This window comes from Sesamum indicum, unplaced genomic scaffold (genome assembly GCF_000512975.1).
Source record: "Sesamum indicum cultivar Zhongzhi No. 13 unplaced genomic scaffold, S_indicum_v1.0 scaffold00120, whole genome shotgun sequence".
In the NCBI taxonomy this organism is placed as follows: Eukaryota; Viridiplantae; Streptophyta; class Magnoliopsida; order Lamiales; family Pedaliaceae; genus Sesamum; species Sesamum indicum.
Genome location: NW_011628049.1, coordinates 170,535 through 242,395, shown reverse-complemented (window position 1 = coordinate 242,395; position 71,861 = coordinate 170,535). Strand labels below are relative to the sequence as shown.

The 71,861-nt window shown below is 33.7% G+C and overlaps 8 protein-coding genes across 9 annotated transcripts in view; 6 read left to right on the top strand and 2 right to left on the bottom strand.

Moving 5' to 3' along the window:
- Positions 1-2,716, bottom strand: part of LOC105179031 — a 3,291-nt gene extending 575 nt beyond the window's left edge. The window contains exons 1-3 of the mRNA XM_011102614.2: positions 2,341-2,716; positions 1,853-1,933; positions 1-201 (exon numbers count right to left, since the gene is read on the bottom strand). The exon at positions 1-201 is cut by the window's left edge and continues 575 nt beyond it. Coding sequence (XP_011100916.1) covers positions 1-201; positions 1,853-1,933; positions 2,341-2,499 — 441 coding nt within the window. The 5' untranslated portion in view covers positions 2,500-2,716. The remainder of the gene's footprint in view (positions 202-1,852; positions 1,934-2,340) is intronic.
- Positions 2,717-4,630: 1,914 nt separating this feature from the next.
- Positions 4,631-8,068, top strand: LOC105179030 (UDP-galactose transporter 2-like). Of its 2 annotated transcripts, XM_020691226.1 has the most exons (7): positions 4,631-4,822; positions 6,104-6,242; positions 6,568-6,752; positions 6,839-7,039; positions 7,197-7,358; positions 7,479-7,542; positions 7,672-8,068. In XM_020691226.1, the coding sequence occupies exons 1-7, from the start codon at positions 4,805-4,807 to the stop codon at positions 7,791-7,793; spliced, it is 891 nt and encodes a 296-aa protein (XP_020546885.1). In that variant the 5' UTR covers positions 4,631-4,804; the 3' UTR covers positions 7,794-8,068. The 2 variants fall into 2 exon arrangements, with proteins under 2 accessions (XP_020546885.1, XP_011100915.1); XM_011102613.2 differs by having other exon boundaries at positions 7,479-8,068.
- A 5,350-nt stretch (positions 8,069-13,418) lies between these two features.
- Positions 13,419-17,661, top strand: LOC105179029 (systemin receptor SR160-like). The gene has a single exon (XM_011102612.2). It carries the CDS (start codon positions 13,843-13,845, stop codon positions 17,452-17,454), a length of 3,612 nt encoding a protein of 1,203 aa, XP_011100914.1. The 5' UTR covers positions 13,419-13,842; the 3' UTR covers positions 17,455-17,661.
- An 8,721-nt stretch (positions 17,662-26,382) lies between these two features.
- Positions 26,383-29,521, bottom strand: LOC105179027 (probable WRKY transcription factor 13). Its single transcript, XM_011102611.2, has 3 exons — positions 28,894-29,521; positions 28,492-28,713; positions 26,383-26,793 (listed from the first exon to the last, which is right to left on the bottom strand). Exons 1-3 carry the CDS (start codon positions 29,205-29,207, stop codon positions 26,622-26,624), a joined length of 708 nt encoding a protein of 235 aa, XP_011100913.2. The 5' UTR covers positions 29,208-29,521; the 3' UTR covers positions 26,383-26,621.
- Positions 29,522-42,768: 13,247 nt separating this feature from the next.
- On the top strand, positions 42,769-44,617 carry LOC105179026 (glucan endo-1,3-beta-glucosidase 5-like). Its single transcript, XM_011102609.2, has 2 exons — positions 42,769-43,251; positions 43,411-44,617. The coding sequence occupies exons 1-2, from the start codon at positions 42,863-42,865 to the stop codon at positions 44,564-44,566; spliced, it is 1,545 nt and encodes a 514-aa protein (XP_011100911.1). The 5' UTR covers positions 42,769-42,862; the 3' UTR covers positions 44,567-44,617.
- Positions 44,618-49,415: 4,798 nt separating this feature from the next.
- LOC105179025 (glucan endo-1,3-beta-glucosidase 5-like) lies at positions 49,416-51,172 on the top strand. Its single transcript, XM_011102608.2, has 2 exons — positions 49,416-49,868; positions 49,987-51,172. The coding sequence occupies exons 1-2, from the start codon at positions 49,510-49,512 to the stop codon at positions 51,140-51,142; spliced, it is 1,515 nt and encodes a 504-aa protein (XP_011100910.1). The 5' UTR covers positions 49,416-49,509; the 3' UTR covers positions 51,143-51,172.
- An 8,595-nt stretch (positions 51,173-59,767) lies between these two features.
- On the top strand, positions 59,768-61,804 carry LOC105179071 (glucan endo-1,3-beta-glucosidase 8-like). The gene is made up of 2 exons (XM_011102666.1): positions 59,768-60,045; positions 60,658-61,804. The coding sequence occupies exons 1-2, from the start codon at positions 59,768-59,770 to the stop codon at positions 61,802-61,804; spliced, it is 1,425 nt and encodes a 474-aa protein (XP_011100968.1).
- Positions 61,805-64,087: 2,283 nt separating this feature from the next.
- The window catches only part of LOC105179024 (RNA cytidine acetyltransferase 1), a 12,303-nt gene continuing 4,529 nt past the window's right edge, over positions 64,088-71,861 (top strand). The window contains exons 1-18 of the mRNA XM_011102607.2: positions 64,088-64,388; positions 64,527-64,618; positions 65,796-65,967; positions 66,082-66,204; positions 66,417-66,590; positions 66,827-66,937; positions 67,015-67,148; positions 67,263-67,356; positions 67,691-67,789; positions 68,374-68,510; positions 68,721-68,818; positions 69,459-69,582; positions 69,659-69,746; positions 69,859-69,958; positions 70,033-70,085; positions 70,939-71,115; positions 71,203-71,240; positions 71,751-71,844. Coding sequence (XP_011100909.1) covers positions 64,284-64,388; positions 64,527-64,618; positions 65,796-65,967; positions 66,082-66,204; positions 66,417-66,590; positions 66,827-66,937; positions 67,015-67,148; positions 67,263-67,356; positions 67,691-67,789; positions 68,374-68,510; positions 68,721-68,818; positions 69,459-69,582; positions 69,659-69,746; positions 69,859-69,958; positions 70,033-70,085; positions 70,939-71,115; positions 71,203-71,240; positions 71,751-71,844 — 2,013 coding nt within the window. The 5' untranslated portion in view covers positions 64,088-64,283. The remainder of the gene's footprint in view (positions 64,389-64,526; positions 64,619-65,795; positions 65,968-66,081; positions 66,205-66,416; positions 66,591-66,826; positions 66,938-67,014; positions 67,149-67,262; positions 67,357-67,690; positions 67,790-68,373; positions 68,511-68,720; positions 68,819-69,458; positions 69,583-69,658; positions 69,747-69,858; positions 69,959-70,032; positions 70,086-70,938; positions 71,116-71,202; positions 71,241-71,750; positions 71,845-71,861) is intronic.

Genomic DNA, 71,861 nt, shown 5'->3' with positions numbered 1-71,861 from the left:
ACTAGAAAGAGCATTTGAGAAGACCGAATTCTTTGATTGGTCTGAGTTTCCTGGACGCTGTCCTTGTCCGAGAGTTGTGGGACCAAATGCATTAGAAGATACGGGAAGTCCAGAGTGAGGCAACGGCATTAAAGTTTGTTGCTGCTGGGGTGGAAGCCGTGGGGAGGGTGGAGGCTCCTCTGTTCCATAATCAAGTTCATTCTTCAAATGTTCATGACAAAAACAATAGAGTCAGAAAGGGTGCACTTGGAATTTGGTGCATCCACTATATAAACAAGCTGCTAGATCTGTCAATAGATAGATGATGGGAAATCAGATTTGAGCCTGAAGACAATAGAAAGCATCATAAAACAAAGTACCCAAATCCTTGGTTCCTGTGGAATGCAAGAACTACTAGTATCATTGCCTTTCTTGAGAAAACTCCTATCTGTTTGCCTGTTATGAGACTTCTCAATAGGTTATAGAACAACAACAAATTCAATGCCTCTTCTCGTTATCTTACATTTTTGGAAGTATGGTTCTAAATGTACAACAAGAATCCCTAGCGCACAATGATTTCCCAGTCAACTAGAGGAAACAAAACATTCGTCAATGTTGTTGGGCACAGTGTCTCTCACACAAGGTTAATATGTTTCCAATATAAAACACCTTGTTAGAAAGCACAGGAAGTTTGTTAACAATGCACAGATGAGAAGTATAAGGAAATAGCATTATCATTCTATATGTCCTACATTTCACAAGATACTGCATTATGGAGATAGGGGCTCTAGACTATGAAAGTAAGAGCCATGTCAACTCAGGCTAAATATATTCAAAACATTTCATCTTAATCTTTACCGATATTAGCAGGGGGCAGGGCTAGGGGGACGGTGAAACTAACATATCAGCACCATGAAGAAATTCTTTAATTATTCATTCACTAATAACATAAGGCACTTCTTAACAGAGTTTGGAGACGACATGTATTGTAGGCAACTGAAAACATAAGAAGATGGAATTCCAGCACTGTTGCCACTTACAAGGAAGGATCGGACATTCGCATTTTCTTTAAAGATATAATCTGAAAAAATATAGGCTTTACGAGGTAAAGTAACAAAAGAAATGCTAAACTGAAATAACCGACTGGAACTCCTTAAATCATATTGGCCAGTCAACTTAATATATAATGTATGTGGTCATTCAGTAAAATAATCAGATCAATAGGGGAAGAAAGTATGAACTGGCTAAGTAAACACGACATTAGAAAAAGAGATTGATGCAGCTTACCACTCATAGTTGCAAAGTTCATAGGGCCATCGGACATCACAAGCAACTAAAGACACTAAAGTCCATTTCAAGATATAAGATATTAAGATTAGCTGCAAGTAATATCTCTAGAAACCTTATGATAGTCTTGAAAACTATTACAGATATATTTTTCTAATAAGAAAAATGTACTAGTCAAAAGATAACTATTCATATCTGATTGTGGTGTAACCACAGAAAACACGTTGAAGCCTGAGAGATACATCAAGTTGCATAATTACATTCCTGGATCATTCATCCTTCCAGCTTCACCATCAGTATGGTGAACAGTGAATAAAAATTACATATAATGCAATTGACAATTAGATAGATTGTCGCAATGCTGATCCAGAGGAGACATATAAACAAAAATTACCTTAGAAAGAAACCTTTATTGACAATATGCAGTGCAACCAAAGACTAATTTAGCTGAAATAAAGCACACAACAGAACACGAACAGGTGAAGATTACCAGTAAAAGCACCACATATGATATAAATCAACATGATGTTAACATGTAGTAGTTAAGCAATACATAACTTAATAACTTAATCATCATAAAAGAAACCTGAATATAAGCGAGTATGTCACCAGTCGTCACTCTCACCCCATCTTCTTGCTGTCTCAAAATCCAATTATAAAGCTTTTCCTATAGCACAAAAGCCATAATTATCAGGTCTTACTCCAACTACATTATTCCACACTACAACTAAATAATGACTACATTTACATAACAAAAGAAAACAGATATACCCCAGACATACATAAAATTCTACAATTCACCTTCAGAATAAGCAAGAGAAAAACCCACTTCAAGAAAAAGAGACAAAGTCCTTTAATGAAATTCACAGAAACCCAAATTCAGCAACCCTATTTCTTCACGTAATTTCACAAGAATCCAATAGCCTACAACAAAGCCAATCAAGAATCTGCACAAACCCACTAAATTATAAATCAATTAACAAAACCCCATCTACCCAAGAAAAGAAAAGAAATGAAAGAAAGAAAACACCGAAGAAAACCAAACAGAAGGGGGCAAGTTCAAAGAGAACAGACCAGGGAGTGGCGTTCACCGGCCTGGAAAGAGAGGCGCTGCTGGTGCATCGCATGAGTGTAGAGCTGGGAAAGGGAGTTGGCCGCGGTGCAGAAAGTGGTGTACATGCCTCGATCGACCTCATCGAGACGGGTCGCATCGGATTTCCGCTTCTTCGCCATTGCAGAAAGATGGAGGAAGTTTCAAATTCTCAAGTTTTAATACAAAACCCTAGATAGGGGGTGGGTGTATAGTATATAGATAGATATAAGGTGGGTGTGTATGTATGAATCTAGGTGTAGGTGGTGGTGGTGGTGGTGGTGGTGTGAGGCGTGCTTTTCATTCTGAGTGGGAAGTTTGCAATGAGGCGGAAAGGCAGCGGCTTTTATACAGAGAGACAGAGAGAGAGAGAGAGAGAGAGAGAGAGAGAGAGAGAAGATGGTGGTTGGCTGGGATTTGTGCTTTCCATCTGCCACCTGGCTTCACAGGTGGCACTCCTATTTGGCTATGTACAATCTATTCATTATTATTATTATTATTATTATTATTTGTTTTGGCATCAGAAATTGTATTTAGATTGCTATATTTGAAATTATGATTTCAAATTTTTTAATTTATTTGGATAATTTTAAATTTGAATGATCTAATTTTAATTATATTTTATTAAAAATTGATAGATTTAAAAAAAAATTAATAGAATTATTTGAAATTCTCTCTAAATTTTTTCCTTAAATTGCTAATGAAGCCTAGCTCATTTGGCAAAGTTGAGGCTCCATGACCTTAGAGGTCATAGGTTCGAACCCTGCTTTATACATGGGATGTTATGTCTACTAAATAATATATCATGTTTCTAATATAATAGTAGGTGTTGATTAGATTTCGTTTATTTGATATTATTGATCAGAATATGATTATTGTAATTAATAATAGTTTATCGTGCTACTTTAAAAATAAAAAAGTTCTTCCCTTAAATTCAAATCCACCCTGAAAGTATTTACAAAATAGTTAGCCTTGTCACATTAATATTTGATTTAAATTATGTTTGGAAATATATTTTAAAACTACTTTAAAAAATAAAGATGGAATTCTCACTTTCTCTAACTATTTGGAATAATTTGAGATTAGGGTATTTAAATTCATAATAACAATTCATTGGAGTTGTTTGGATAATTGAATGATACAAAACGTTTTAAACTATTTTGAATTGTACATCAATTACATAATAAATTTATTACATTTGCTATCTAATTAATTTTGGTATGGCAAAATCCAGTACGGGCTATAATTCCCCAATCAAAGAAATGTTAAAATACTTTTTGCAGATTAATATTTCAACTATTAGAATCTTCAGTTGGATTTTTGGACTCTTATGGTGTTAAAATATTGACAACTAGTAATATTTTAAAAATATATTTAATATTTTTTGAAATTGAAAATTCTGTAAATTTAAAATTTTTAAAAAATGAGAACTACAAAACTGCACACTGAGTACAAACATAATTTCTTATGCTATTTGATCATTTATTTAATAATCACCTTTAAAATTAAATTATATATTAAGACCATATTTTGATCAAAATTACAGTTTGTAATTGTGCTTCAACTGTATTTTAAATCACCCATCACACTCATATATTTAAAATTTCTTCATTGACCTTAAAGATAAAATTAATCTTAAAATTTAATTATGATTTATATTTTTATAATTAATTATAAAATTATAAAGTCAAACATCATAATCACTTTTTATTAATATCAATTATTTATTTCGATGTATATTAAATTTGGTCAGACTCGATTTCACAAAAAATAACAAATCAAATTCAATTCCATTAATCTATAAGAAGTCTTGCTTGAGTGGTGAGGTAAAGTCCTCACAATCAAAAGGTTATAGATTCGAGTTCTATGAATATGAGTATATAAATTTTTTTTTATAATAGCGTTTAGTTATTTATTGAAAAAAAATGCAATTTACCACAATGTGATATGAAAAATGACCAAAAAAATCCCATGTGAAAAATAAAATAGCAAATTACGTATCCTCTATATTTAAAAAAATGAAGCAAATTATCCCATATCAATAGTAATTTATTTCAATTTTTGAAACATAGTGGACAATTTACTAATTCTTTTTATAGAGTATTTGTTTATTTCACATATTACAGTATAAATTGCATTTAATCCGTAATTTATTTACTTTGGATAAAATTGTAATAAATGAAATGTTATTAAAAAAAAATGTTTTGCAAATTCCATCAATCTATCTATATTACCCACACCTTTACATAAAGAATTCCAACTTCAATTCTCACTATCTACGCATTCCTTCTCCACTCTACACTTCTCTTCGTAATGGTGCAACTCATAACTCCTCTCCCCCTTAAACCCCTTCTCTTTTCCCTATTCACACAACACAATTACTTCAGACATGATCTTTCAATCCACATCCACATGCCCACAACATAAGACCCTCACCAGATTTTTGTCATGCTTATGTCTGCACACGTAAGTCGTAAAGATCACGTCTTTCTGCATTCTTTGCCGTGATTCTGGTTCTGGGCTTTTGTGTAATCACATGATGATCATTCAAATGCTGTTTTCTTGATGGAACCTGAGATGGGATTGCGGCGATGGGAATGAAAGTTTGAAATTTGACTTGTTTGTGGGTTCTGTTGGATTCTTGTAGTCACATTCGAGCTTGAAAATCTGTGTGGAATTCATCATATTGGGCAGGATTCTTGGTTCTTTTTTTTGTAATTTTGTTTCAGTGTATCTATGTTTGACTGTGAAGATTTGGATTATGGGAGTACGATTAGGATTATTGTAATTGAATTTTAGACTCATCCAGTAGATGCTATTATTGTTGTGTCTATATTCATTCACTAGGCAGTTGAATTCTTGATACCTTTTAAAGGTCCCCCGTCTGTATACATATACAGCATACACTGATACGAGGGAATGAAAAGTTTACAACTCCTGTATCTGATCAAGTGAAGAGGAAAAGAAGGGTGTGGTTTAAAAGTTTGTAGAGTGAGTTGTTTATCTTGTACATTTCATTTCCTGATTGGACCACAGAGCATCCAAATTGTGTATTTCTAGATTCTTTGAGTCAATCAATCTTTAATCTTATCTAGGAAATATGAGCAATGTCTAGCCCAGAATTTGGCTGAACCATTCATACAAGTTGTTCTTATGTTTCATTACTTTTCCCTTCATGATTGAAAGTAAATGCAGCAAGGTAAATGAGGCGGAGAGGAGTAATGCCTGGTCATTGAAGTTCAAATTGATTCACCGGCACCTTTTGTTGGCAGTCAGTGCTGCTTGAAAAACTTTGTTTGATGCATTTTTTGCCATACTTTGTTGTTTTATATGAAGGATTTGAATGTTTTTGGCTTTTAGTTGTGATTAGAACTCTTTCTTGTTTTAAGGTTTAAACATGGAAAGTTTGTTGCTCGTTGGAATATGGTAAATAGTTTATTTCTCTAGCAAACTGGTGCATTCTATGTGTTTTATACCAACCGCCGGATGTTTTTCCCTTCTTTTCTCATTGAAACTTGCTCTCCTAATTGCATTTCACATTATTTCACTCTCTCAAATACTTTCCTTCTTCAGTTGTGTTTCGGTTGTTTCATTTTCGTGGTATATAGATCTAGATAGTTATGATTGTCCCGCCTCGTCATTTAATATTTAGTGGCTTCATTTTGCATTTACGAGCGATCAACTTTTAGCAAAAGTTTAACGTGTGTTGTCCTGAAGCTCACATACTTTCATGACTCTCTAAAGCAGCAGAAGAAAATGTCATCACTGAGCAAGGATGACCACAAGATGGCTGTTGATGCAGCTGCATGGTTGTTCAATGTTGTCACTTCTGTGGGAATCATCATCGTCAATAAAGCTTTAATGGCTACATATGGTTTTACTTTCGGTATGATAATTATGCCCATCTACATGATATTTTTGCTTAATATACCGCCATTATTTTCCTTACTTCAGATCCACTACCTGTCAGTTGAAAGTTACAACAGGTAACGCTGTAAAGATTACTGAATCTGGAATCTGGTATTCGAACTTACAGTGCATCATTGTCAGGCCATTCACCTGGGTGTACCGAATAAATCATACATTTAATTGCACTTCAAAAACTTTGAGCCTTTGGTTTAAAATATGTAGCCTTTCTGTAGTACATTAACATTACTAATTTGCTTTTTTTTTCTTTGTCCATCTACTTCTGATCCCTCTTCTAACATCAGCTACAACTTTAACTGGTCTACACTTTTCTGTTACTACCCTAATGACTCTCGTCCTGAAGTCGCTCGGATATGTCCAGAGTTCTCATCTTCCAGTGGCCGATATCCTCAAGTTCGTTTTCTTTGCAAATCTCTCTGTTGTTGGAATGAATGTGAGCTTAATGTGGAACTCGGTGGGGTTCTATCAGGTCAGTTTCTGGAATTCTTGAAATCCTTTTACTCTTTGTTGATGAAAACACTCAATTATGCTATACTCTTGCTGATAACCTGTCAGATTGCAAAGCTTAGCATGATTCCCGTTGCATGTCTTCTTGAAGTCGTTTTCGACCAGATAAAGTATTCGAGGGACACCAAGCTAAGCATTTTAGTTGTTCTACTGGGTGTTGCTATCTGTACCGTTACTGATGTTAGTGTGAGTGCCAAGGGATTTATAGCTGCCCTCGTGGCCGTTTGGAGCACTACTCTCCAGCAGTATGTAAGTCTTTTAACTTTACTTCAATCTATTACTTTAAGACAAGAACAGAGGACATTGATCAGGAAATCTTGTAATGGGATGAATCTATGCAGACCTTATATTTCAGGCTAGTTTGTTATTTTCTTGTATGTAATCATGTTGTCTCTTGCCCTCGCAGTATGTTCACTCTCTTCAAAGAAAGCACTCAATTGGTTCTTTCAACTTGTTAGCACATACTGCACCACCTCAAGCTGCATCCCTGCTGATATTAGGGCCCCTCATGGATTACTGGTTGACGGACAAGAGGGTTGACTCCTATGGTTACACGTTCACATCGACAGTAAGTATAACTAGCAAAAAAACACGATATCTGTCTGCTGTATAAATACACGACCTATCAACGCATTACAGTTTGTTGGTTCACCAGTTCAACGATTCTTGAAACCTTTTCTGTTCGCAGATGTTCATAATCTTGTCCTGTGCCATTGCTGTGGGAACCAATCTCAGTCAATTCATCTGCATCGGTAGGTTCACAGCCGTGTCGTTTCTAGTGCTCGGCCACATGAAGACCATTCTCGTCTTGATTTTAGGATTTGTTTTCTTCGGAAAAGATGTACTCAATCCACACGTTGTCGTGGGGATGTTTGTTGCAGTGATGGGAATGATTTGGTACGGCCACGCCTCTTCTCAGCCCGGGGGAAAAGAACGTAGTCAGCCCCTGTTCAACAATAAACCGGAAATAGAAAAATCCGACGAGCTCAATGAGAAGGTCTAACGACAATCAAGAAAATGTTGTGAAACGCTATAACTTGTAGGTCAGCTGGTTTTTCAGTATTTTCTGTAAACCACAATCTAATCACATGACAAATGTAACGAGCTAGTTATGTGGTTGGTTTCGATTTGATGAAACTCAATTGAGGCTAGAATTTCCTAAATTGAAAAAAAAAAGAAATCTTACCTAAACCAGGAAGAATATCAGAATCTTGATGAACTCTTGATGTTAAGAGATGGGCTGCAATAAAATGTGCTACATGGTTTTTGTGTAAGAAACTGACATTTCTTCAGATGTAGTAAGAGATCATTAATTTTCTAGAACTCTTACATCTGATTGAAATTTGAATTACTGCTCTTGTGGAATTAATGATGCATTTATTAGCAGCAGGGGTTGTTACTTGATGAGAACTAGACACCATTCATGGTACATACACACCCCTATGGTGTACTACGGATATCCATACAACACTCTCGCGAAATTTTAAGGATAATTACAGTTATTGGTGTACCAACATCTGAATACATAAATAGTTGCGATTATCTTAAAATTTAAGATTTTCTATTCGAAAATCCCTTGCCCAGAGCGAGGAAAACGTGCCATGCATAGTCGATTTTGATGGAATAGATGAGAGGGGCAGCACTTAAAATGACAAATCAACTAATTTGGCACACGATTTTAAAACTATTACAAAAAAAATTCATTCCAACTCTACTCGTTACGCATAATAAATGATAATGAATCGCCTTTACGCAGTCGACAAAATATGAAATTGATTTAAGGATTAAATGTCGTTTATCTTCCTGTAATATGAAGAAATTAGCAAACAAATCTCCTAAAAAAAAGAATCAGCAAAATATCTCTCCTATGTATTTTGAAATGAAGTAAATGACCAGTGGCATAATGTACATGTCCCTCCTATGTCATTGCATGATTTTTAAATAATAAAATATTATTTTATTTATATTAGATATATTTATATTAACAATACATCTTCTTTTTTGTCCCTCCTATGTCATTGCATGATTTTTAAATAATAAAATATTATTTTATTTATATTAGATATATTTATATTAACAATACATCTTCTTTTTTTTTTTTTTTTTTCATATTCTTCCCAATCCCGCCACCCTCCCTCTCCCCACATCCCCTATATATCAAATCAAGATGAGTATGATAAGATGCATGGTGGTGCAGAATATATGTAGCTGTATTTGGAACCCACTCTTTTGTTCCCACAAACCACCTCATTCCAGCTTATAATATACTTTTCCATTTTACATTATTTATATAAAATTTATACTTATTTTTTCATAACAGCTACACACTTTAATATAAATATCATTTATTAAAAAAAAATAAAAAGTCAATTTTTTCGCAATGTAATTGCAATAATTGACTTTGGATATAACCTTTTCTATGATAAAAATATTTATAGTCTGTTCGTTTCACATAAAAATATTCTATTTTTCAATTTGTCATCTGTTTTTTTAGAGGTGTTTATTTTTTTAAATTATAAATTAGTGTAATTGTCCTTTTCAATAACGTGTTCTTTTGTTTTTACCTCTTTGTTTCATTTTAATAACAAAGAAAATAATTAGATGGTCATAATTTTGTTTAATTATGATGCTGAATTGTCAAAATCAGTTACTTTGGGTCCTTTCTTGCAAATTATAAATATTAGGTTTCCTTTGTTAATGAAGCTCAAATAGAAATTTGGCCCACAATTTTACTTTTCTTTCAATATAGCCCCAGTTAATTGCATGGGATGGGGCTCAATTATTATGTTATCATCATCAACATCATCATTTTATGATATTATCATAATCTAAATATTTGATTATAATATAGTTCTTTTTTGGTAGATAATAAAGCCCAAAAAGAAATTTGGCCCACAAATTTACTTTTATTTCAATATAGCCCCGAATATGGGCTCAATTATTATGTTATCATCAACATCATCATTATTTTGTGATATTATCATCATCTAATCAGACCCCCCTTGTTATCTTAGCAAATATTTCCATTCTTTCTCCACCATTCCTTAAGACTTCCCCTAAACTTTGTATCAATTATAAATCGACCCCACTAATTTTCACCCTCCAATAGCCTTTTGTCCATGTCCTCCTTCCGGAGATTTTTTTTTATATTATTATTATTTATCTTTGAGATAATTAAAACTTCATCAAAGATTATTTTAATTTTTTTATATGCTAAAACTAATATATATTTGAGATACGCGTTTAGATGGACTCTGAATTATTAACTTATTTATTATAATATTAATATTTTATTTTATAATATTATTATCTATATTAATATAAAAAAAAAGTCCTCTATATTCATAAACGATGGATAGTGACACCACTGCAACACTATTTAAATGCAACAATTGTACCCCTAATTAAATACTCTTAAAAATCAATTGTAATTATTTTAATTTTTTTATAAAAATGATTCCACATCATTTTAACACCACTACACCAATTATTTGATTATTTCGATAATACCTTAAATTGTTTTCTTTTAGTTATATTTTTATATATAATTTATTAATTTATAACATATTTTAAACTATGAAAGAATATTTATTATATTTATGTACGGACAACATATGGTTAATAAATATAAAACTTTTTTGCATTATTTTTAGATTGTGGGCCCCCCATATCCTTTCCTTAATGCACATAAAACATAAATTTTCAAAAATAAAAAGGGTTTTTTAAGAAAAAGAAAAGAAAAGTGAGGACTTATTATAACCTTTGCATCATTTTGAGTGCCTAATTATTGAAAGGCGAGTGAAATGATTATATAGAAGTTGGGGGGTTTTTTGAAAATTGATGTTTATATACCATGGTGGGGTCCTCATTTCGAGAAAAACATTTCAGGGCCAGGCTAGTAGAAGGGCTTTAACGTCATTTCACTCCAAGTGTGAAGTACATGTGAAATGACAATATTATCCCCCCCACAGTGTCATTCAAATCAAACCCCAGATGATTGAACTCTTCAACGGAACAATCACATTTACTCATATCGTACCAATATATAAATAGGTCCCCCTCCTCAATTTGACCATTTTAACCCTTGCATTTGCAGCTTTTCCTCCTTTTGCATTTCCCCCCAACAAAAGTAGGTATTTGCTAATCAGACCCAAGTATGTATCACTAGATTCACTGTGGGGGGATGCGGGACAAATGACGCCTACAGTGAAGTCACTATTCAATCTTGTCCGTCAAACATTATCTCGGTAAAGAGTCACGATGTGTGGGCTCGTCCACACAGTACTACCCTGCATTACAACGTACGGTATAACCTTTTGCTGATAGGTAGTACGCACGCCCACACTATAGCGCGTCCATTCACGCCCCTTTTGTGTTTTTTTGTTTTTTCTATATTTTTGTATGTAAATTAAATTGTTATATACATGTTAATCTACCATTACTTACCAAAAATTTTAAAAATAATAATAAATAAACGAATAATAAATATTTTAAAATTTTACTTATTTTAACAGATAAATAAGGTTGTCAAAATATCGAACCATCCGAATTATTTGATTTTGTATTTTGTAATTTTTCACTTGATTAAAATTTTAATTAATTATTTATCGACTGAACACGTCTGACTCACTGTAAAATTAATAAAATTTGGTTAACGAGAGTTAAAAATATTATAGAGGCCATTAATTAAAATAGTGGAGGCTATTATTATTTATTTATTAAGTGAGTAAATTGCAATTACATCATAAGTTTTTAATCATCAATCTTACCATAAGTTTTTAAAATTTGAGCCCGTGTGCATGATAGGAGTGCATTTTTATTATAATTTCAGCGATATCTTGCTATCTTTTGATGCTAAAATACTCCTAATCAAGTGCTATATTACGGAATTAGCTTATAAGATATTAGTGAAATGAAAAAGAAAGAAAGAAGCTACTTAATATATTGGTATAACCAGTTAGACGTGCCCACGCCTAAACCTGTGAAAAATCAACAAAAAAGAAAAAAGAAAAGAAAAGTCCAAGACACAGTTTTTGGGAAGGTGATTGATCGGGAAATTTATGGCTAATGGGAAACTCTCCTTACTGAAGGAAATTCTTTAGGATAATAGTTTCAATTCCTTAGGTCTTTTAGTTTTATTAGAATTCTACCCTTTTTTAGTTCTAATAGGAATTGGTAACTAGTTAGCATAAATAAGTGATGTAATTCACCATATGAATATATTTGGTCTTTGATATTTGAATCTTTTATTTCTCTGCGTTTCTTTTTTTTTTTATATGATATATTTTCTTCTCATTTTATGTGTCCTTCTATGAGATGCTAGGCTAGATCTTTTATTTCTAGATAAAAGATATGGTGAATGCTTGATTCCAATATGTTGTGAAATCTTACTTGTGCTTTTTACTTTGATTCATATATGACGGGTGTCGAAATCCACAAAAAATATTATTCTACTAAAAAACTTGTGAAAATAGTGAGGAGGGTGGAAGTAAGTTATGTTTTCTATGATGTCCATAAATTTGAGATTCCAAATATATATTGTGACTTTAATTTTTGATGATAGAACTATATGATTTAACTTGCAGAGGTTATTAGCTTCTTAATTTGTCACCATTTAGGCATTAATTATTTAGGCCATTTTCATTAATATAACTAAAAATAGAATGTTAAGGTATTATTTATTAGATATTTAGACACAAAAAATTAATAAGTTACTCTACCTCTGATTTTCTTGATATTTATGGTTCATAACATCATTTACTACATTTAAAAATAAGTATCATTTGGATATAGTTTTAAATATTTATTTAATACATTCATTTAAATAAGATTATATATAACTATTTTTGAGATAAATATTAAAAATGTCATGTGAAAATGACTATAATGTGATAATTATTATTGAGAATTTGAGAGGACAAAAGAAATAAATGTGAAGGAGAATTGAATTGAGAAAATGAAAAATAGAATAAGTCAATAGGCAATTAAGATGGAAACATCCAAGCACCAACATATGCCCCATCCCCAACTGTACATCATCACTCTCACTGCTTTTTTTGGCCTTCTCCTCCCTAAAATTAGGTCTACCAAATTTTTAATTAATCCTATCATCAATATAATTCTCATCACTTTATTTTGTTATATTTAAGGAACTGAGCTTCAACCATCACAAGATGAGTATCATATCATTTGATTTATTTGTCAACTCCATTTAATTTAGCTTAATCAAATATCATAAGTTCAAATGTTGCACTTAATACAGTTATAGTCAGAACACAAAACCTAAAGAAATCAATATAAAATTACATCATTTTTTTTTTTGAGAAAAAAGAAATATAAAATTTTGAAATCTCAATTTTATTATTTGATCAAAACAATAAAATAAAAAAAAAGGGATTGCAATAATGGTAACAATAATCTGAGTTGCCCTACATTAAGGTAATGAAAGAAAGATGATGAAATAAAAGTGGGAATGGGAATGAGAATGGGAATGGGAATCTGGTCCATTAAAACAGACAGTGATGGATCCATCACATCCTTAATCACACACATACACACGTACGTGGAGGAGGAGACGACCTAGAGAGAGAAGAGAGAGATTGTTGTAATAACATTGAGACTGAAGATCAAGAAGAACAACAACAAACCATTATGTATAGAGAGAGAGAGAGAGATCATCCATGAGCACCACCTATACATATAGAGAGAGAAAGTTAGAGGGGTGACTGAATTGGATCATCATCATATAGAAATAGTATTGTGTCACATGCCATGTGACCAGATCACCACCTCTCTCTCTCTCTCTCTCTCTCACAAGAAACAAGAAACAACTGATAATTCAATATATATACCCATCTTACCATCCTTACACTGTCTTTTGACTCCCTCAGTTTTCGCCCCCACCCCCCTCTCTCTAAACCACCAATCCTCTTCATTTGTATCTACATTGCATCTCTCTCTCTCTCTCTCTCTCAAATGGAAGGAGCAGCAAAAGAGAGCAGCTGAATGCCTAGAGAGAGACCAAACCCCATAAAAGTCCAGTCTTTTTGAAGATGAAAGCCGATAACAATCTCTTCCATCATCCCTTGTACTACTCCTCTCACCCTCTGCGTTTCTTCATATTCATCTTCTTGCTTTCTCTTTCATCTCCCCCCTCCTCCGCCAATGGCCTACTCGGAGACGCTCAGCAGCTGCTTTCTTTCAAGAACTCACTCCCCTACCCCGACCACCTCCCCAACTGGCAGCCCACCATTTCTCCCTGCAATTTCCACGGCGTTTCTTGCAACAACAACTCCAGAGTTTCCTCCATTGACCTCTCCAACTATCGCCTCGACGCAGACTTCTCCAAAGTTGCCAGCTTTTTGCTTTCTCTCCAGAACTTAGAATCCCTTGTGCTGAAAAACGCTAATATCTCCAGTGCGATATCTTCTGCTCCCAGATTCTCCTGCAGCGGTTTCTTGAATTCGTTGGATCTAGCTGAAAATGCGATTTCAGGGCCCGTAACTGATATTTCAGCGCTTGGAGCTTGTCCTGCTTTGGTTTCTCTCAATCTTTCCAGGAATTTGATGGACCCTTCTGTCAAAGAAGTCGCTAAGGGCTCTGGGCTGTCGTCCTTGCATGTTCTTGATGTTTCCTACAATAAAATCTCAGGTGAAAACGTGGTTTCTTGGCTTTTGTCCGGTGATGAGTTTTCTGAGCTGCAGCAGTTGTCCTTGAAAGGTAATAAAGTGGGAGGAAGCGTGCCTGAGTTGAACTTGAAGAATTTGATGTATTTGGATCTTTCCCTCAACAATTTCTCTACTAAATTTCCAACTTTTGGTGACTGCTCCAATTTGCAATACCTGGATTTATCTTCCAATAAATTCTTTGGTGATGTTGGGGACTCACTCTCCACATGTCTGAAGCTGAGTTTCCTAAACCTCACCAGCAACAAGCTCACAGGCCCAGTTCCAAAGCTGCCAAGTGGGAGCATACAGTTTCTGTACCTCCAAGAAAATTACTTCCAGAGTATTTTCCCAGCAAATATATCAGATTTATGCACAACTCTTGTGGAGTTGGATCTTTCTTTCAACAATTTGACCGGCAATTTGCCTCAAGAACTTGCTTCATGCACTGTTTTGGAGGTTCTTGATGTATCTGGCAATAGTTTCTCCGGTGAGTTACCTATTGACACACTCTTGAATTTGAGCAATTTGAAGACTTTGTTGATGTCTTTCAATGGTTTTCTGGGTGGTTTGCCTGATTCTTTGTCAAAGTTGGTAAATTTGGAGACTTTAGATGTGAGTTCCAACAATATTTCTGGTTCAATTCCTTCTGGGCTTTGTAAAGACCCTAAGAACAGCTTGAAGGTGTTGTACCTTCAGAACAATATCTTCACTGGTCTAATACCTGAAAGTCTGAGTAATTGTTCACATTTGGAATCACTTGATCTCAGTTTCAATTATTTGACTGGGGCTATCCCGACTAGCTTGGGAAGCTTGCCAAAGCTGAGGGATGTGATCATGTGGTTGAATCAACTCCATGGAGAAATCCCACAGGAGTTTATGTACTTGAAGAGTTTGGAGAACTTGATTCTTGATTTCAATGACATAACGGGGTCAATACCGGCTAGTCTTAGCAACTGCACTAATCTGAACTGGATTTCATTGTCGAATAACGAGTTGATTGGGGAGATACCGGCTTCTTTGGGCCATTTGGCTAATCTCGCAATTCTGAAGCTCGGGAACAACTCGTTATCTGGCAGTATTCCAGGAGAGTTAGGGGATTGCCGGAGCTTGATTTGGTTGGATCTCAATAGTAATTTCTTTACGGGAACAATCCCGCCGGCCCTGTTCAAGCAGTCGGGCAATATTGCGGTGGCATTGCTCACAGGAAAGAGTTACGTGTATATCAAGAATGACGGGAGCAAGCAGTGCCATGGAGCTGGGAATTTGCTTGAGTTTGGAGGCATTAGACGGGAACAGCTGGACAGAATTTCGAATAGGCATCCTTGCAACTTCACCAGAGTTTACAGAGGGACCATTCAACCGACGTTCAATCACAATGGGTCAATGATTTTTCTTGACCTTTCTCACAATAAGTTGGATGGTAGTATTCCAAAGGAGCTTGGGTCCATGTACTACTTGTCCATACTCAATTTGGGGCACAACGATCTCTCCGGTCCAATTCCACAAGAACTTGGGAGCTTGAAAAATGTCGCGATTCTTGACTTGTCCTACAACAGGCTGAATGGTACGATTCCACAGTCGTTGACTAGCTTAACGTTGCTCGGGGATATTGATATTTCAAACAACAATCTCTCAGGAATGATCCCTGAATCAGCACCATTTGACACGTTTCCTGATTATAGATTTCAGAATAATTCCGGTCTCTGCGGATACCCTCTTCCGCCTTGTGGGTCGGGATTAAATGCAGGAAGCAACCAGCATCCGAGGTCTAACCGGAGACAAGCGTCCCTTGCTGGAAGTGTGGCGATGGGATTGCTGTTTTCCCTGTTCTGCATTTTCGGTTTGATTATCGTTGCTGTGGAAACAAAGAAGAGGAGGAAGAAGAAAGAAGCTGCTCTCGAGGCCTACATGGAGAACCACTCCAACTCGGCGACGGCCCACAGCGTATGGAAACTTAGCGCTCGTGATGCGTTAAGCATTAACCTTGCAACTTTTGAAAAACCCCTCAGGAAGCTCACATTTGCCGATCTTCTTGAAGCCACGAACGGGTTCCATAATGATAGCCTTATAGGATCCGGTGGCTTTGGGGACGTGTACAAAGCACAGTTGAAGGATGGAAGCGTCGTGGCAATCAAGAAACTAATACACATCAGTGGCCAGGGAGACCGAGAATTCACAGCTGAAATGGAGACTATAGGGAAGATTAAGCATCGGAACTTAGTTCCGTTGTTGGGCTATTGCAAGGTGGGCGAAGAACGACTCTTGGTCTACGAGTACATGAAGTATGGAAGTCTAGAAGATGTTCTCCACGACAGGAAGAAAACCGGGATCAAGCTAAATTGGAACGCCAGGAGGAAAATCGCCATTGGAGCAGCTAGAGGATTGGCTTTTCTACATCATAATTGCATTCCACATATCATCCACAGGGACATGAAATCAAGCAACGTCTTGCTTGATGAGAACTTGGAGGCTAGAGTTTCCGATTTTGGAATGGCAAGGCTAATGAGCGCAATGGATACTCATCTAAGTGTCAGCACATTGGCAGGAACTCCTGGATATGTCCCGCCTGAATACTACCAGAGCTTTAGATGTTCCACGAAAGGCGATGTCTATAGCTATGGGGTAGTCTTGCTCGAGCTGCTCACAGGGAGGCAGCCAACGGATTCAGCTGATTTTGGTGACAACAACCTTGTGGGGTGGGTGAAAATGCACGCGAAGATGAGAGTAAGTGACGTATTCGATCCAGAGCTAATGAAAGAAGATCCGAGCTTGGAGATAGAGCTTTTACAACACTTGAAAGTTGCGTGCGCCTGCTTAGACGACCGGCCTTGGAAGCGTCCCAAGATGATTCAAGTAATGGCAATGTTCAAAGAGATTCAGGCCGGATCCGGGCTCGACTCGGCCTCCTCGATCACCATGGATGATGACTGTTTCACCTCGGTGGAAGGAGTGGAAATGAGCATAAAGGAAGGCAATGAGCTGAGCAAACACTTGTGATGAAACAAGTATCAGCATTCTATGCTGATGATTCAAATTTTCCCACTCAAGGACGTTACCATTTTGAAAACCTTGGAACTAGTACATGAAAAGCTGTCGTATTTATCCTAGTAGTCCCTCAAAACAAAAGTCTTGTTACCATAGATGTAAAAGGTTGTCTTGTAACATTGTTGTACATATATAGTTTGAGTTTGTTATGCTCTCTTACTCTGGAACAGAACCCACTAGATTTTGATATATGCATACAAGTGATGAGACATAAAAATGTGTGTGGGAGTTGTAGGGCATACTCATCATGTTTCCCAACTTTGATGTCTGAATTTGTGTGTAGCAGCTCTATCATTATCCAATAATTCTAAAACCTTCCCAACAATCCATCTTCACTCACAATTAATTCTAAAATCATTTATCACCTACTTCTCACGGTATTCAAGATTGTACACAAACCAAATTCCTTCAAACTCATCCTGAAAACACATACCATACATGTAGCCTAGTTTGGCAAACAACCATCATAGCAAAGATGCCACATACGCTTTTCTTAGGAAATATATATATACATTGTTGTCATTATTTTATTTCACACTTTACTTATTTTAAGATTGTAATGTACATAAGTGGTCCTAAAATATTTACTTATTTATTTATGTGTGTGTGTGTGTGTGTGCGTGCGCATGCTCACGTGCACGTGGACGTTTATTCTTTTCTTGCTTCAGCAACACCATCCATTCCACCAAAGTGCTCCTAATATTTTACCTTAAGGACGTTTGGTTTGGTTCCATAAAAGGAAAAATGAAAGTGAAGGGAAGAGCATGGCTTCAATTTAAATTATTCTTTTTTCTCAAAACTTGTAAATGAATATTTTTGTTTTTTTCAATTATTAGTATAATAGAAAGAATTAATGGTAGAAAATATTTGTAATTTTATCATATTATAATTTTCTTATTTATAAGTAGTGCCATAGATAAAAATAAGGATGCATTACGATGGGTTCTCTTGAAATTTGACATAATTACAAATATCTATTTGTTATTAATTTGAGAAATTATCAGTATACTCCTAATTTTCACGATTGTCCAACAATTTGCGCAATCCGCTAGTCTCCATTAGATTTTTATTTATTCTTTCTGTGAATTAACCAAAATACTCTTGTAAATTATAAATTATAATTTGTAATTATGCCAAATTTTATATAAGCTCGTTGTAATTTCACTATAAATAAAAGTAAAGGTGTCTTTGCATGTCTTTTTTGTCAAATTATTTAACTATGCATTCTTATATATTTTCTTTTTCTTTTTTTACACGAACCAAACGAATCCTAAACATTACGCAACTCAAACCCCAATCAAAATTCTGGGAGAGGATAATCCAAATTAAAAGGCCAAATTTAGTTAATTATATAAGAAGTGTTCGAAACTCAAATGTCAAGATTTCATCAGAATAATTCTATTGAAGAACAAGAAAGACATTTCAATAAAGGAAGTAGGAATGGTCAACCCGAACCTGCCCCGATTAGGGCGGGTTTTACAATCTTATATGGGTCTCAGGATAGATTTGGATTTAGTGGTTCTTGATAAGAGTCTGAATTTGTCAATCATTGCTCCTCGACAAGAGTCTAAACTTTTAATAATGCTCCTAGATATGAGGTTAAACTATCTAAATTCTTAAACTGAATTTTCGTCAAGCACTCCTTGATACGATTATAATCTATCTATCAAATTCAAATGCAAGAAAAGACTTCTTGATACGACTATAAATTATCTATCAAATTTAAATGTAAGTAAAGACTTCTTGATACGAGTATAAACTATCTATCAAATTCAAATTCAGATAAAGAGTTGAAAACTCCACGATATGAGCATAGACTATCTATCAAGTTCAAATGAAGACTCCCTGATATAAGTATAAACTATCCACAAATTCAAATTTAAAACTCCTTCATATGAGTATAAACTATTTATCAAGTCCAAATGAAGAGATGAGAGGTAGAAATTGTCTCACTGGTGTGACAGAAATTTGTGTTACACAAATTTCGTGTTTTTGAATTTATTGAAACAAAAAAAATATTATAAATAATTTTTAAATATAATTATACTTTTTGTGTGTACAAAATTTCTACTTAAAACATCTGATTCTTTACTTCATGAATGCGATCTTTGATTTTTGACGACTTTGGAGGTGGAGCTTCATGCTTTGATCTCCTCCGATGTTGACTTGCGTATCTAATAACGTTAATTGGATGGTCTTTTGGCTTATTTCTCAATTAATTACTATAGAATTGGAGAACTTGACTTGAACTTGAATATCTCTTCATGGATTTTACACTTTGATCTTTCACCAAGATGGACTTGTGTCTTTACAACGTTAATTCGCTGATCGTTTGACTTCTTCACAAATCAAATGTTGACTTTGGATGGTGTCTACCACGAACGCCTTGATTTTTTCTTTGAACGTTGTGGATCTTCCTTAATTTGCGCTTGAGAGGATTTTGAAACTTTTTTAGCGTTCTTTTGAATCTTTCTTCGATTGTCTTTTCAGTTCTGTCTTGAATAATCTCTTGACTCATCTTCACTTGTGTCTTGTCTTGTGCCTTGAATTGTGTGCCCAATTGTTGATAAAATACCCCTATTTATAGTTGTAGAATGTAAGACTTTACCATATTTACTTGATGTCGTGGCGTGATATGATTGATCATTTATGATTTGTTTCTTTAATCACAAAATGTGATACAAAGTTACCAAATTATTGATATTTGCTTCCTTTGTTGGCAAGAAAAGATTTAAATTGCCTTGAATACTTCAATTTTCATACATGGCAATATTTAATTTTATCCATCAATCAATATTATTTTATAAAAAATATAAAATTGATGAAAAAATATATTGCACGTGTCAATATACAGGTTTTCGATTTTAGTGGTTTGGAACTGGATATGGCTCTAACCCGCCCCATTTAATTTTTTTGTATAATTTATGTATGTTTATATAAAATATATTTCTATATATACAAAAATATGTATAATTTACTTACATAATACATAAATTTAATATTTTTATAAATTAAAATAATAACATAAAATAGTTTATAAATACTTTAGTATTCATATAAGTAACACATATTCTAATTTTTTAATATTTTAATGCCCATGCACATATGCATTGATAAAAAAATATATTTCCATTTCAATAATATTATTGTTTCATATTTGTAGAGTTATGATAGTATTATTTTTTATGAAATATATTTTCTAATATTTTAAAAATATTAATCGGATCCACTATGTCCGAGGTCTGGATTCAAATTTTTCTTGGCAGAATAGTTCCTAGATTTTGACAAATCCATCCCAAACCCGTGCTATTCCTAGAAGGGAGATGGAAGAAAGATCACATACACTACAAGAAAAATAACATTTAACCATAGTTTATTATCATGGTTAATAATAAATACTAATAGCAAATAATTACTGACCACGGCCACACAATCGTTGTTGGTCGTAACTTTTGTTAAGGTGGCCAAAACATTTGGTATGATAAATATTTTTACTATGAATCTTGAATGTGTCAAATAATTTTTTCATAATAGAAAGACTATTTTCTTTTATATTAATTTTATTTAATTATAATTAATAATAATTATTTATCATAATTTTTAACCATAAATATTAATATTGTAACGAATATAATACGAGACTTTCATAATCTAACATAGTGGTTGACATTGTCATATCATGGTTGCGGAAAATATCATATCTTTTTTCAAAAATAAAACATATGAAAGTATAGGAGTGAGTCTATAAAGCAATTTAAATTATTGAGATAATTATATTCATACTCTAATCTATAGTTTATTTATATAAAGTATCTTTATTTTTTACATAATTATAAAAATTGTCCCTAACAGTAAAAAATATGGTAGTTTGTATAAAGATGCTAACGTCTTTAGGGGATTGGTATGTAATTTTTTTTAAAAAATAATTTATGTAAATAATAATAATATTTTAATAAATATATGCATAATAATTTAAATAGATTATAAATTAAAAAGTGTAAATACGATTATTCTTAAATTATGTGAGGAGCAAATTATGTGATTGTGCAATGAGAGAGAGAGAGAGGGAGAGGTGAGGGCAATTGGACAAAGATAACTGTATGTGATGTGTGTGTGTGTGACAGACACATAAGGAACACGCGCGGATGGGCAGCACGTGGGCCATTGTATTGTCTGAGGGGCTACCCTACAAACTCACCCTCCCTGTTACCTGCTGTCGCTTTATGATTCCTCCATTTCAATTTCCCCCCAAACACAAATATCCCTCACTCAATTTTAATAATGGAGTAAGTTATCCATAATTATACTTTTCTTCTTCAAGATTTAATATTATTATACTTAAATTTTTATAGTTTAAAAAAATTATATTAAATATTTTTAAAGTTTGCTTTCATCTAATAAATTCTTTCATTAGTCAAAATTAACGTTACACTCAATTGACTTATTACAGGTGATGTAATTTTTTTCGGATTAAACTACTCTTATAACAGTAGATATACCTCATCACATGTATTAATGCATGAAAATGTATGAGGATAATTTGATCATAAAAAAATTTATTTGACATGCAATAAATAAATCGAGAGCAAATATAGATTATTATTTTTTTGTTAAATATCAGCAATTTTGATAAATTTTAATTAATAAAGAGACTTATTTGTTAAACGAAACAAACATCAAAGGTATTAGATGTAATATCTCAAACTATAAGGGGTCTAAATATAATTACACGGATAGGGGAGTGTAATTATCTCAATAAATTAGACTTTTGTATCAATTTGATCTGATAATAATTATTACTAACTTTAGTGTATGGTAATTAAAATATAAGTAATAGTAAATTTTCTTGGGACGACTTTTCATTTGAGCAAAGATAATATTTAAAGAAAAAACATATAGTACGTAAGAGGAGGTAATATGGAAAATAATAATTATTCAAGAAAATTAATATTTTTAAATTTAATTTGATCATAAATAAAATAATAGAATTATTGGATTGTAGAGATACAAGAAAAGGAAAATGAGTGGTGAGTAGTGTGTGTGTGTGTTGGGCCTGATATTTTAAGTGGGTAGACAAAGTTTCAATCCACAAATAATTATACTTTTGAACACAAAATGTAAGACAACATTTGACATGGAAATTATTATTTTAATTTTGTTCATTTTTATTAAAAAAATGGAGAATGGATAAAAGAAATAATTCTTAAACAAATAAACAAACGCCTTCATGTGTTAATACATGTGAAAAGTTATATCTTCATTGTTATAAAGGTAGTTTAGTATGAACAAAATTATTAGACCTGCAATAAGTCAATAATAAGTCAATTGAGGGTGAATATATTTTCATTTATTTTTTTTAATATTAGTAAATTCAGTGACTAATAAAATAATTTATTTATTAGATGGAATAAAATTTTCAAAGTGTTAGATGTAAATTTTTTAAATTAAATAAAAAAATTATATTTAATTATATTAAATTTTAGAAGAAGGGAGCGGTAATTATCCCGTAATTATGAAATTAAGAGCATAATGAGTTTTTCAAGTTGACACCCACCGAATTATTGCCAAGGCAACAATTTTCCACTCTAAGGGGCAGCAGACACGACACGGGCAGTCTATGCGGGCAAGTGGGGCCCTGGAGAAATTATTGAAAACTTTAAAAGGCTGGATCTGCCCACGTGCTATCACCAGCATGTGGGCCCGCCGCCCGGAGTACCAGATTGATGAAACGCCGTGAAACGACAAAAAGGGAAAGGCAACGGGAGTCTGGACAATCCCGCGTACCAACTTTCACGGTGCATCTACACCTAATGCACTGGATCCGCTCTTCTCTTTCGTCCTCGATCACGTGCAAGTGTTGTGCTATTTGTTAAAGATAACAATTTGCATTTAAATATTGATTTTTTTAAATTGAATTTGAATAATCCTAAAACTTTTCTGCTCCTCATAAATTTAAAATAAATACTCTTTTTATCTGATTGTTTTTGACTAAATATTCCACGTGCTGATCCAATTTTTTTTTAGAAAATTAAATAATTTAGATTTCAATTACAATCACAAAATTAAATTAAATCTAAAAAAATTAATCCAGTTCTCCAATAGAAAAAAATTATTATTCTTTTAAAAAAGAAAAAGAAAATAGGGACGGTATCTCATAAACCCGTCAAAGTGGATTGTGCCTACAATTAATGTCTTTATAGTTGACTTACTGTCATAAAAAATAAATTTTAACCTCTTGAAAACCGGCACACATTTAGAGTCATCAAATATTTTGGCAAAAATCGAACCCACATCATAAGTGTGATAAAGTTTGACCTTAACAACATGACTCGACACGTTAGAAAGAGAATTGTACTTGAGTCATGTGTTACCCGCCTAATCCCTATAACTCTGCCATTGTCATAATTTTATAGCGATTTAATCTTCCTTTTTAAGCAGAAATATCCCTAATTATGTGATTTTATTGCATATTCAGCAAAAAGGGAAGACATGAGGCAAATATGGCAAGCTAAAATAGGAATTGAAGGCATCAAAAAGAAAAAAGGAGATTACAAGGACATTTCTGCAGAATTGACTAAGCATGCCCACGCGCAGTGGAGTGAAGAAAAACGAGTGATTTCCGCAAAAGAAAAAGGAATGAAGTGCCTAGATTTGGAAGGATTCGTTAAAACATGTTATTTGTGATTTATTTACCTTTTTAGAGTTAATTATGTATTAATCCCCCCTATACGTCTAGATTTGTAGGAGACTTTTATTATAAATAAGGGGGGGGGGTGGGGGGGGGGGGGTCTTTTCATTTGAAGGGGGGTTTGTTAATTGGTGGAAATAGAATACCTTATTTTCATTTGCTTATTCTACTCTCTCTTTTACTTTTAATTTATAACCGGAGTTAATGGAATTTCACTTTTTAGTGTGTTCTTCCATTAACATGTCCAGCTAAACTCCTTATTTTCTGGTTAAGGTATGGTGATTGCTTGATTCGTATTATGTTGTGAGATCTAATATGCGCTCTACACTTGTTAAATGAATATTCATGCTATTCTCTGTACTTTAATTACAAATATCTGATTTTTGAATGATATGGCCAATTGTTCATTATCAAAAAGGTTTACTTAGCTATTTATAAATTCGTGTAATTTTTTATTTAGTTCAATACTTAGTAGCAACGTAGCATGATTAATTATGTCATAGTAATTAGTTATGTTATGGGGAATGCATGATCTATTTTAAACGAATTATCATCGTAGGAGTTTGTTGATTAGAATCAGGCCTTTCTAATTCTTAATGTTGTTAATAGATTAAATCTTGTGGACGTTCCCAAGGTTGTCTGTTAATTAGGGATCTAGCCAACGATCGTACTTTGGCTGACGAAAAGGTAAGGAAAGGTGAGGTTGTTAGGTCGTATCAACAATCATAACTGATTTATTAGTTTACATAGTGTTATTTTTGCATCAATGATCAACTCGCATGAATCAAGTATGATTTTCTAGTTTATTTAGTTTTTAAGTATTTCTTTTTGTCATCAAATCTCCCCCATTATTTTCTTTTTCCTCAAAGAAAGCAACTTAAAACCAGTTTCTGTGGAATTGACCCTACTTCCACTTTCACAAGTGTTGTAGGAATTATTTTTTGTGGTCTTGACACCCATCAATAATTCAGTTGTGCAAATTGTATTTAACCCTAATAATAATAATAATAATAATAATTTAATAAAAAGCAACCTTGAAGTGAGTAGCCTCCACGTGCTCTTGTCCTTTAGAAAAATATAAAAGAAATAAATATTGAGTGTGTGTGCATTTGTTATATCTGCCCCCACATTTTATTTTATGTTTGACTGGTCATAAATATAATATTCTCATTTCCCAAAATTTATTCTTTTCTGCTGCATTCTTCGTATAATCAGACCTTTTAGTTTTTGAATATATTTTATTGTGTGATAATGCAAAATATCATTTATTTATATTATTTTTTTTAAAGATTTAAGATATTAATTCTAACAAATAGAAAAAACACATTTTTGTTATTATTCCATTAACAGTAATGTTTTCATTTAACATTGAATTTATCAATTGCTTTATTGGATTATTGAAATTTTAATAATATTTTTTATTTGATTAGGGTTGCTCAAATTCATGCCTTGATTGATGGGCTCCACAAATTCTTGGGTAGAGGTATGCAAATTCACTTGCTCTTCTTAATTCAATTATACTAGTGCTTTCAATTGTAAAAATACCACTTCCCATTGGGCCTCCACTTGCTAACATATAACAAAAGGCCCAAAATTTAGATAATATTTAGAAGTGGGCCATAAAATTGGCCCAACGACATTTTCTTTTGTTCAAAAAGAAAATTACTAGTAACTAACACTACAAACTCAATATATATATACACCTAATTATGTTGAAAATAAGGATATTAAGTCTTAATAATCTCTCTCTCTCTCTCTCACAGATACATACATGTTGCAAAGATGTCAAGAATGGAATTTTTTTTATCCAATTTAGATCTGGTATTATTGCTCATTTTTCTTAATACTAATTATATGACAAATGTATTCAACTTATCATATAATTAATTCTGATTTAACCAAACCCAATTTGAATTAGAATTTTCCAGGCAAGAAGACTTATTACTTATTTCCTGCCCATAATCCTCTCAATTAATGTTATGAAAAACAGCCAACTGGAAAGATGTAAGTATTCGAAATTAATACATCCTAATTAGTCTTATTACATACATAGATGCCTGTATAGCTAGAACATAGATATTGTATACACGTGTGTGTATATGTGTATATCTACCCTTTAGCGTGTGCGTGTGTGTGTGTGTGTGTTTCATCATCCAACATATAGCATAGGACGTACGTAATAGAATTCCATGTCAGAAAAGAGTATGTATGATAGATACAAAGTAGGTGGTGGCAGCACCTGATGAACTACATAGGCCCAGTAAAACAAGGGCACTGAAATTAGATGACACACAGCATCATGTACTAATATTATGCTACTACATTTCTAACTCTATCCACACTGTCTTATTCCCAACTTCCTAACTATGAAAAAACAGTACAAGTCATATAAAACCATCAACTACCACCCACATCATCATCATCATCATCACTACCAGAAGAAATTATTAAGCTGAGCTGAAGCTTGGGAATCATCCTCATCGTGTGACGGAGAGTGTATGTGCCTCCCCTCGTATGTCGTTATCACCATCCTGGGATCATCTGCCAGTCGTTCCACACGTTTCTTGACACGACAATTGTCTTGCGTGCATCGGTAGTAGCTCCTGCAAAGTGTTGAGAACGATTTCATGAGACCCGCCAAGAATTGATTAACGTATGTTAAGACACGCGCGTCTTGATGACATATATGAGCCAAAGGAAACTGAAAGATTTTAACTAGGAGAGTATATAATATACATGCATGTATAAATGGTGAAAAGATTATACCTACTTCTATTATTGTGTGAAAGGATTACTAAAATTGTTATCTTATAGGACAGAACAAATACAATACACCCGATTCATTCAATACGGTTGGATTGATGAGACTTAGGTGGTAATAACTATCATTAATCATGTGTGATCTGACCATCAATTGTACACAAAATTTCTAGTTTATGTAGGAAGTCTCTTGTACAAATGCATATAAGCTACAAGTTTTATACTATCTAAGTAAATCGCTCCGGTTCTCAAACACAAATTAAACATAACACTTGTACATTTTCATTGAAAAAGTATACAAAAACACATAATGTACCCTTTCCTTTTTTTTTTTTTTTTTTTTTGGGTTTTGTTCATACTATGAAGTATTAAGCTGACAATTAACATGTAATAAGTGACTAAGGTTAAGTTAACGGTATATCGATAATACAGACAAATTATTTTAGGTTAAGTGGTAGGGCAACTGTGGGAACATTATATGCTTTAACCTAGTACAAGAAAAAAGGTAAAAAAACCAATAATGAGAAGACATAAAATGGAGAAAAATGTGGTGCAAGAAATGCAAACTGGCAATTGCTGGATTCATGATCAAAGGAAAAACATAAAGGGTTTTGAGGGTGCAGAGTGGGCTCTGATCTTGGGCATGCATGTCTCTGCTGATATATGTAAAGTTTGGACAGTTTGGTAATAGAGGGGAATGGCTCCTGAAAAGAGGAGAAAAAAAGAAACATAGATGATAATCATTTGACAATAAAAAGTTGGATTTACTTTTTACTAACCCTAAAGCCCAAATCATGAAAAAGGGTATCTCCATAGATAGATCCCTCATCATGTCCAAACAAATACAAAGGGAGAATTCATCATCATTACTCTCTCTCTCTCTCTTTTAAATTTTCAAGAAAATGATGCTAGCTAGGGTTTTGTATTCAAATATATGTGGAGATAGAAGTTAGATCAGCATTATGAATTGATTAATGAATCAGACATCAAGGGTTTAATTTGATTGATGACAATGTTAGAATCAGACAATTATATTTTCACTTTTGCCTTTTCTTTTTAGTATTATTATTAAACACTGATCAAATTGATGATGATGAGGATAATTATAATGGTGATCTTGGTGTAATAATTCAAATTAAAATTACTCTTTTTTGCTTGTCCTAAAGTATGCATCATTGTATTAGATTGCTCTTGCATGTAACAACCATTACTTGAAACTTTTACACACTTATTCGAATCTTTTATTTTAAACTGATATTTCATTTCAAGCACACACATATATATATATATATATATGTATAAAATGGTATATATATATATATATATATAAACGCAACACAAACACATACATATAAATATTCATGGACAAATCACAGACTTAGCTCGCGTGTTGTACACACAAAAACTGAATATGGCATTCATGTTTGATTGATTATAACCTAAAACTAAATCTGAAGATGTAATGAAGCTTGAAGAAATGAAGAAAACATGGAAAGGGATCATGGTCAAGAATGAAATAATATTAAAAAATTGGTCCTTACCTAGGATGTTGGGTGTTCTTGACAACTTTCTGCCCATACTTTCTCCATTTGTAACCATCATCAAGTACATCCACATCGCTCATAGTCTTGAAGCAAAACCTGGGCTCTCTCACCTTTCTTCTACCCTTGATCTTCTTCATCTTCATCGCCGATACCCCTAGATGATCATCCCCAACACTACTTCTCTTCATGCTCATGCAATCACTCAATTCCCCCCATGCCCTAACATCATTAAACAAACCAATATTATTGCATGGTCGTTCATGATCAAGACAAATTAATACCAATATGCACAGTGTAATAAGAACACCAGCATCATCACTGTCTGATATTTTCACATGTAAGAATTTCCAAGAATTATATATGCAAGAATATATATATATATATATATGTTTTAATTACCAGAAGTTTGATGAGGGGGTTGATGTCTGCAAAGCAAGAATCTGGGATCCAGGTGCTGCAAAGTGAGAGGTGAAATCTTCTTTTTGCTTAGTAACAATAGAGTGATCAGAGAGGGTTAGTGGTGAATCTGCAGCAAGATTTGGAGCAAGAGTTTTAAGGGGTAGGTTGCAATTACCCAACATTGGGAGAGAGAGAGAAGCAAAATTTGCATGAAAAGGGAAAACCCCAAGTTGTGATGATATTATCAAATCTTGATCCTCAAACAAGCTCTGATTCAGCATCATGGACTGGGAAGACTCATGAGAATTAGCCATATATGTATATAGATAGATAAAAGAAAACCTTGATTAAATATCAGGTCTAAAGTGTGTGTGTGAAAAATGTAATAAGGGTAGGTGTTTGGGTTTTGGGGAGTTTGAGGTTGAAGGAGGGAAATTAATTAATGTAAGGTTTGGAGAGTAGGAAAGAAGAGGGGGTTGTCTGAAAGGTATTTGGGGTAGATATATATGGGGAAATTAGGGGGTAGCTAGTAGTTGATCGTGTGTTGAAAGTGACTAAATACCAGCATCCAGCATCCAGCATCCAGCAGCAATACACAGAGGCACATCGACCACTCACTCACTTTCCCCATTCCCTCTCATCTCTTCCACTAATGTGTATTCTTGCTACATATGACTTCAATCAAATTATTTATCTGAATTAACTGACCCCACACACTACACTTAAAGCTGTCTGAGATGACACTTTATGCCTAGCTAGTAAACCCCTTCTACTTTTTCTTTTTTTCTTAAAAACACACACACACACACACAAAGTAAATATATTTTTGTCCTACAACTTTATGTCATTAACATTTTTTATTCTATAACTTACTGTTTTATATATCTATTTTTTTATTAATTTAGTCCTAAACATATCAATTTGGTTATTTTTTGATAAATTTAGTTTTATATTAATAATTTAGTTCTATCTATTCATAATTATAGAACAAAAAATGAGATTTATTATGCTGTGAAGGGGATAAAAAATTATCAACACATGACTAAGTTCATCAAAAAAATACCAAACGTGAGATGTTCACGACTAATTTTGTCAAAAAAGGACCAAATGTATAAATAAAGTAATTTATAGGACCAAAGTACTAATCATCTAAAGTTATAGGACTAAAAATATAATTTTATAAAAAATAAGGGTAAAAAATTAAATTGTAGTTACATGACAATATTAATTTTTCTAAATTTAATTGTATTTTTAAACCAGTAATTATAATTATTCAAAACTTTAGTCTTGTAAGTTTAATTAGGATTGTAAATAGTCTTTTGCCTCTTTTAATTTCGTGATTTTAGGACAAGATTGACGTCACTTTTTAGGACTAAAATGCCAGAGAAATATAATTACACGACTAAAAATGACAATTAAATATTTTTTTATATGATTTCAACTATTAAGAGTATAGGGTAGTTCGCAAAAATTGTGCTTTTAGAACAAAGTTAAAATTAGTTTGGAAAATAAGTAATAATAGAAAATATTAAATGGAAGTGGTTGATAAAAGAGCAGTAAAAAAGGAAAAAAGAAGTTGTTTTGCAAATTGATTTAAAACAATTAGATGCATACTTATATTTGCTTGGAGTTTATAATAGATTTAAAAAAAAATTCCACTTGCAAATCAAACACTAAAAGAGCTCAATTTTCAATTTTAAAAGCTAAAATTAAAATCCCATTATTTATAGTTTGCAAACACTCACTCCAGTGTAAAGGGAAAAAAGTGTAAAGCAAAATTCTGAAAATTAAACAGTGTGCATGTCTTAAGAGGATCAAGTGAGTTGTGGGGATATATGTCTGCATTTGACCTCTGAGGCATGAAATATATATATATATATATATATGTGTGTGTGTGTGTGTGTTTATTTATAAGGTCAAAAAACACAAAGACAAACAATAGGATTCATTTATGTTGCAGGAGTGATAAAGAGATTTATTAGTTGTCATCAAATGTAATTCTTTTGCTTTGTTTGCTTCTGCAAATGGATTGTCGACTTTCTGCACATGACACACACCATCCACTCATTTCTCATCTTTCATGGATCCTATGCCAATACTAATTACTGCAAACACTTTGCTACAACACATATAACATTTGAGTTTAGATCAAAATATATAAATATAATTTCTTTTTTTATAAAAATTATAAATATTTTTTTAATATTATAATTATAATTACTACTATTTTTTTTCAGAGGCAAAAACTTATATAAACACCACTTGAAGATTATTACACTAATACCCCTTGAAGGTGTAGCTGTAATTTTACAAAAAATAGAGGATGTTTATATTTTGGCGTAATTAAAAAGAGCATCAATGTAAATGTACCCAAAAAAAAAATAAAAATCATCTAAAAAAAGTAATATACTTATGATATAATTGATTGCTCATGTATTGATCATGAATAATATCAAGAATTAATGATCTTTATATTTTCTAGCAATGACTCGTCATTCTTTTTGAAATACGACAAAAACATTTTAAATTTAATACTTATTTTGAAATGATATATGGGTGGGGGGACATAAAAGTATTTTTCAAAGAAAAGAAAAATGAAAGGTGTAAATAAATCTAGGGTTTCTTTTATACAATTTCTAGGGTTCTTTTTTGGCCCCCCAAGAGAGGAAAAAAAAAAAAAATTCTGAAATAGCAATGATGATGAATCTTGGCTGCAAATCTCCTCCTTTCTGCCTCAGCAGTGAAAGATATGATTGTAATAATTGATGATGGGAGACCCTATTTGACTTTTGGCAGGAAAAAAGCTTGTTACCTTTTCCACTCCCTTTAAATCCCTTTCCAACCCCACTTCTACCCACCATTTCCCAAGTTCCAATCCCCACCCCACCCCACCCCATAATATTGTTATCATCTCTTCAATTGCACACATTAATCTATGTTTACTTTGTTTAGCAAAATTTTTTGGTGGGGTAGGGTGGGGGGTTGGGTAGGGGGGTGGGGGGTTAGTGCACATATATGCCATCATTGAAGTGATTGCATGAGAATAGGCATTGATGAAGCAATTTTGGTTTGGTTCTCTCATTCAAGAACTATAAATGCATTACATATATTTGTTTGTGTGTTGCCTTTTGCACTACTACCTATATAATTACATACTCAATCAAGTTCATGTGATTGGGTAACAATTAAAGTTTTTGATACATGTAATCTTATATATATATATATCCCTCATCCCAACAACATTTGTAGTTGCTAAAATGTGTAATTATCAAGACTATCAATGTTGGGTTGGGGGTATTAATTAGTGTAAATAGTAAAAGCTAATCTCCTTTTTTTTCTTTTTTTGTTTTGCAAATATTGTGACATTTTGAGTTTTGATTTTATCAAATGTGTGAATATTTTGCCTTTACGATCGCATTAATTATTTTATTGTTTATTATATATGTTGGTTAATTGTATATCAGGTTCTTAATCATTTAAAATTAGCTAGCTATTTATTAATATTTTCGTATAAATGAGAGAAGTGAAATCAATCGGGAAAATAAAAAAGATGTGGAGCTAAAATACCACTCTATCAAGTTAAAAAGACAAAAAAAATAAAAAAAACAATTAATCCAATAGAAACATTACTTTTAGTTTTAAAAGATTATGTGGGATGCATATATAATTTTTATTTACAAAAATAGTGAACTCCAGTGAAAAAGTGATTGATATTATAAAAATAAAAAGACGTAAAATCAAAATTTTATCCTAAGAAGTTATAGAACTAAATTACAAACAACCTAAATTCTAAATTCTGAAACTAAAAATTCATCTAAACATAATTTTACTTATTACAACATAGAAATTAACGAACAATTGGTGTAATTTTCTACAATCAACATCCTAGACAATATTGCGTGTTTATGTGTTTAATTATATATATACATAAATTTTATCTTCCCTCATTTTTACTCAGAAACACCCACAAACAAAAAAAATTAGGTTGATATATTATGATAGCTTGAACAAAGTTTTAAAATTCAATAATGATTTCCTTACAAAAAAATTAATCATGAATAAGCTTGGAGTTTAAGTTAACGATGGAGAATTAATTAATTAAAGACATAAACTCAAATCAACTAAACAACTACTATAATTAAATATTACTTTGTATGTATTTCTCAAACATAATTAGTTAATTATATATAATTAAATTATGGAAAAAATATTAATTAAAGAAAAAGAAAAAGAAGAGACAAGGCCCTGTTTGGGGGTGAAGAATAGTGGATTAACGTTACACTTGCGTTGGCATGATGTAAGTGCTTTTGCATCAGCTACAGGGAACTCTATTTCTGAGAAAGGTGACTACAAATAGAGTGTTGGCAAACAGGCATCATTTCTTTTTGTCTCTCCTCAGCCTTAGGTGGCCATTATGCCTCCCCAGATTCAAATTAAATACCTATATATATATATACGTATACGTATACGTACTTAACTATATATATATATATTGTGCTTGCTTGTCCTTTGTTTCATTGGTAACATCTTTTATATATCATGTCACCGATTATCAATATATTTTTATCTAACAATTGATTATATACTAAAAAAAAATAAAAAATTCCATCTAAAACTAACGCTGAAAAAAAGTTTACTATTGTTTGTATTTAATTGTTATGGACTAAAAGCTGGTAAATAATTATCATTAATCATAATTAAATAAAATTAAAAAAAATTTGCATTATTCATCATGATAAAAGTATTCACCATGACTCTTAGCCATAGCAAAAAAATTCGACATGATTTTTTTAGTCATTTCAAATAACCATCCTCACAAAATCACGACCACTACAATTACTTTTTTTTAAAATAATAATTAGTCATAATTAAATATTATATATTTTTTTAATATAAATAATTTCATCTTATTATTTTTCCACTGAGATATATAAAATGAGATGCCAAATTAATATTTATATATATACATCATGTGTAAAATTTATGTACTATATTTAAATATTTTTGGTACCTTAATTTGTTGGGTTTTAAGATATGAATTGACACAATTAAACGATGATGATAAATTGAATTGGATTGAGTATGTTATGATCATAAGTTAATACTTTAGTTATATTTCTTAATTTATTCTCTTAAAATAAATATATATTTTCTTGAGAAAAGGAAGTGAAAGAATTTGATTTTGCCAATGTTTTTGGGCCGATTCATAATTTAATTTAAGTAGAAATTTTGGGCTCATTCCCAAAAAGCCCACATTGGCCTACACTATCAAAGTTAAGAAAACAAGCTTAATTAATAATAAATAATAATAATAATTAACTAACTAAAATATTATTCTTTTATTGCTTTTTATTGTTTTTCCAATATCAATCAACTCAATGATTACTTTAGAAAAGAATTATTCAAAATTCCCCCATGAGGAAATTAGTCAATTTGTTGGATTGCAATGCTTTTTCTCTATTAATTTACATTTGGGATAATTACACTGCATGCACTCCCATCAAGTTTAGTATAATTATATATAAATTTTATGTAATTTAGAACATTATATTTAATATTTTTTATGTTTGTTGTCTTCCCATAAATAAATCTATCAGTTAGATATAATAAAATTCATAAAATTTGCTGACATCAGAAAAAAAAGTTGAATGAAAATTCATATTTACCTCGATTGACTAACATACTTAATGTAGGTCAAACAAGTCTTTTTCGACCTAATTACCTTTACAAGAGTGAAGATATACATCCTCATATACATTAGCTTGTGAAGATATATAAGGATAATTTGGTAAGAAAATATTTGTTTGATCTACAATAAGTTAGGAATAAATCATTCGAGGATAAATATGAATTTTTATTTATGTTCTATTGATATCAGCAAATTTTTACTAACGGATTTGTTGGATGAAAACAAACGTTATGAATACTATTTAAAACTTTCAAACCATAAGATGTTTACATATAATTACATCAAATCTTAGGAAAGAACACGTAATTATCCTTTTACATTTTATCCAATTTCAAGAGGTAAGCAAGTTGGATCCTAAATCAAATTCTTGCCAGAAATTAAGCAGAATTGGTAATTTTATAGTTAGAGTTGGTAGGGATTTACATTAATTCTTAAATTTCTCTTGTAATTAATTAAACACGCACTCCTTAATTTTTTTAATACGAAATGTGAGCAACCATATGAATAATGTGCTAATAATTATAGTATGGTATAATGGTTAGGATGAGTATTAGACTTTTAGTCACCATTTCACTTAATAATACCCAACTCCTTCTACAATCCTACCCTCCGTATATCTTGCCTTTTTCTTTTTCCTTCCTTTTTTCAATAAATAAATCAAATTCATTATGAAATAATATAATGAATTTATATATAAAAATTACAATATAGAATTAAAGATAATACAATGCGTTTATATATCCCAGTGATTATAGATTGATTAAAAATTGATGATAAACTGGATATCTTATAAGTTTTATTTAATGAATTTAAGTGCATATATATACTCTTGTATATATATATATTTTGTGTTCAACGAGTTACTTATAATTGAATTTTAGAAAGCCCACTTATGCGTGGATTGAGTAGGTGCTAATTTATTTGATATTATTGATCAGTGTATGATTAATGTTGAACTGGTCTTTATTTGAAATTGATATCCGACATGAATGATTGTAATTAATTTAATTTAATTAATAATAATTCACCGTTTTTATTTTAGAAAAAAATAATAAAAAAATAACTCAATAATTAGTTATATTAGGACATCTACAAATTTCAGTCTCCAACATGTAATTAAGGGTGTATTGTTGCCAATTTCAACACAAACCTGAGCTGCTAGTGAGAAATGTTTGCTGAGTTATTACAGTAAAGGGATCTTGAATAGTAAATGGAGTCCGTGACGTGACCAATTTCCCCTCTCATTCACGGGCAATATTAGTTAATTAGAACTCACTTTTAGGTCACTAATTAACTTGTCTTAAATTTAGATTAGGTGAGACACCTCCTACAATACTTTTCAACTACTCAATGATCTATGTTTAGTGTTTTGGTAGCTATATGTTTGAATTAATGATCTATGATTAGTGTGAATGCTTGTCATTAAGCCCATCTGCCTTCTTGAAAATCATGTAAAAAAAAAAATATGAGTTTAATGCAATTTACCCTCGTGTGATATTAAAAATGAGTAAATTACCCTCTATGAAAAATAAATAGCAATTTACCTCCCTGCCTAATTAGGTAAATTGATTCAATTTTAAATATATAGGGAGGTAAATTGCTATTTTATTTTTTATAAGGGAGCTGTTTGCCTATTATTCATAACACAAGTAGGTAGATTGTAATTTACCCGAAAAATTATTCCCTCCAATGTAAGGACCACGACTTAAAAATTAGGGTAAATTATAGCTACCTCCGTCGTTTGAAAAATTACAAATACCCCCCTCAAATGAAAAATAATTATGTACCCCCTCGACGGTGAAGTGGACATTACTATTTTACCCTTACTAATTTTTATTAAAAAATAAAAAAATTATTTGAAAAAATATAAAAGAAATTTAGGGTGGCTAAAATAAATATAAAAATTTTAATTTATAATACAAAAGGGCATTTTAGTCAGGTTAGCACAAAAATTGAATGCAAATCCAACGGAATGGGCTCGTTGTTTAGACAGATGTTAAAATCATAGAGGTATTTGTAATTTTTCAAACAACAAGATGGTATTTATAATTATGCCAAACCTTAGGGAAGATGAGTGTAATTTACCTTAAAACCTATGGTTAATCAAATACTATATGTCGGAGTGAAATAAATAACCAATACAAAAAATTACGATTTGGTACAGTTAATGAATATTTGCCATGGTTTTGACTATAATCAAAATATTTGCTACGATTTTCAACTGTGGTTATGTTTTGAGCTCCCTCACCGAAGCAACAACTAATAATCATTGCACAGTTGTAGTTAATTAGGATTTACCACACTTTTTTATGTATTCGTTTTTTTTTTTTTTTCAAATTTGTTGATGTATTAGTTGGATTTGTTATATATGTAATAAGTAGTGATATTTGAGTTTATTTAATTAGTGAAAGTGGGACAAATTAATGGGCAATATATTTTCATTTTAAACTTGAGTTTAGATCTAATAATATCATTTAAAAAAAAAAGCATTCATGGAATAAATTACTCCCTTCATGTTATGTATGTCATAATTATATATATATATATATATATATGAAACAAAAAGAATATTTTTCTTTGAAAATATTAATTAAGAGCCAAAGAATTAATAATAAAATTAAATTAATTAAACAATAATTGGAGACAACATAATTGGAGACAACATGGAAATGAAAGATCAAGATGTGCTAGTTTGGGGTTTTGGGCATAATTAGGATCATAAAATATAAGTGTAGGACCCACCTAAAAGATCAAATGCAATTGATGATTGTAACATCAAAGTCATTAGCTATAATTCCATGTTTGCCATTACAATTTATTTGTGTGTTATTATTATTATTTTTCTAAAGTAATGATTATTGTAAAATTAGATTGAGAGGCTTTTCACACTGAATTATTGTAAAAGTAATCTCATACCAAAGTCTTCTCTATTGATTATAGCTTAATATAATCTCCTTTTTGTTTTATCTATGTTTTTCTAATTTTTTTTTTTTTTTTTGGTTGTCATTGTTGGAAGCTATGGTGGGATAATTGTATAATAATACTTTTTTGAAAGGAAGAAAAAAAGGAGGAAAACTTAGAATTTTTGTACTCTAAATTGTAACTCTCAATTCACTTGAATATTATTAGATTACAAGTCCTTTTATAGGCCTAAACATCCACTAATAAGCATAAAAATTCATACATAAAGTAAATGCAAAAACATAATTCTAAACATCATTTTTCTGTTCTGGCATCAAGGTCTCTAAAGGTCATAACTCTCTGCAGAAACTTCCAATGCATTTGAAACTTGGACCATTTGAAACTAGATCCAAAAAGCTTTCATTCCATATAAAATAAACTCAAAATGAAAAATCGTTTCACTTCTGAAAACGAGTCTAAAAATTGGCTGAAAAGCTATGGCTGCAGAAAACGAGAAGGCAATTTTATCCTTTGGAATTCTCAACACCCCCTTGTAAACCTGACTTCTTTACAACTCCAATCATCTCTCTAGGGCCTTTGTAAAATATCTGCAACTTGATCAAGAGTTTTTATGTACTTCACCTCAATCTCTTTGTTAGCAATTCAATCTCAAATAAAATGAACCTTACATCTATATGTTTGCTTCGATCATAAAACACCGGATTCTTAGCTAGAGCAATAGCTGATTTGTTGTCCATCATAATTTTAGTTGCTGCATCTTGAGCAAAATAAAGTTCACTTAGCAATCTTCCATATTGCATGACATGTTACCGGAGTTGTGGCAGCATACTACAACTCACATGTTGATAGAGTCACCATTGGTTGCTTCCTTGAGCACCACAAAATTGCATTTTCTCCAAGTAGAATACGAATTCGGTAGTGCTTTTGCGATCATCAACATCACCGGCATAATCACTATCACAATATCCTTTAAGGCAAGCATCATTAGAAGAGGTGTAAAGAATACTATAATCAAAATTACTTTTTAGATATCGAAGAATTCTCTTTGCAGTATTCATGTGTTCTTCACTTAGATTCTCCATAAATCGACTCAGTAAGCCCACTGCAAATAATATGTCGGGTCTAGTACATGCCAAGTACAATAGACTTCCAACAAGACTTCAAAATGTAGTTGGGTCGACTTTTGTTGCCCCATCATCTTTGATAGTTTTACTCCACATTCTATTAGAGTATTCACGGGATTGTATTTCATCATCTTGAATTTCTTTATGATCTTCCTTGCATATGCCTCTTGAGAAATGAAGATCACATCACTTTGTTGCTTCACTTCTAGTCCCAAATAATATGACATGAATCCGTGTCATTCATCTCAAATTCTTGCGGCATTGCCTTCTTGAATTTGCCATACATATGTGGATTGCTTCCCGTTGGAATAAGGTCATCCACATAAATACATATGCATAAAATACCATCTTTCTCCTTCTTCACATAAAGAGCATACTCATGAAGACATCTTGAGATACCATTTTTTTGAAGATAGTTGTCAAGGCTACTATACCAAGCCTTTGGTGCTTGCTTGAGCCCATATAGTGCTTTTTTCAATTTTAGCACCTTGTCTTCGTGACATTTGACGATGAAACCATCCGATTGTTCAACATACACTTCTTCAAGAGTACCATTCAAATGTGGACTTCACATCCATTTGATGAATTGGCCACCTGTTTTGAACTGCAAGGGCGATAAATAATTGTATTGTCTCCAAGCCAGCAATGGGAGCAGAGACTTCTTCATAGTCCACGCCATGCTTTTGTTTGTACCTTTTTTGCAACGAGCCTCGCTTTATACTTTTCCACTTCTCCTTTGGCATTTTTTTTTTTATTTTGTACACCCATTTGACTCCAATGGTTTCCTGACCACTTGGCAATGTAGCTATCTCCCAAGTGTCATTTTTTCTATTGAATGAATTTCTTCTCCATGGCTTGTATCCACTTTTTCTCCTCTATGGCCTCTTCAAAACTCAAAAGTTCATTATTTATAAACAAACGAAAAAGGTTGTCATCGTTTATTCTCTCTGTAGCATCATAAATGTCACTAATGCTACGATACCTTTGAGGTTGATCACTTAAGCTTGGTGTAGAGGGGGTTGAATTATCACCTTCGACTTCAAGCTCCTCATTCTCTTCTTCTTCTAGATGTGGAAGAAAATGATACCTTTCTTCTTTTTGGATGTTCCAATTCCATGAGGCGACTTCATCAAACTCAATGTCTCTACTGATCCTGACCTTCTTAGCAATGAGATCAAAACATTTGTTTCCCCTTAGAACTCTCATCATAGCCAAGAAATACAATCTTCTTACTTCGGTCATCAAGCTTCGTTCTTTCTTGTGATTGGTTTGAGAGATAAACGCCACATGCAACTACTTCGGCCTAAAACTCTTTCGACATTGCTTTAGTTTTTAAAATCATTCTCGTCATGTTTAGAATTGTTCTATTTTTTCTTTTCGCAACACTATTTTGTTGAGGTGTTCTCCGAACAATCATAGGACGTTAAATTCCATGCGATCTAGAGCTCACCACCTCTATCAGTCGGGAGGCCACGCTATATAAGTGGCTGACACCTTAAGATATATCATAATAAAAAATTTCCAATTATCTCCAAGAGAACTGGCTGGAATTGATTCTTTAGTCAGCAAGTAACTACATTCGTAGATACGCGGATAGACTAGGCAAAGCTTGGTCAAACGGTCATATCTTCCTCCAAATAAGTTCAAATTTTAAGATTTTTTTTCTATTATATAGCCTATAATACACGGAGCTCTAAAAAATTACTCGATGCAGTATCGAACACGTATCGGACACGGCATCTGCATGTCTAAAAATATAAAATAAAAAAAGAACACGACGTCGAACACCGTATCCGACAAGTTTTGAACACATTTAGAGTTTTGTTTTTATAATTTTAAAAAGTTTTGGGCTATCTTGAAAAGATAAACAAAAGAGTTTTGGGTTCTAAATCGAACATCATATAATGCAAAATAAGATTAATAATCATTGAATTTTTATTTTATTTAATCTTATCATGCTTAATTCCATCATATGAATCAAACGAGCCGTAAAGCACTCAATACAAAGTACAATGGTGTCCAATGACTTGATCCAAGGCCACGTATGCTCGCTTACATAGTGGATGCAGCCCAAAACGGCGTCGAAGTTGCCTGAGCTGCGCTAATAATCTGGCTAGTTCACTGGGCAATTGAGAGGGTGCGAATTAATATTTTCCCGCCAAATGATGTTCTTGTATTGATTTTCATAAATATAATTAAGTTAATTAAATATATATATATATATATTTATTAGCACATGCAGGTGTATCATATTGCTTAATTTATAAATGAATTCCTAATTTAAATCTTTTGTTGTATAATTATTAAAGTTTATTTCTAAAAATCTTTTAGTTAATAAATTTTTTATCTAAGTTTATTAGAATATGTTATCAAATTATTAGTTATGACCATCTTTTGAGTCAATCATTATTATCGAAAAAATACTAGCAATATTTTAAATTCACTGAAAATCCAAAAAGAGCTATTCTATTATTGAATACCTTTTTATTGGATATATACTAAAATCATGGTAAATAATTATTATTAATTATGATTAAATTATTTTTTCATGATTAAAAAATTATGATAAATATTTTAGTTATACGTACAAAAATCATGGCTAAGAACTACTGTATGACCACAATTAATGATTATATATTTACTATGATTTTTTATTTTTAATTAATTATAATAATTAATTATGATTGAATGTTACATTTCTTCTAGTGTTGAACGCTAAGGTAAACAATTAATAATTTTCATTTGGCACCAAGAAATCACAAGTATCCAAACAATTGAATCCATTAAAATCGACCATATAGTCTCTGAGATTTTATGCCCAAAACTTTTATGTAAAAATTTATTTTATGTGTTGAATATATTTACTTTTGATTTTAATAAAGGGTAAAATACACTTTGCTCTCTTAAATTATTCGTCATGCAATAATTACCTTTTTAAACTAACAAATATAGCACTTACTCCCTACAATTAAGTTTTTAAACATTGTAATATATAAATATATTTAGTTCAAAAAATTTCTTTTTTTTTATTAATTTTTCATTTTAATTGAAGAAATATCTTTTATTTATATAATAAAGTAAAATATAATTAGTGAGTTAAATACTTCAAATTTTATTTTATTTTATTTTTTACAGACTCAAAGTTAACTAATAAATGAGTACAATAAATACATAAAAAATTCTCATGAAAAGATTTTATTAATTTGGTGATAAAATTAAGTTATTAACTATTTATTCTTTTAGATGAAAATAAATAATTAAATATTGGGTTTTTAACATATTTTTAAAATTTATGATAAAATATATTTATTCATTTTTTTCTAGAAATGTTTAACGTTTGGTTAAACATATATACATAAATATCTATTTGTCAATTTCTTTTAAGAAGCATATATGAGATGTTGGTTATATTATATTCATTGTGTATCTACTATATATATATAAATATTAATATATACTCTATTTTTTATGTAAATTCTTTATTTATTAAAAAAATTAATTAAAAAATAATTCGAATAATAATTTAATGTACTAAAATATATTGAAAATAATATAATTGTACAAAGCATGAGAGGTATTTTTGTCCAATCAAAAGATAAATGTTACATTTATTAATTTAGGAGGTAAATATTATACAACGATACGAAATATATTTTACCCTTTAACTAATGGATAGAGGTTATGCCAAATACCTGACCTATATACACAAACAATTTTAATTTGTCCAAAGAAATAAAAAAGAACTTTTCAGAGCTATGGTCGCTGAAAAATGTCAAAATACAAAATTATGCCTTTCTCTTATAAATATAAAATTATTAAATTAGAATAAATGAGGGATAACACTAAAGAATATATATAGCTTTTTTGCTAACGTCAATATTTTATGTTCAAATTCTAACAAAAGAGGATTAGATGTAAATAGTAAATTTTTGAAGGGGGTGTAATAATTTTAAAATTTCTTTGGGAGAAGTGTACTTTCGCATTTTGTAGAAAGAATTTAAGTGTAGTTAATTCAAAAAATATATAGTAATTAACTCTGTGAGATGCATCAAAAATTAAAGAGCAAAGCGCTAAATCATATAAGTTAAAGGACCAAAAATGTATTTAATCAATTTTTGCAAGACAACTCGTGAACTTCATGGATACACACAGCTGATTTGCAATTTTTCCAACACATTTATGTCAGATCCCTTTCCCTGATCTCTCTCCCTCCCCTCTCCTCCCCATAGACCAAATGATCAGACATTTTTATCTGGTCAATCTAACTATGGGAAGACAATTTCCATTCAGCCCATCAATTATCCTGCAGGCCTTAATAGTTGTAACAATTTCTTGTTGTTCAATCAACGTGGTGGAGGGCGTGATCGGCGTGAATTGGGGCAGGCAAACATCGCACAGGTTGATCCCATCGATGGTGGTCGATTTGTTATTACAAAACGACATTCGTCATTTGAAGGTCTTCAGCGTCAGCGACAACGTCCTAGAGGCCTTTGCCGGGGGAGACATTGCCATCACCGTGACATTGCCTAATGAAGCCCTTAAAGATGTTATGAGCGCTGAAGCAGCCGAACACTGGCTGGACCAAAGGATTCGTCGGCACCAGGTTAAGAACATCAACATAAGGTAATTGGTTGATACAACACACTAACACGCGCATGTTTGTGTGTGTGTTTATATAAATTAATATGCATATATATATATATATATATATATATATATACTTTCTTAATCTTCATATTGATTCCCTTTAATTTTCTTCTTGAACTTTTGGATTCTTGACAGTTACGTACATGTTGGAAGCCAGCCATTCTCAACATTTTACCACACAGACACCTACAACAACGCTGTTGACACGTTGAAATTTATTCAAGAAGCCATCTACACAAGCGGGTACGAAAACGTCGTGGCAACAACTGCACATTTCACCGATGTCTTGAAGCCCGGCATAATGAAGCCATCGGAGGCCGATTTCCGCCCTGATTTGAAGGAAAAGATGGTGGAATTCGTGAGCGTTCTCAACTCCAGCAATGCTCCATTCGTGATGGACATATTTCCCATATATTTTGTTGCTGAACACAAATGGGACTTCGAGTTCTGCTTCCTCGACAACAAGTCGAATTTCTCAATCGAGGACAACGGGCACGTGTACACAAACGTGTTTGAATTCGTGTACGACTCGTTTGTTACCGCAATCACGAAAGCTGGAGCGCCTAACGTGAGGGTGATGGTGGGGCAAATCGGGTGGCCGACGGACGGATATCCAGGGGCCAACGTCACCAACGCTGAGAGGTTTTTCAGGGAATTCATTCCTTTTGTTAAAAGCACAAAAGGGACCCCATTGCGCCCTGGAATCTCCATCGACGTTTACATCCACTCCCTGGTGGATGAAAACCGGGGCAGGATCAACGTGGGGGCTTTCCAGCGCCATTGGGGTGTGTACCTGTCGAACGGGGAGCCCAAATACAAGATAGATTTCAGTGGAGCTCATCGGGACATTTATCCATCGACGGCCAAAGGCATCGTGTTCATGCCCAAGAGGTGGTGCGTGTTCAAAGGGGACAAGAGAAACTTGACCAAAGTTGAGAACCAGGTCCGTCGCGCCTGTGCCCAAGCAGACTGCACGAGCGTTTTCCCTGGGGGGTCGTGCAGTCAGCTGACGTTCGACCAGAATGTGTCGTACGCATTCAACAGGTACTTCCAGATGAAATCACAATACAGCACTAATGAAAGCACTTGTAATTTTGAGGACTTGGCCACCGTGGTGACTGAGGACCCCTCTGTAGGCACATGCAAATTCCCTGTGGAAATATTGGCGGCGGAGCGTGCGGAAACTGACGGGTTGATGAAGAGGGGTGGGGCGGGGGACAGGCTACAGGGATTTTTTGGATCAGCAATTGTTTTGCCTTTGCTTTCAATCATCTTGTTTAGAGTAATTTAGGGTATGTATGATGGTGGAGTTTTGTTTAAAATATTTTTCTTAAAAAAATCATCCAACAAGAAAGTTTCGTCCATAATAACGAGATTCAAACAATCTAAAATTTAGTAAGAAAAAATCTTAATTCAAACATGTTAGATTTAACAAATTCTCTTGGAAGATGTTGGTTCAACAATTGAATTTTCAATTTCAAATCTTATTATATAATATATTTCGATTAATATATAAACGTCATATATATAAATATTATAATATTTATTTTATTTAATAATATCTTTTATACATAACATGTATATGTTAATTGAAACATATATGTAATAGAATTTGAAATAGTCAATCGAAATTGATTGGTGCAGGTAACGTGCAAGCAAAGATGGGAGAATTGCATGGTTTATCCATATTTTAGGGTTCGTATATTTTTTTTGTCCAATTAATTATGTGATTATCATTAATAGTCATACAAGTTACAAAAAAATCACTTTAATCTTTTCATTAGATTTTGTTAGTATTTTGACAGTCCAACAGTTGGAGTTCTGCTCACCTGCTTAGGCCTTAGCAGCTAAAAGCCTAACTGGAAGTGATTCACCTGAAGGTCTCGCAAGCTCGCCCAAGGGTATAGTTGGAGACTACTTGCCTAAAGGCCCTTGAGACAATTGAGATTATCAAGCCACCTGAAAACCTAGTTAACGACCACACGAGGTTGTCAGACCACCAGAGGGCCCAATTGAAGTTGCACGCCTAGAGGCACCCATCTAAAAGTCAACAAATCATACAAACCCTAGAATTCCAAGACTTATTCCTATGGGTGACAGAACAGTCGAGCCGGCTCGCGAGTTTCGCAACCTAGACAATGTCAAGTCCGGCTAATTGGCCATTCACCATTAGTCGTCCAAACTTCTTGTCAAGCTCCTCTAGCTATATTTTCTCTGAGGTGCTTGAGCCTTAACATGACGGAGTTTGCTCCAAATGCCTCCATCTCTTATTAGAAAATCTGCAAGAATATTCTCGTGAGATTTTATGATGATAATATTATAACAATAATATTGATATTCTGTTTGCCATTTGATAATACGAGCTTTCTCAATTTTAGATTTTAATTTATTCTTCAAGAAAGCTTTAATATTAGTATTATCAACTTTTAATGTGAATTTTTTAGCAAGTAAAAATGGAGGTGATTTCTTAAAAAGTCTTCCAAACTGCAAAGAACTCCTTATCGTTGACGTATCAGACTTGGGCTTGTTGTTCTGAGAACAACCCTCCTATATATCTACAAGATTCTTACCCTGTAGTGGCATTTTTCATGAGCATTGCTGCCCATCTATAGTCATTAGCGTCCGTGTAGATTACCAATTCATGTTCGTCTTGTGGTATGACAAGCTTGGAAGGCTTATAGCAAATTTGTTTTAGCTCACGAACCCTTTGAAATTTTCTCCCATTTCCACTTTTGAACTTTCCATTTCTTTCAAGAATGGTCGAAAATCCTTTCTATATTTTACAAGATCAATGATAAAGATATTTGCAAAATTAACAACTCCCAAGAAGGTCTGTCAATGCTTCTTGTCCTTGAGCAGATCTGAAAAATTGTAAATTTTTTCCATAATATGTTCCTGTAATTCAATCCCTGTTTCGTCAATAAGGATTCCTAAAAATTTAATTTTATTGACTGTGGTACTAGCTTTCTTCTCAAAAAGTACTAAACCTTCTCTATGACATTCATAAAAAAATATCTCAAGATGTTTAATATAGTCTTTCATATTCTTCGATGCATATGTCGTCAATGTAGATAAACATAAACTCAAAATAATCTTTAAAAAGACTATTCATTTTTCTTTGAAGTATTTGGGGTGCATTAGCTAATCCAATTGGAAGTATATTCCAGATATATTGCCCCTGTGGTGTGGAGAATGCGATAAATTTCTTTGATTCATTCTCCCTCTTGATATGATAAAAACCAAATATGCAGTCGAATTTTGAAAACACTTTAGCACCTTTAATGTAATCAATTAAGTGTTTCTACTGGGAATATAATAACCATCAAATTCTAATATTTTATTATAATAACATGTTAGTTAATTATCAATTTGGGTTTATCTCTTTTTATCTCACCATGATTTTTTATCAAAAATCCAGGACTACTGTAAGCAAAGATTCCAGGCTTGATGAGTCCAAGATTCATATGCTCCTTGATAATCTCCAACACATCTTTCTTATCCTCCATGATCATCCGGATAAGCTTATATCGAACATACTCATATTTGCATTTGGCATTGACCTTAAGAGTTGTTTCGATCTTATTCCTATTCCATTATGCTAGAGGGTTCTCGCTAAAATTCTTCTGGATTAGTCTCTTGATATTTTCGAGAGAAAGTCTGCTTTCCTCGCTTATGCCTAGTGACTTTATCTCCTGCAATGCTTCTTTAAGGTTCCTAATTTCTTCTTCAGTTTTCTCATAGAAGCTATCGCTATTGATGTGTTCCTGTTGCCTGAAAGATAAAAGAGTTTTACCAAATTTTCTCTTATCTTGCATTTTTGGTTGAGTTAATTTTGCATCAAAATCATCACCCTTGCTGCGAGAATTTATAGACATTATCCTATTAAATGTCTTTTATTTTTGCGAAATCTGTATCTCAATACCATAATTAGTAGTAAATTAACAGATTCCTTTGATTATCCTACATGTATTTTGTAAATATTTGAATGAAATTGTTACCAAACAAGATACCAGGACTTGCACCATGAAAGTAGATAGGATGTGTTTTTACCCTAAACTAGGGGTTCCGAATGCTCCTCTAGTCATGATTTTTGCTTCTATAAGGAAAACTCCAAATTTTGCTGTGCAAATTCTTGATCCTAAATCAATATAAGCTATAAAATACTTTGTCTTATAATTGATTATATAACATACCAACATATATGTATATAGAAAAGGGACTAGTCATTCAACCCTTATGGTAACACCATCAAGATTGAATTTCATACTATTACCTTTTCTTCACCATGGTTTATGATCTTTGATGAAACTTAACCATAAAGTCATAATCTCATTTTCTCGTCCTGCAACTAGAATTTGATGGCCCCTTCTATTTCTAGTATGCCTTTATATCTACCAATAATATGTTATTGCAAATTATATAAGTCATCGCAAGGAAATTTTTTTTTTCTTTTTTAGTGATATTAAATATAACTTGTATTTTTTTCATCCTTTATGGCATCTAAGTTTTACATTATCTACCTAATCTGTTGAAAAGTTAAAATTTTTAACAACTCCTTCTCCTTTCCTTTGTAACTTGTAATCCTGTCTTCCGAAAAGCACATCCTGCTACTAAACAGATGTTTCTTCAATAAACCTAAACTTTGATACCATTCTAGGCGAGCATCGGTAAGCATATGCATAAAAATGCAAAATTTGTGAAAATGGACTAAAATTCACATTTTAAAGTTGTAGAGGGATAAAATCATCCAGAATTTGCCTAGATCTGGTGGGAGGACTAAAACAGAGCATTTTTAAAAAGTTATAAAAGTTAAATGACTAAAATGAAAATTGACCAAAATTAGAGGACGAAAATTACCTTTGACCCTAATTAGTTCCTAATCTCTTTTAAATTAACTACAATTAGTACCCGAAAGTCTTCTATTTTAAAACCTTAAGATCTCCGAAACTCAAAATGAATTTGATCACTGTTAACATTACTTTAAATTTGTCTTGCTCTGATCTTCTTTTAGTTAATTTAGTGCAGTTTCTTATCTCACTGATTTTTTTATGTTGTTTGATTGGTAAACTATTCTCTTTAGTCTATATATTGTTATATTTTTGTTTGTTTAGTTTGGGAGAAAGCTTGATTTTTCATACATACTATTAGGGGGTATTTTAAAGTTACCACCATCATTTCAAAATAGAACAATTAGTACTATATAAATGGCCACATTTGAAAAGTTAGTACTTCCATATGCATTTCACCTGATATTTGGGCATTAAATGCTCAGTCTTATAAGGATGAATAGTAATTTATTGTCTGTGATATTAAAAATGAGTACAGTACATTCCTATAAAAAAATATAGAAAGTTATTTTCTATATTTTTTAAAATAAAGCAATTTACCTCTTTATACTGGGAGATAAATTGCTTCATTTTAAAAATCATAGAGTGGTAAATTATTGTATTTTGAAAAATACAGGGAGGTAAATCGCTATTTATTTTTTCATAAGGGGATAATTTGCTCATTTACAATATCACAAGGGGATTGCTTGCATTTTTGGCGTTTATATAATATCAATTGCGCTATTTTGAAAAATACCATATCAATTTTGCAATACCCTATATATGGGGAAAATGCAATTTATTTATTCTTGGAACTTATGAAGATGACAATTTTGATCCTGCATAAATTAATTTTTATAATTTACTTATATAAATTTAATATATTTTAGCAATTTTCATCTTTTGTTGAGCTTCAATTTAGCTGCAAAATTGCATGTGACTTGCACATGACCCAAATTATAATTGGCTGGAAAGGACTAATTAAGATTTTTGAAATTATAAAATTACAAAATTAAATTATAAAAATCAATTTGTACAGAACTAAAAATACCATCCTGCTAAGTTACAAGAGAATGATACAAAAAATAATTCTTTTTCGTTGATAAAATTTATACAATATTACTACTAATCGTACTGATATTATATGATATATATATATGGTCTTGAATATCATTTTTATTTAATTAATCAAATATGCAAAAAATAAATAAAAAGATAAGGTTTAATTTCATGCGTTCTCTGCAAGACAACTGGACAAGAAGCTTCACTATATAAACTTCATCTATTCCACAGAAACACACAGCTGATTTGCATGTTTTCTAACATAGATTGGATCGTAGATCCCTTTCCCTTCTCCTCCATCCCCACTCCACCCCATATGATCAGACATTTATCTGATTAATCAAATATGGGAAGACAATTTCCGTTCAGCAACCCATCAATTCTACTCCTTTTTTTAACAGGTGTAACAATTTTTTCCTGTTCATTCAACGTTGTTGGGGGGGTGATCGGGGTGAGCTGGGGCAGACAAACGTCGCACAGATTGATCCCATCAATGGTGGTCGATTTGTTATTACAAAATGGCATTCGTCATTTGAAAATCTTCAGCACAAGCGAGAACGTCCTAGAGGCCTTTGCCGGGGGAGACATTGCCATCACCGTCACGTTGCCTAACGAGGGCCTTAAACATATTGTGAACACAGGGGTTGCTGCATATTGGCTGCAGCAAAAGATCCGCAAGAACCAGAATAAGAACATCAACATAACGTAATTCATTGATACAACACATATACACACACGCATGCGTGTATATATGTATATCCTTCTTGATCTCTGTATTATTGATTCCCTTTATTTTGTTGTTGAACTTGTTGATTTTTGACAGTTGCTTATATGTCGGAAGCCAGCCATTCTCAGCATTCTATCGCACAGAAACCTATGACAATGCTGTCGACACGTTGAAAATTATTCAACAAGCCCTCCGCTTAAACGGGTACGACACCGTCGTGGCAACAACTCCACATTTCACCGATGTCTTGAAGCCCGGCATAATGAAGCCATCGGAGGCCGATTTCCGCCCTGATTTGAAGGAAAAGATGGTGGAATTCGTGAGCGTTCTCAACGCCAGCAATGCTCCATTCGTGATGGACGTATTCCCAATACATTTTGTTGCTGAAAACAAATGGGACATCGAGTTCGCCTTCCTCGACAACAAGTCGAATTTCTCAATCGAGGACAACGGGCACGTGTACACAAACGTGTTTGAATTCGTGTACGACTCATTTGTTACCGCAATCACGAAAGCTGGAGCGCCTAACCTGAAGGTGATCGTGGGGCAAATCGGGTGGCCGACGGATGGATTTCCAGGGGCCAATGTCGCCAACGCTGAGAGGTTTTTCAGGGAATTCATACCCTTTGTTAAGAGCACAAAAGGGACCCCATTGCGCCCTGGAATCTCCATCGACGTTTACATCCACTCCTTGGTGGATGAAAACCTGAGCAGGATCAGCTTGGGGGCTTTCCAGCGCCACTGGGGGCTGTACACATCTTACGGGGAGCCCAAATACAAGATAGATTTCAGTGGAGCTCATCGGGACATCTATCCAACGACGGCCAAGGGTGTCGTGCTCATGCCCAAAAGGTGGTGCGTGTTTAAAGGGGACAAGACAAACTTGACCAAAGTTGAGAACCAGGTAAGCCGCGCCTGTGCGGAAGCAGACTGCACGAGCCTTCTGCCTGGAGGATTATGCAGTCAGCTGACGTTTGAGCAGAATGTGTCGTACGCGTTCAACAGGTACTTCCAGATGAACTCGCAATACAGCACTAATGGGAGCAGTTGTGATTTTGAGAACTTGGCGACGGTGGTGACTGAGGATCCGTCTGTAGGCACATGCAAATTCCCTGTGGAAATATTAGCAGCCGAGCGTGCGGAAACTGATGGGCTGATGAAGAGGAGTAGGGCCGGCGAAAGGCTACAGGCATCTTCTAGCTCATCAATTGTTCTGTCTTTGCTTTTAATCTTCTTGTTAAGATTAATTTAAAGCATATATAAAGATGGACTTTTGTTTCAAGTACTTTTCTTAAAAAAAAAAATCATGGGGCATGAAAGTTTCGTCCATAATAGCCGAATACAAATGATAATTGGATAGAATTAGGTATTGGAATTAAGATAAAATATAGTAATATATACAAATATTGGCATTGAGGAGGACAAAGTACCAGGCCCGGATGGATATTCTGCAGGTTTCTATAAATCTGCATGCCCTATTGTGGGACAGGAAATAACGAATGTCGTCTTGGAATTCTTTCAGCATGGGCGACTACTAAGACAACTTAACACGACAATCATTTCCTTAATTTCCAAGGTACATAATCCCTTAACTGTTGGTGATTTTCGTTCTATATCCTGTTATAATATACTGTATAAAGCAATTACTAAGATTATAGTGAAACGCATTAGAGTGGTGCTTAATAAATTGATTAGCCTTATGCAAAATGCATTTGTACCTAGCCGCTCCATTGGGGCTAATGTATTACTTGCTCAGAAACTATTCTTAGTGTATAACCAACAACGCACTCCACCCTGGTGTGCGTTGAAGGTGGATCTGAGGAAGGCTTATGATATGGTGGAGTGGGATTTCATATTTGCGACATTGCGACTTTTTATTTTCCTGAAGAAATTCATTGGCTGGATTCAGGAGAATGTCACCACCCCTTCTTTCTTGATTGCTCTGAATGGGGGTATTCATGGATTCTTTGCAGGGGCTATAGGGCTGAGACAAAGTGATCCCATGTCTCCTTACCTCTTTATTTTGGTTATGGAGGTGCTAGGAATTATCTATCAGCAAAGAATATAACAAGATGGTGGCTTCCTTTACCATTGGAGATGGGGTGAGATTAGGTAATTCCAACTCTCCTTTGCTGATGATTTGCTCCTATTTTGTCGAGCGGATGAGGGATCTGACCCGTTGTTCAAAGAGGGATTGGAGATGTTTGCTTCATTGTCCGAGCTTCATACTAATGCTGCCAAGATTTATATTATCTTCTCAAGTTCTACATATCTAATGTGAGATATCCTCCTTGGCATCCTTGATTTTTAGGAGGGAACACTTCCCGTCACTTATTTAGGTTTGCCACTCACTTCGTCTAGGCTTACAATCACTGATTGTAAACCATTATCGCTGAAGATAGATAAATGGCTACGAGGTTGGGACGCCCTTCAGTTGTCCTTTGCAGCAAGGATTCAACTGATAAAATCGGTATTCATGGCTCTTCAGATCTACTGGGCAATGGCATTTATTTTGCCAAAAGAGATTATCAAGGAAATTGAGAAGCGGCTCCGCAACTTTCTATAGAAAGGAACATCGACCACTGGTTACCCTAAGGTTGTTTGGACACAAGTGTGTCGATCGATTGAGAAGGGTGGCCAAGGACTTAAGGATCTTATTGGACTTAACTTGGCCCTTATGACTAGGCATATCTGGAAGGTGGTCAATTCGAATCCTGTATCTATTTGGGTTTTGTGGATTAACTCAATGCGATGCGTAGTAAATCTATATGGACGGTTGACGCTACATCTGGAGCTTGGGGTTGGAGGAAGCTCCTTCGATTACGTAGTACGTTGCAGTCGTATATACATTATATGGTTGGAGATAGTGAGAGGATATAGCTATGGCACGATCCATGGCATCCCTTGGGGCCGCTTATTTAGCATGTCCCTCGCGGCCCCTCACTTACTCGCACGCGCGGGGATGATTTACTTCGGGTGGTCATCCAGGATAGGGAGTAGCACTGGCCTAGGATGAGGAATACTTCCATGATCGATGTCATGCGACTTTTACATTCAATTAGAGGCGGTCGAGATTTTATTTCCCTTGATGGCGATTCCTATGCCAATAAAAGCATCTACGATATTTTTCTAGCATCCGAGCCCAAAGGTAGGTTGGTCTTCACTATTTATGGACCCTTTCAAGATCCCCCGAAACACTTTTATACTATGGTCAGTATTGCGTGAGAGGCTCTCTACCATGGATCGGCCGTGGCTTCGGCATCTCCATGAGACTCACCAGCACCTGTTCTTTTGTTGCCCTTATGCTAGAAATTGTCTTCAACTATTGTGACGTAAGGTCTGCTTCTCTTAGACCACTAGAGGATGGACCATTGATGTATTGATTGTTGCACGAAATGGAGGGGAAAACATGTTATCAGTGCTGCTTATCATAATCTTTTGGCATCCCTTGTGTATCACATTTGGCAAGAATGGAATAGACGGAGGTATCAACAGCTTGTTCGCGATGCAGTTTCCGTTGCTCGAATTATTTTTTATGAGCTTAGACTCCGTATACTTATTGTTGGACTACCTCATAGCAATAGTACTATCGCCTTATATGAGTATGGCGGATACCATGACTTACTTCAGTTGCCATTTGATTTGTACACTTAGTACATTTTTTTTACTTAATGAAATTTATCATTACCGAAAAAATATATATACAAACATCTTAGATAACATATGTGAGAAGATGTTATGCAAGGCAAATTCTAGTTTGGATTCGATTTCGTCGAACCTTAATCAATCACATGGTAACTGTAATATACTTGTCATGTGTTTGATAGACAGTTTAGAAAAAATGATAAATCACATAACAAGTGTAATATATATATATATAAATAATTATTTTACAATTAGTTTGATTCGATCAAATCTAATTTGAGAAAAAAATTTGCTAGAAGCTAACATCTTGTAGATTTTCAAAACTGTCATAGGAAAGTAAAACTTTTGATAGTGTGTAGAAAAAATCATCTAAATTTGAAAATTTCCTCCCAAATAACGAGACATGAAAATATTAATAGTTAGACAAAATCAGGACTTATATTATTTTAGTATTTTTAAGGAGAAAGTGGTTAATATATATTCACTAGTAAAAAAAAATTGTGACGGAATTTCCAACTGAATAGAAGACATGGCCCAAAACCCAAATTGCAGATGGTTTGCGACGGAATAATTAACACATCCATGAAATTCCGCTTAAACCGAAGTTGATAGTTTGCGACAAACATTTGCAATGATATTCTGTCACAATTTTCATTACAAGTAATTTAGAGGAAATTGCAAAATTAGTCCCATTATTAAAGAGAGTGGCGTTCTTGATCCTGTAATTTTAGGACTGCAATTTTAATCCTGTATGTTTTGAAAAGGTAGCAATTTTAGTCCTCCACAAGAATCTGACCGAATTATGGATGATTTTACCCTTCTTAGCTTTAAAATGAGCATTTTAGTCCAATTTCATTACTTTTTGCATTTTTATGCTTACATTTGTACATGCTCACCTATAAGGGTATCAAAGTCTAAGTTTATTAAATAAATATATGTGATAATTACATTTAGATATTTTTTTCACTATCGGATGAGACTTTTTAAGAGAATAGAATCGAACAAAAGTTCGAGTTACAACAGGGAATACTTTTAGATTTTGAAACATTGAAGATGGAATTTCTTTATGAAAATTCTAAGTCAGGGAGAAAATTATCTCCAAATACCAAAAGATGATTCGAGTGACAACCAGGAGTATTTTCATATCTTGGCAAGACAAAAAAAGAATTTCGTCTTAGAAATTCTAGACAAGGCCACAAAACAACGAAGTGGGAACCTAAACCTCTTATCGTTAAAGAACAAGAAGAACGATGGAGGATTCACCAGATCCGAAAGGTGCTACCAGGGAATACGGCAAAAAGTCTACAAACAACCAAATTCCATGATAAAAAGCCAACAGGAAAAACCGGAGTGGGCAAATTCCTTTTCCAGTACAGCTTTTAAAATTATGATTAAAGGAACTGATTGGAAAGAACTCGAGTCGATACCTCGAAGACCTTGCAAGATCTGAGAGAAATTCAGAAGATAGTTCAAGACTATGGACATAGATTAATTCATATACCTATGAAAATAGATATTTTGAGCCAAAAAGTGGATGAGATCCTTAAGATCATTCCAAATCTACACAAGGATCTTACAGATCTAAAATCAGTAATTGCAGATTTAAAGGGAAACCAAAGGGAAAGCCTTGAGACATCCAGATCCAGATAGAAGAGGATCAGGGACGCTCTTGGAACAATATCTCTTCTATATTAGAAGTGAAAGACAATGGAGATTCCAAAGCCAAAGACAAAAGATGATATGACCCGAGAAGTCATTAGCTCCATGAAATAACAGAAGTTACAAGGGTAGATCTATCAGATTTACAGGAATTAGCTGAATCATTTTCCCAACTTGGGTTTGTGGACTTAGTTAATGTTCAAACCAACAAAATCACTCCAACACTACCACCACCATAGGGAAGTACAGGTTTCAATGATCCTCCATAGGATCATCCGATGAGGGAAAGTACAAATTTATACACCAACGTGATATCAGCATTTGTGGGAACCAGACGTGAAGAAAATCCAGGGAGAAATCCAAGGAGAACGTCTGAACATACACCTTGGGCAACGACCATGCTACATCCTTTGCACCCATACAGCTCTGTACTCAACCTGGATGTTATTAATTTTCGAAACATCAGAAGCTGATAGATGAATGGGTTGCATCCATAAAGATAGCAACAACTACCCTAGTGGAGTTGAGCTTGGAGGGTTCAGTGAAGATCGAATTGGACAACACCCTAGAAGATACTAAAGACAGTATCCTTGTCGGGGATTCAAAAAGCACAATAATGAATTGGCTAGGAAAGCTTGTCAAAATACACTTCATCGGAGATGGATACTCCGAAGAAAGTAGAGCAAAGGCTATAAAGTATTCACAAGCTCTTTTTGGCCTTGAATTAAGGAGTATTTGTTCAGTAAATGAATATATCTATTGGTTTTGTAAGTATTTCTTCTAGAGTGAAGTAGCAACAGAAGTAGTAGTTCCAATGTTCTTTACAAAGATATGCACCCGATGGACAATTGGATTCAGTTGCAAGGAGAATATCTTTTCTTAAAGACAAACTGAAGGATTGGTGTTATCAAGCATCTATCTAGAAAAACATGAAGAGGTTGAGAGGTAAGCCAAACGAATTCCTCTTTGTTGTGATGACAAAGATTTTTTGACAATTATAAGAAAATCAGCGAGCCAAGTAAGAAGAAGAAGTAGAAAGAGTACCTGCTACACTAAGAGTTTCAGACGAACCTCTTTCTGGAGAAGTCCTGGTGGTCCAAATCAAAAGCCAGAACATACAAATCTGGACAAAAGACTGGACCAACAAGGGTTTCATCCCAAGGATCTAGACAAACAGATGCAAGATCCATAGGAAGAACCCCTACAAGGAGAACTTTCGGACGAACCTATACCCAAGCCAATAAAAGTTTCAAGAACTGCAATTGTTGGACCTGCGAAGTAAAAGGCCATATATCTCCAAACTGCCAGCAAAAAACGTGATGAATTACGAAGATTTGAAGCCACGAATGACATCCTAGATGCAGTTTATGGCATTACAAGAAAATAGGGTTTTAGAGACAGAATTCCATCTTTGAAGCCATAATTCCGACTCTAAAAACTTTAGAGACCGAATATTTCCATAAAAAAATAACACCCAATAACTGACTCTATCGCTTCCGTTTCTGAATTTAAGGCGGTTTCTTTATAAAATTTGTCTGTCTGTTCAAATAAATCTAGACAATACCCGTCTTTAAATTTGTAAGACTCCCATTGATAATACATCTTCATTTTGTCTCTAATTTTATCTTTATTCCGTCTCTAAGCCATCTCTATTTTTTGTAGCTAAAGATTAAAATAGGCACCTTCAATTCCATTTCTAAACTTCTTCTTTTAACAAAGTTGGCACATTGACAAGAAAACTTTATTACAACACCATATAGAATACCTAGGATGTAATGCTTTGATTCATATTTGCACATATTCACTCGTAAAGACAACAAAATGAGAAACTTTCTATTGAGTTAATAATTGCAGGTGCGAGAAAATAATATTTTTGTTCCCATAAATTAGATTTATTATTATTTTTGATCTCATTTATTGTAGGATTAGTATTTTTGTTCCCGTAATTTACAAAAATTAACTTTTTTGGTCCTAATCCACTTTTTCATCTATAATTTAACAACGTAGGCTACGTGTCTAGCACGTGGATGTTAAGTATCTTTGGTTGGGGTGAGAATTGGAGTGTTTTTCAGATTGAGACCACTTTTGGGGGGAAATATTGCTGCATTTGAGAGAAAAAAAACAAAGTTTGAAGAAAATTAGAGCACATAAAGGGGAATTTCTCTCTTCTCTTATAAAAGTTTAATCCTAATCTCTCTTCTCTTACAAAAGTTGAATCATATCATTTCCATATTTCTATAAGTTGAAATCAGGTGGAAGCAACATAAAGAATCATATCTCCCACAAGTGAACCAAATAGGCTAAATGGAGCATTTATATGGTATTGTTGCAAGAAGGACCATTTTTTCCTCTAGTCAAAAGTACTTAAGGGCCATGTTAAGCATGGGACCTGCAAAGCTAAATTGTAAATAGAAAAGTGAATGAAAACCAAATGTTCTAATTTTTATAAATTATGGAATTAAAAATATTAATCTCGTAATAAATGAGATCAAAAGTAAAACCCATCTAATTCATGGGATAAAAAATAATATTTTCCCTTGCAGGTGAAGTACCAAATCAGAAATGTCCTGAGAAAATATTAACCATTTGCAACCAAAATCTTATTATTCCTTGTGCACAGATTCATTTGCAAATGGGCAATTAATATGTCCCACCTCTTGAATCAATTTGCGGATCATTAAATAATATAACAATAAAGAATGAAAAATTAATCAAAAGTATGTTATTTTATTAGATATTTTAAAAAATAATAAATAATTATAAGCAAATATTGTAATGCATTGCTTAAGTAATGAAAGGGAATTCAATTTTGGAGAAGTTTGGGCTTACAGATCTAGCAATCCTAGTTTTGGAGACATTAATGCAGTGCCAGTGAACACTTCTGATAGAAAAATGGTACTTTTGATTTCATACTTTAGGATTTTATTTATTAATTTAGTTCTAACCGTTACGATTTTATCATATTGTATTCTATAAGTTAAATTTTTTTACATTTTTAATCCTTTGTTTGAAAGTTAGAAGTCACAGGGTCGTTAGTTAAAATAAATTCTGGAATAACGGCCTCTTGATGTTTCGTTAATTATATAAGATAACAAGATAAGTATTCTCTCCAAATCTCTTTTTCTATTCTTTCAAAAAATTATTTATAAATGAATTACATAATGGTATTTACAGATCATCAAAATTATTATTACAAACTATACTATAAATACAAAATATCACGAGGATACAAAAAGTTATAAGCATTATAGGGGAATACCAAAAAGTGCGTGCATTCACACGTAATAATTACATGTATTTACAATAACATGTTTATTGACTTATTTCAAAACCTGTATAGTTATTATATTTTAAAAACACCCTTTAATAGAATATTAGAATTTAAAATTTCAAAATATACTTTATAAATGTTTACCAATCTTTAAAGTGAAATTAAGATTTTTTTAATCATCTCAATGTATATATAAAATTTACAATCGACTAATTAAGCAATATAACATAAAGAGGAAGTAGTATCTTTTGTCCAATATGTTAGGCCCTTTTCATTTTTGATCCAATTCATTATGAAATTAGTATTTTTAGTCCCATAACTTATAAAAACTAGCACTTTTGGTCCTCGTCCACTTTTTCATTTATAATTTAATGGTGTAGTGCACGTGCCCAACACGTGACTGTTAAGTATTTTTTATTAAAGGAAAAATTGATGTATTTTCTAGCTTGGAACCACTTTTTGAAGAAAATATAACGACATTTTAGGGGAGAAAAAATAAATTTGTAAAGAAACTAGAGCAAACAATGGGGAATTTCTCTCTTCTCTCACAAAAATTGAATCGCATTCTTCCCATATTTCTGTAAGTTGAAGCCATGTAGAAGCAACACAAAGAATCATGTCTTCCACAAGTATATCAAGTGGGCCAAATGGAACATTCATATGCTACTGTTTGAAGAAGGGTCAATTTTTTCTCCAGCCAAAAGTACTTATGACATCTACGAGCTGAGCACGTGGCCTACACTGTTAAATTATAGACGAAAAAATATATGAGGACTAAAAGTGCTAATTTTATAAAGTTATGAAATTAAAAATATTAATCCTATAATGAATAAAATAAAAAATAAAATAGTCCTAACTGATGGTATTAATATTTTTCCTAACATAAAATAAAATAATATAATAATTGGAGGAAAAAATGAGAAACAAAAGGGATAGTCACCATAAATATAGGAGAGGTCAAACAAGACAAGTACAGGAGACAGGAACAAGTAGAAAAATAACTGTTATTCTTCCCGATAAGCTCAATTAATCATATCATTCGAAAATATGTCAAAAGTACCTAATGATTTAATAGACTCTCACTATATATAAACCTCTCATAAATCACCGATAGAAATATCTTCTACACACAACAATCAATATACATCAATCACATTTTTCATTTTCTCCTCTGTACCGTAAAAAAAAAACATATTCAATTCATATTATTCAACCCCCATCATGAAGCAAGAATCAATAATCTTCTTGATCGTCTTAATCATAACAACGACTACAACAACAATTTTGCCTTCTTCATTGTATATGGCAGAAGGCAGCATCATCGGCGTGAACTGGGGTAGGCAAACATCCCACAGATTGATCCCCTCCATGGTGGTGGATTTATTATTACAGAACAACATTCGACATTTGAAGCTCTTCAGTGCCAGCGGGAATGTCCTAATGGCCTTATCTGGAGCAGATATCGCCATCACCGTGACGATGCCTAATGAGAACCTTCAACATCTTTTTAATCGTGGTCTCGCATCATATTGGTTGCAGGAGAAGGTTCGGAAATATCAAACTCAAAATGTTAACATAAGGTAAGATAATAATAATAATAAAGATGCATATATATATATATATCATTAATTAATATGCAGACATATGATCAATTGGTAATTAGCTTTGTCTTAATTTCTTGTACATATTACTTTACTTTTTACCTTGGAATTGTGAAGTGCGAATTATAGAGAAACCTTTTCAAAAGCCTCACGTTTGTTTGAAATATTAATAAGAAATCTTCAAATTTTAATTGTAATTAATTTCTTAGCTACCTTAAATTATAAACTCTGGTAGTACTCAATTTTTGTAATAACAATATCCCTCCATTTTATCTTAAACATGTCATATCAATCATACATGCATGATTATATTTGATCATATTTCTAAAAAGACGTATTGCATCAAATCATTATTAAAGGAAAATTCTAATTCGAATTGAGTTTGGTCAGATTTAACAAGTGTAATATATTTATCGTATAATTGGTGTATAATTTAAGAAAAGTGATCAATCACATAACAAGTTTATCATACTTGCTATATGAATGATTGATTTGGTTCAACCAATTAGCTTTGATTTGGGTAAGAATTTTCACATCATTAAGTCGCTCCAAAAATGATTTTTGAGAAGTTTGTTTTTGTTTTTCTTTAAGGTACGTGCATATTGGGAATGAACCATTCTCAAAACTTTCCCATGAGAGTTTGTTCACAAATGTTACCAGTTCATTGAGATACATCCAGGAGATGATCGTCAGGAATGGGTACGAAAATGTTACTGCGACCACCCCACATTACACTGATGTCTTAAAGCCTGGCATAAAAAAGCCATCAGAGGCTGAATTTCGCCCTGATATCATGGAACTGATGGTGGAATTCGTGACCCTTCTCAATACCAGCAAAGCTCCATTCGTCGTCAACATGTTCCCTCTTATTTTCAATGGAGAGAACAATTGGGACCCAGAATTCGCATTCATCGACAACAAGTCCAATTTCACAATCCAGGATGACAACGGCCTCGTTTATACGAATGTGTTTGAGTTCATTTACGACTCGTTTCTTCACGCAATCAAGAAAGCTGGAGGACCTGATGTGGAGCTGACGGTTGGCCAGATCGGTTGGCCGACGGACGGCTACCCAGGCGCTACTTCCGCCAATGCCGAGAGGTTCTTCGGAAAGCTCCTCCCTTTCGTTAAGAGCAGCAAAGGGACCCCATTGCGCCCTGGAATCTCCATCGAGGTGTATATCCATACCCTGGTGGACGAGAACTTACATAAGATCAAGTTGGGGGCTTTCAGGCGGCACTGGGGTGTTTACAACAACAACGGGCAACCGAAATACAAGATTGATTTTACCGGACAAGGCCGAGACATGTACCCGACTAGTGCTAAGGGTGTCGTGCTTATGCCTAAACGCTGGTGCGTGTACAATGGGAACATAGACAATGAAATGTTGGTACAACAGATGTTTGATTATGCGTGTCAAGAGGCTGACTGCACGCCGCTCGCTCCAGGAGGGTCGTGCCAGCACTTAGATCCCATCCAGAATGTGTCGTACGCATTCAATAGGTATTTCCAGAACAAGGCGCAGTACAACGAAAAGACCTCTACATGTGATTTTGGTGGTTTGGGGAAGGTGGTGCTGAATGACCCGTCCGTCGGTACGTGCAAGTTTCCTATTGAGATATTGGCAGCTGAGTCTGCAGAGACGAAAGGGTTGAATAGCGGTGGGGAAAGGTTGCGAGGATGGACACTGCTTTTGCCTTTAGTTTCCATGATTGGGATATATGCAGTACATGTGTGAATAAGGTTGCTAAGAAGCATCAAATGTACATTTACATTACGATTGGAATGACCTATGCTCATTTCAAAACAATGTTCAATATAACTTAGGGACTAGGAATACTCGTCCCCTTGGGAATGCCCATTCCCCCAAGTATGAAATTAGGAATTCCCGTTCAATCTATGATTTTAACTATTCCCAATAGATTAATGGGAATAGATTTTTTTATATTACTAAAAATAAATTTTATAAAATCATTTACAAGGATTTACGGTCACAAAATTATATGTTATTTAAAATACATCAAATATAATGAATATCAAAATAAAAATATTAAAATATGTTAAATATATCCAAATATATATATATATATTATAAAATTATAATTAATTTAACATTTAAAATAATATATCTATGTAATGAGTCTTTGTTTAGTTGCTTTTGTTTTAAGTTTTTTAATATTTGTCAAATAGATAGACGAGTAATTTGAAAAGATTGATTCAATTACTTTTCTTCTTTCTGTGGTATACCAAATATAGAATGATAGATTAAAATTATTTCAATTTTATTTTTATTCTATTTTTAAGTTTCCCTCAATACTGAAATATGTGTGGTAATGTGTAATGCTTAGGGTATCATGTAGATTTGTTGGTGTTCTGAAATGAGCATAGAGTTCTTCAGCCATCACCCCTTGGCTGAAGGTATTGCTTGCTTCAGGTGAGGAGCTTCTCCCCTTACCTATGGAAGAAGTTCCAACATCTCTTGTCTAAGGATTTGCCATGCCTCGAGGGAAACATTATTCTTCAAGGCCCTTGTTGGTGTGATTAATAGGGTGAAGTCCAATCGTGCTAGAGTAGAGCAAGGGCAGGTCCGTCATGTTCTCCTTGGGCGTTAGATACATCATGATGTGGCATTTGTCCTACTCCGCCATTACAACAGGTCTGGGAGATCCTTAGATCGCTAACTATCTGTAGCGATGATGAGCTTGCTAATTTGCTCACATGGGAGAGAGTTGACAACAACAGGTAGGGGCATATGATCTGCTATCGTGCTTGCGGTAGGAGCAAGAAGATTTTGGAGGGTTGAGTTGAAGGTCTCCACTATGAACTCGCGGAGTTGCTCACATAAGAGTGGGTTGGCGGTAACAGGCAGAGCTGTTGGGTCAACAGTTGGAGTGGGGGTGTGGAGGCCCTCTATCGTCTGTTCTGTAAATAGAATAGTGGAGCCTATTGCAACGAGGAGGTAAGTGTTCCCCTAGAGAGATCTGTTGTCACCTCCATTGTTTGAACTGACCATTTCTCATGTCTAAGCTTTAATGTCCCCATAGACAGTGTCAATGATGTGTATTAGAATTCATCCGCACCACAAGGATCGAAGGACTTTCACGAAAATCCTAAAATTAACGGGGGACTAACCTGCAAAATAAAGGTTAGCGCTTCGATGCTTAAATTAATAATGTTCTTTATTGGTAAAATGAAAGAAAAATTTGAAGTGAGGTGAGAATAATGGTAAAATGTGATAGTAATGTGATATAATTTTGTTATTGCACGAAATGAGCTTAAGATAACTTCAAAATTGAGAGAGAGTAAGAGTTTGAGTGTGAGATTAGATGTAGTAAAATGTTATTGAAATAACTACACAATAGGTCTATTTATAAGTGACCATAGAGCAGGATATGGAAAGTGATTATGGAGAGTCATACGCGATTTGAAAGCTATCCATGTAAGCTATCTAACACATACTTATTTATCTTTATTTTTCTCTCTCTTTCTCCATAAAACACTCAGAAAGGGAATCCAAACACTATCTAGGCTATTTAATCACTAATCCACTTAGTTAACTCATCCCACTACTTTGCCAGCCCAACCATTATAATCAATCAAAGTGAACTGACTATGATATTTAGAGAGTATTTACGAGAATTTTGAAAAGACACATTTCAACTTTTGGATTTAAAAAATACTTTTGAGGTCTTTTGGATTTCAATTTCTACTTTTAAAATTGTTAAAAAAGTTCTTTTAAACAAAAAACTAGAAGCAATTTTTACTACTTTATTGTTATTATAATAATTTTCAACTTTATTATTTTAAATTTATTTTTAAAATTACGTATTTAGAATTGATATTAAAACCTTCAAATAGTTTAATAATATTAATATTTTTAAAATATTTTAATATTTTATTTACTATATTATCTAATTATATTATTCAAGACCTAATTTCGGTAACCCGAACCAAATACGGGCCGGGCCATGTTTGGTCTTTAGAGCAATTGGATTCAAGCTCGCCCCGAGCCCACAATTCATCAGGGGTTCCTTAAACCCTAGCCCTAAACCCTCAGCAACTGCAACCCATATTTATCATTATTCCACACCCGCAAATTCTGAGTTCTGATTGTCTCACTACCGCTGGCCGCCTGTAAATCCGTAAACCTCCCACCACGCGAGAAGCCGTTTCCAGTAAATTTTAGGGGAAGAGAATATTAAGAATTAAGGGAGAAAATGAGGAAAAAGGTAGACGAACGCATCAGAACCCTTATTGAGAATGGCGTCAAAGCCCGTCATCGCTCCATGTTTGTTGTGATTGGCGACAAGTCTCGCGAACAAGTATATAATAAATAAAAACATTTGTGTTTCGAGATATATCTATATGTATGTATATATGTATGAATTTATGCATCCATCTCCTTTTTTGTGCTACGGTGACTTAGTGAGTTCAATTTTTTACGTGTTTTGTTCGAACAGATTGTGAATTTGCATTATATGTTGAGTAAATCGGTTGTGAAGTCAAGGCCGAGTGTGTTATGGTGCTACAAGGACAAACTCGAGCTTAGCAGGTTCGATGATCTTCTTACCCCCTAACGTTGTAATAATATGCCTTTAATGATTTGATCAGGTGGGATTTCAATTGTTTGATTTGTAAGGCAAGATCAGAATTGGATACACTGAGTCTTGATTTTGTATGTGTATCAGTAACTGAGGAGGTTTGCATTCATATAGCATGATACTTTTTGGATGAATTTAAAATATGGCATATTGGTTAGCATGCAGGAAACGAAATCCTCTTTTTTATGGTGCCTCCATTGGTAAGAAAGGAAAATAGTTCAAAGCAATGGAGGTAAAGTAGGTCTAATCTCTGTGAAAATGCCTTGGGATCTAGACTGAACTTTTGAATATAGATGAATTGCTGGATCCTGGAGCTTGAGTCCAAACCCTATGACCTCTGTACTTCTGTTATTGTACGAATGAACATCTCCACAACTATTGGATGAACTTTTAGACAGCTAACCATATTTATGCGCATGCTTTTATGAAGTATGCCATGGTCAATGTTCGGTGACATTTCTGCTAAATATTTGTGGGTCCTGCTAGTTGTGGGACCAGGCTATTGTATCCGGGATGTTTTTTTTTTTTCTTTAAGAAGTCACTTATATAATCCATTGAAATGAGAACAGCAGGCAAATTTTTTTGAACTCAACCTAGACTTGACTAAAAAATGTCATATAGAAGCAGAAACTAAGTCCCTAAACAGGAATAGAACAGGTAACAAGGGAGCTCCGTTTATGGAACTTGCTTTTGTCAGTCCTTGACTGGCGGCTGAGGACAAAACAGAAGCTGGTTCATGCAAAGAAGCATCTCCCTATCCATGTCCACCTCTATTTTGATTGTTGCCCCATCTTTCTCTGATTTCTCTTCAACCCTCATGCTTCTTCTTCCAGTCTGACCTCATGTCAGGTCAGAAAACTTTACTGCCCGTTTCTAGCTCTCGATGAGTATAGAAGTCCCAGAAACCTCCTTCACTTTATACGGAGTATCAGGGATGTTAGTTCATGTAACTTTGTTCTCGTTAATTTAAAAAATGTATGTTTCCTCTAACTTTGTTTATTGTTAAACGTGAATCTATCTCCATTAATTTAGTGATATCCATCATTGTGCTTGATATTCAATCTTGTATTATTGCTTTTACCCAAGAGACAAGTTTAGTTTATTCCATTTGATTCTTTTGTTATGCAGTCATAAAAAAAAGCGGGCCAAACAAGTGAAGAAGTTAATGCAGAGGGGGCTGTTGGATCCTGAGAAGGTTGATCCGTTCTCACTTTTTGTTGAAACTGCTGGAATAACTTATTGCTTATACAGAGATTCTGAGAGAATTCTTGGTAACACATTTGGCATGTGTATATTACAGGTATCAGGTCAAATTTGCAATTTCCATTTAAATAATTAGCAAGGCATCTCCTGGCATAAGCATCTGATTTGCCTCTGTGTGATTTTGACTTAATTTTTGGTTCTTCCATGTAAGGATTTTGAAGCTTTGACACCAAATCTTCTCGCAAGGACTATTGAGACTGTTGAAGGTGGTGGGTTGATAGTGTTGCTGCTTCGCTCGCTTTCTTCACTCACTAGTCTTTACACTATGGTTATGGTACTGTCATAGTTTCTACCTAAACCTTCATGAGTATTTGAACAGGATAATTCTTAGAATAAAGAGTTACTTTTTTGAGATGGATAATGTTACTTTTCAAGAAACTAACAGAATAACTTGTTACATGGATAGACACTTCCTCTTCTTTTTTCCTTTTCCTTCATTGTGGTTTTACTGTTGATTTTGCACTTACTAGGCATGACTAATCTCAGGATGTTCATGAGAGGTTTCGTACAGAGTCTCATTCTCAGGCTGCTGGGCGCTTTAATGAACGATTTTTGCTTTCACTTGCTTCATGCAAAGCTTGTATCGTGATGGATGATGAACTGAATATTCTACCAATTTCTTCACACATGAAATCAATCACCCAACTTCCAGTTCGAGAGGTCAGCTACTCGCAGTCTAGATTGTGATAGTCTTGAGAAGTGAAACATACCCATGCACCTTGTTTAATCATTTTTGCAACTGCAATATTTTCACTCAGTTCCATGTCGCGCATATTTCAGAAATACATCCTGAGCTATGGTTCTTTGGATGCTGGAGTGAAATATGTAGTAAAAAGAAGTTGGTTACCCCTGGAGCTTTATGTGATAATTTGCTATTCTTGTGTGTGTTTTGAAAGGATTCGGAGGGGCTTTCAGAAGCTGAAAGAGAACTGAAGAATTTGAAGGAACAACTAAATGATGATTTTCCTGTTGGTCCTCTAATTAGAAAATGCTGCACGATGGACCAGGTAATAATTGTGAGATTGGTAGTATCAACTAATGTTTTTTGGAGTTTGATTATTTAGTCTTCTTTCTTTTAACATAGGGAAAAGCTGTAATTACATTCCTTGACGCAATTCTGGACAAGACCCTTCGAAGCACAGTAGCCTTGCTTGCTGCTCGTGGCCGTGGAAAGTCAGCTGCTCTTGGTTTGGCAATTGCTGGAGCTGTTGCAGCAGGGTAATGTATGAACTTAATTTGGATATTTGAAACCCTTCTGTCATTCCTTACTTCCCTGTCCACCTTTTCTGGAGCATGTTTGTGTGCTGATACAGACTAAAATTTCCTTGATAGATATTCCAATATCTTTGTGACTGCACCAAGCCCTGAGAATGTCAAAACTCTGTTTGATTTTGTATGCAAGGGATTTGATATGCTTGAGTACAAGGTATGGCACCCACCCTTTGTTGCTACTCGAGATAATGTAGATCAATATCTACTGTTTTTCCGCATTGTCTCGCAACATTTTGCTCTTCACGCCAGTGGTTTAAAAATCTGATTATCTGTTTGCTGAAACCTATTCGTTTGCAGAAGCTTGTCTTGCTAGTTGGTTTCGGACTAGATAACGAGACTTTTGCATTTCCTTCTAACATCGTTATTAAGTTTTATTCAAGCCCAAAAGTCGAATAACTGGTATTTTAGGTTGTATGCGAATAAGTATGTAAGAGTAAGAGGTAGGAGTATATTACTGAATATTGACATGCTAGTGTCTTCATTTATAGGAGCACTTGGATTATGACGTGGTGAAAAGCACAAATCCTGATTTGAAGAAAGCAACTGTTAGGATCAATATCTATAAACAGCACAGACAGACTATTCAGGTAAGTAATTAGGGTATATTACATTTCTCTTTTATGGGCCCAAGTAAAATCGAAAATACCCATACTGATTTTATCACCCAGTATTTTATGTACTTTCCTTTATAGTTTACATGTATTAGTAGGAACTGCTCGTCATTTGTCCTTTTAAGTTTAATTTCATCTATGTATTCTGAAATAAACATCACATCCCTTGTTCTTATTTAGTATACCTTCTTTATTTGCCTGCTAGATTGTTATTTAGTTTCTTGGGCATAGTTAGTTGCGGAGGAGAAGAGGAAAGGGGTGTGAAAACCTGAGGAGTTTTTGCGACTTCATGTGATTTAATTGAAAGAGAGTAGAGTGGAGTAGCATTTTCCTCACTGTTTACCACCCTTTCATAAGGAGTCTTGTGAGGATGAATGGGTGGACTCCCATTTTTTTCTTTCTTATTTATTTTTCCTTGAAGAAATAAGGGGTGTTGTTTTGTGCCTTTGCTTCTCCTACTCTAAATGAAGAACAGGCAAGCTGTTCTTTTGTTTTGCTGGCTATCCTATTCTTAACTTTACAATGAAGAAATAAGAGATTTTTCCCCATTGTTTATGCAGTACATACAGCCACATGAACATGAAAAGCTCTCACAAGTAGAATTGTTGGTCGTTGATGAAGCAGCAGCTATACCTTTACCAGTTGTGAGGTCCTTGCTTGGTCCTTATCTTGTCTTCCTTTCGTCGACCGTGAACGGGTATGGCATGTTCTTATGCTAAATTTGTTTTCTTTTCAATATTAAATAAAGCATCCTGCTCTGGCTGCAAATTTTATCTTCTTTGAAGGAATTCCTCTTCACTGAACCAACTATTCTCACTTATTTGTGCTGTCTCTTTTAATTTTTGAGGAGTAAAGGAAGTAATGATCATTCTATTTCTTTTGAAATTTCTTTTTTTCTTTCCCAAAGCTATGAAGGTACAGGAAGGTCGTTATCTCTAAAACTGTTGCAGCAGCTCGATGAACAAAACCAGATATCAAGTAGAAGCGCTGAGACTGCTGTTTCAGGTGTTTTAAATTCTCATTTTTCTTGTGGTCTGCTATATATCTTTTGTAATCAGATTTCCTCTTACCAACTGAACTTTCTGTATAGTTTTGCTCTTCATGATGGGGTGTCTAATTTGACACTTATACCCAAGTTCTCTATCCAGTTTGCATTCATTCATCTCGCATATGTATTCTGTCCGTTTCATGTTAGCTTCGGGCTACCATAAATCCATCTGGAACACATTGCAGAAATTGTAGAAAATATTTCATATGAAGTTGCTCCTATTCATGAATCAGATGTTCCTTCGTGAGAGGAAAGTTTGTGAATACCTGCTATTCACGGTTGATTGATCCAGCGAATATTTATTGATCGAATTTGAGTCTGTAAATCCGTTTAGCGAGTTATATGAAAGATGATACAGGAGTCTGAAAATGATAATTCGTGATTCCAGTGGTTGTAAATTATCTGTCTTTCATGGATGCCATATTTGAGATAACTGAACTGTTTGGTCCTTTTTCTCTGAAAGGAGAGTTTCTTTTAATCGGTTCTCCTTGTTGACACATGTTAACATCCTGGTTCATGTCTGTGTATGCCTATAGTTCCAGAAATAGGACCTTCTGCTTAAGTAAGTAGCCTGATGTCGACATACTTCCATTGTAGGCCGGCTCTTCAAAAAGATTGAATTGAGCGAATCCATCAGATATGCTTCTGATGATCCAATTGAATCCTGGCTTAATGCTTTACTATGTCTGGATGTTGCAACTTCTATACCTACTATCAGCAGGTTTGATTTTACTAATGGCTACTTGAGGAAAGCTGGATAATGTTCTCTCTGTTTAGCTACTTTCTTTCTTTGTCAGGCTACCACCACCCAGCGAATGTGATCTCTACTATGTCAATCGTGACACACTTTTCTCCTACCACAAGGACAGTGAATTGTTTTTACAGGTAAGCATACACAAACATGTGCTTGTGAGTGCTCCTAATTTTGTGATGCTTTTATACTTGGGCTTTCTTCGAATTTGGTTGTTATATTGTTTTTGCATGTTTACATCGGCAGAGGATGATGGCTCTCTATGTTGCTTCTCACTACAAGAACTCTCCAAATGATTTGCAATTGATGGCTGATGCTCCAGCCCACCACTTGTTTGTGCTACTTGGTACAGTTGATATTGTTATGTTAAATATATCGTTTACATCGTGACTAGGGTCTTATGTACTCATCATTTTACAGGTCCTGTTGATGAGTCCAAAAATCATCTTCCTGATATTCTGTGTGTAATCCAGGTATGCCTTCCTCTTAGGTTACATAAACAGAGAACAATTGTTTCCTTGAGAAATATAAATCTGTTTGTTAATATACTAACTCTGGGTGCTTAATCTTCTGATTATCTTATTGTATTAATTTTTCTTTTAAAATTTTGGTAAAAGTTTAAGTATGTTTCTTGTGTCAATAATAGTATCCATGTACTTTTATTCATTGAACTACAATTTTCATTTTTGCAAAAGAAAGTAGTCAAGTTGACTTGTAGGCTGCAACATGTGAGCCTTTTTGAGGCGGGGTAGAAGATGTTATAATGATGAAAGTTTGTACAAATAACAAATGCTCTTTCATCTTTGGTGGTGTAGACAGAAGCTGCCTCTTTTCCCCTGTGTAACACTAATTTATAGAAGTATTGATGACGCTGTCAGTTTTCAACGTACATGGTGCTGGATTTTGCTATCATTAAGTACTGCGATCAATATTTTTTGTTTTCTATTCTTTCGTTTGTGTATAACTTAAAATTATGTTGTTTTATTTCCAACTCAGACTTCCATGTGTTTGGACTTTGATATTTAGGCAGTCTTTGGTGTGACTAAAGCAATTTGATTCTGAAATTGCAGTCTTTCTTTGGAAGGAAAAGAAAAAAAGAGCTGGATGCAAGCTATTTTTTTATAATTTTGTTGCTTTGTAACCATTTTTTAAAAAGTTAACAATAATTACATTTTCATTTTTTGTGATGCTATTTGTTCAGATTATGTTTTGCTTTTTTGACAGTTTAGCTGTTTCAAACAGCACTCTGTGATGCACTTCTCTAGGACTTTGAAAGAATGGTATTGACCATACTGGTATATATCTCTTTGCATGACTAATTTGTAGATCTCCTTTGAGGGGCAAATTTCTCGTAAATCTTCGATTAAAAGCTTAAATAGTGGTCATCAGCCCTCTGGAGATCAAATACCCTGGAAATTTTGCCAACAGTTCAGGGACACAGTTTTCCCAAGTCTTTCAGGTGCTCGAATTGTACGCATTGCCACACATCCAAATGCAATGAGGGTACTGCTGTCTTTTTCTCTTAAATGCTAAAAGCATGAAAAGTATTTCTCTGTATCCTTCCTGAGCAACAATTTTCAAATATTGCAGCTTGGATATGGTTCAGCTGCTGTTGAACTTTTGACAAGGTATGCTTATTTTCATCAGGGTTTGTGTTTCTTTTCATCTGTGCCTTTTTCTTAGATGAACAAATAGAAAGAAACTTAAGCGTGATTCATTAGCAGGCATGAAACACCTATTCAGTGATGGCAGCTTTGCTGGGACCTTTCTTGTCTCTCTTGCTATACCTTTGGGTTTTCTTAGGTTTTCATGAATACATTGAAGCTTCATTTGGATTTTGGATGTAAAAGAGGAAATAGTTGATGAAAATATTCTTTCTCTAGTTTTGAAGAAAATACCATGGAATTGGTTGTGTTAATATTAATTGTAGATCCAGAGAGAGATAAAAAGTTCAAGCTAGGACTTCTATTCTTGGAAGTATTGATAGCATACATATTGGTGTAAATTTAAGGTGTAAGAAGAATGCCTATCATACTTGCTGCCTCTTATTCGAGGGTGTAAATTAATCATAATCTTGCCAATCACATGCAATGATAAAATTGGTTGGTCTGTATAACTGAAAGTTTTGCTGCATGTAGGTACTTTGAGGGCCAACTGACTCAAATTTCTGAACTTGATGTGGAGGATCTTCCAGAGAATCCTGAAGTCAGAGTCATTGAGGCTGCAGAGAAGGTCCATTTATAGTTTCT

Coding starts and splice junctions, on each gene's coding strand:
- LOC105179026 (XM_011102609.2), top strand. CDS start 42,863: ATGATCAGACATTTTTATCTGGTCAATCTAACTATGGGAAGACAATTT. Junction 43,252..43,410: donor GTTAAGAACATCAACATAAG/GTAATTGGTTGA, acceptor GATTCTTGACAG/TTACGTACATGTTGGAAGCC.
- LOC105179071 (XM_011102666.1), top strand. CDS start 59,768: ATGGCAGAAGGCAGCATCATCGGCGTGAACTGGGGTAGGCAAACATCC. Junction 60,046..60,657: donor ACTCAAAATGTTAACATAAG/GTAAGATAATAA, acceptor TTTTTCTTTAAG/GTACGTGCATATTGGGAATG.
- LOC105179029 (XM_011102612.2), top strand. CDS start 13,843: ATGAAAGCCGATAACAATCTCTTCCATCATCCCTTGTACTACTCCTCT.
- LOC105179030 (XM_011102613.2), top strand. Junction 6,753..6,838: donor ACTCGGTGGGGTTCTATCAG/GTCAGTTTCTGG, acceptor ATAACCTGTCAG/ATTGCAAAGCTTAGCATGAT. Junction 7,040..7,196: donor GCACTACTCTCCAGCAGTAT/GTAAGTCTTTTA, acceptor TTGCCCTCGCAG/TATGTTCACTCTCTTCAAAG.
- LOC105179025 (XM_011102608.2), top strand. CDS start 49,510: ATGGGAAGACAATTTCCGTTCAGCAACCCATCAATTCTACTCCTTTTT. Junction 49,869..49,986: donor AATAAGAACATCAACATAAC/GTAATTCATTGA, acceptor GATTTTTGACAG/TTGCTTATATGTCGGAAGCC.
- LOC105179027 (XM_011102611.2), bottom strand. CDS start 29,207: ATGGCTAATTCTCATGAGTCTTCCCAGTCCATGATGCTGAATCAGAGC. Junction 28,714..28,893: donor ACCCCCTCATCAAACTTCTG/GTAATTAAAACA, acceptor TAATGATGTTAG/GGCATGGGGGGAATTGAGTG. Junction 26,794..28,491: donor AAGAACACCCAACATCCTAG/GTAAGGACCAAT, acceptor AACACTTTGCAG/GAGCTACTACCGATGCACGC.